This window comes from Podarcis filfolensis (assembly GCF_964270895.1).
Source record: "Podarcis filfolensis genome assembly, chromosome: 8".
NCBI lineage: Eukaryota > Metazoa > Chordata > Lepidosauria > Squamata > Lacertidae > Podarcis > Podarcis filfolensis.
The window spans coordinates 30,169,096-30,241,184 of NC_139611.1; positions in this window are offsets into that span (position 1 = coordinate 30,169,096).

The following is a 72,089-nucleotide window of genomic DNA, read 5'->3' on the forward strand; positions in this document are numbered from 1 at the left end:
CCCCCTTTCCTCCTTTTTGCACCACATGCATTCCACTTTATAAGCGCATACACACACATCCCTCATTAAAAAGTCTTTCATTTCCCAATTTCCCCAACAATTTCATCTAGTGCGCAACAGTATTTCATTTCATCTGGGATTCCATCACTGTCTGTTTTTAGCACATAGTTAAACTACGAAATTTGCTCCTGCAGGAGGCAGTCATGGCCACCAACCTAGACGGCTTTGAAATGCAGCTGAAGAAATTCAGGAGGAGGGTTGTCAATGGCTAATAGCCATCATGGCTATGCTCTTTGTTCATGGTCAGAGGCAGTAATACTTCTGAATACCAGTTGCTGGAAACCGCGGTAGAGGAGAGTGTTCTTGTGCTCAAATTCTGCTTGTGGGTTTTCCACAGGCATCTGGTTGGCCACTGTGAGAACAGGATGCTGGACTAGCTGGGCCATTGGCTTGATCCAGGAGGCTCTCTCTGGGTTCTTATGTTCACAGACTTCAAATGGCCAACGAATCACAGGGGCTGGTGCTGCACACTTCTGGTTCCTGAGAGGGCTTCAAGGTCTAGGCCCACCTGGTCCACTGTAGCTCAGCAGGTTTTATCCCACCACAGCTTCTGGTGAAGAACCCCTGACAGAGCAAGGCAACAAAAGGAGGCTCTGTTGGGGGATCCCCAACAGTCTATTTCTCAGCAGGATCCAATTCTCATCTCACTCCTTTGATTTTGAAACACAGGCTCCCTGACACTTGTCAGAAGCGTGCAAACATTTGACTTCACTGCATCTACCAATTTTGGCACCCCATCCAATAAAGTGATAATGCGTTGGGAGAGCATTATCCCATTACACATTCATAATTTGAAAGAACTATGGGGAAAGACAACCGGCGAAAAATATTGGCAACGCGAGTTAATGAAAAGCTCACATTTTCTAACTACTGTTTAACTAATTAAAATTGAATTAAAGGAATATAGCATTAACTATGTCAACTGTTTTGCATTAAAAAGTTGTTAAATATATCATGCTGTTTGTAGGCAGATTTTTGCAACAGCTAATTGTGAGAAATAGTCATGTAGTATCTAATTGCATAACTGGGTAGCGTATAAAATTCACAATTAGGTGAATTATATTTAGTAAAATATGTTCAAATACATTGTTTTTTAGATTGTGGGGTTTTATGGAAGCATAATGGAATCGAAGCACATTTTTAATTACCTAATTATTGCCATTTTCCAAGTCCACTTACACCATAATTGGTCTTATTTTCATAGTCCAAGCTTGGAAAGGAGAAGCTCCATTTAATTACGCTGAATCCGTTTTACCTGCATAAAGCAACTCTCTTTTTTATATCAAAATGTTACCCAACCAGAAGCATTCAGTCTTCAGTCTTTCATTACTACCCTATTATTTGTTTTGCAAAACTGGTCACCAAGACACACACACAGACAGACAGATAGACACACACATACACACACACACACACCAGTTTTCAAATACAGTACTGGGTGCTACACCAAATTCCCAATTAATGCCCATATTTCTGAAGTGTTATGTGCACGTCAGCTGTATGTCTGCTTATTGTCCAGGACACCAGCTAGACCCCAGGCTTAGCCGACATGAAATGTCGCACAAACACTGGAAACTGCCTTCTACTGAGTCAGAGCTTTGGTCCATCTAGTTCAATAGTTATCTGTACAGACTGGCAGCTGCTCTCCCAGGCTTCAGGCAGGTGATGGAGATGCGAGGGATCAAACCTGGGACCTTTTGCATGCCAAGTAGGCATTCTAATGCCAAAGTTGGTGGCTTCCCCCCTGAAATGAATATTAACCCACTCAAAAGTGGCATTAAACTTGAGCTTAGTAGATAATCAGGCAATTAACACCCAGGGTGATCTTAAAGATAAGAGTGGCTCCATGCTTTCTTCCTCACAAACAAAAGCATGCACAGCCAAGGAGTCCTCATCTTGCTCATCCTCTGGAAACAACTCTGCTTCTGAAATTTCCTTGCCTATCAGTATTCCTGAGCAATCCAACTGCTGTCAAAGCTCAGTGTCTAGAGGCATGTTCCAGGGCGTAAGCGAAAAGGGGTTTTTTATCAGCCTTTCAAGTTGGGGCATTCTGACTGGGGAACATAAGATGAGTCTGAACTGGATCAGGCCCATGGCCCCTCTTAAGTCCATTATCCTGTTCCCACAGTGGTTAGCCAGATGCCTGGAGGAAGCCAGATAGCAGGATTCGAACACAAGAGGACTATCCCCTCAGGGAGTTCCCAGCAACTGGTATTCAGAAGCCTCACTGCCTCCAACTCTGGAAGCAGAGCACAGCCAAGATGACTAATAGCCATCAATAGACTATGAATTTGTCCAATCCTCTGTTAAAGCCATCCAGGTTGGTGGCCATCATTGCCTCCAAGATCACATGAAAAAGTGTGGAGGAGCAAAGCTTCGCAGCTGCAGCCTTCAGGCCAATTTTGCCATAGCAGTGCAGGGATCAAATGCATCCTGAATCCAGAATCAAAGTGGACCTACTCAGTTTCCTTAACTATAATTTTGGTGTATCCCCATACCCACCAGCTCTTTCACAGAATGTGAAAACTGCTCCTGAAAACAGCTAACTGTGGTGCTAACTAGCTAGCTTCTTTTTCTTTAATAAAAGAACTGGTTTGGCCAGCTTATTCTTATACATTTTACCCTCCACAGTTACAGGGTCACAAGATTGGGAAGGGGCTCAGGATGCAGAATGACTCCCCCTCAACCTCAATACAATTTTCCAATTTGAACAGAGCTTCCTCTTTTTTCCTTTTTAAATAAATCTCTTGTTTTTTTCATCTTCCGTTTGCCTTTCGTCTGCTGTTTCCCTTTCGTCTTTAGTAAGTCTTTTCTTGCTGGAGTCTTATAACACCCACTGTTCACATTCTACCTGCAGTGGGAATGAATGAGTTAACCCCCAAAAGAACTCAGCAACCTGGGGGGCGGGGGGAGTGAGCTTTTTAGTTTCCAATAAAAATGTCAAAGAGATATGAATAGCAATAAATGGCTCAAAAATGTTTAAATTGAAGGAAAACAATTGAAAATGGGCATAGAAATAGAATGTTTAGCTAACCAAGCTATAATACCCTTGTTATTTTAATCAGCTTGGGGAAGTAATTGAGCTTCATGCAGGAGTATACTTTTATGTTTTAATGTATAGCCTTTTATCTTTCTCAAAGCAATTCTGAAAAGGCCTTCTTCCATGGTAACATTTCAGAATGGCAGTCTTTATACTTTCGCATAATTTCATTCCATGCAATGCGCAGCCGCATCCTAAGAAGGTTTAACTCAGAAGGAGGCCTCTCTGGGTGGAACAGGACACTTGGGTAAGCATGTTGAAGATTTCAGCCTCGGCTTGGAAGGATTACCTTTAATGCCTATGGGATGCTGCTTTGAGAGTGGTGCTTTGTAAGGATAATATATTTAAAAGTGACAGAAGAAATCACTTCCAAGTGATTCTGTAATCTCCTGCGCAGGACAGATACTGCATAACTAGGTATCCCTCACCTCCAAAAAATGATAGTGTAGACAGCAAAGATTCAGGATGGACTTCTTTGAGCAGTGCATAAACTATGGAACTCACTCCCACAGGAGGTAGTAATGGCCACCAACCTAGATGATTTTAAACAAGGATTGGATAAATCCATGCTTCAGTGGCTTCTCGCCATGGATTATCAATGGCTTCTAACCATGTACAGTGGTACCTCGGGTTACATACGCTTCAGGTTACATACTCTGCTAACCCAGAAATAGTACCTCAGGTTAAGAACTTTGCTTCAGGATGAGAACAGAAATTGTGCTCCCGCGACGCAGTGGCAGCAGGAGGCCCCATTAGCTAAAGTGGTGCTTCAGGTTAAGAACAGTTTCAGGTTAAGAACGGACCTCCGGAACAAATTAAGTACTTAACCTGAGGTACCACTGTAAGCTATGCTCTGTCTCCACAGACAGAGACAGCAGTGCTTCTGAATGCTAGTTACTGGAAACCACAGGAGGGGAGAATGCTCTGGTAGCTGGCTCCTGTTTGCTGGTTTTCCCCTGGGGCATCCCCTCCTTTCCAAGGCTTTTTCCAAGCAATCGGAGACTGCACCTGCATGCAGCCTGTTCCTGCTCCATCCTTTTCAACCCTCTTCTGGTTCTGGGGAGACAGGGCAATGAGGGGAGCCTGTCACAGCAGGAGGGGGAGACACCTGTGACTCTTCACCACCCTTTCTCAACTCTTGGCCTCCCTCTCCCACTTACCAGCTTCATTTTCTGTCTCTGATTCTGGATTCTCTCTGATTCTCTCTGCCACAGACCCTTCCAGCTCACTAAGCCCTGTTACCTCTTCAGCTTCAGACACCTCCTCTTCTGAGTTTTCTCCTTCTTCTCCCTCTGACCACTGAACATTGTCCAGCTACTATTCCCCATGCTCTGAGCCTTCTTCCCTTGGTGGTTCCCCAGCTGGTTCTTCCCACCATTCCTCTGCATCCAACCAACCCCTGATACAATATGAGAACATAATAAGAGCCTGCTGGATCAGGCCAAAGGAGGGGGGGCATCTAGTCCAGCATCCTGTTGTCACAGTGGTCAACCACTAATGTTCAGAAGCATTGCTGCCTATGGAGGCAGAGCATAGCCATTGATAGTCTTTACCTCTGTGAATTTGCCTAATATTCTTTTAAAGCTGTTTAAGTTGGTGCACATCACTGACTCCTGAGGGAGGAAGTTCCAAAGTTTAACTATGTGCTGCATAAACAAGTCCTTTCTTTTCCCTGTCCTGAATCTTCCAACATTCAGCTTCATTGGATGCCCATGAAATTCTCGTGCAGCCTACATTTTCCAGGACTGATTTGATATAAATGTGGAGTCCTTCAGTGGTTTATGCAGTTCCTCTGTGGAATACAAAAACAGTGGAGCAACCTGAGACACAACCACGTGGTCCATAAAGGTGATAGCATGGCCTAAACTTCAGAAACAGATTTCTTTTCCTGAGATGATGAAAATCTTGTGGTTTACCCACAAGGTTATTAGGAAATTAAATATTATCAGACTACTCTTGATGGAGTTAATTGGAAAGTCAAATGCAGAATTCCCTAATCAAACTTTTAAAGGCAGTACTTTTGGATATATATATATATATATATATATATATATATATATATATATAGTGGGTGGGTGTATGAATTAGATAACTGCATATTTTCCTATTGTGATTAGCAAAAACACCCCCCACCATAAATCATAGTAAATATGGTGAAGTGCCCTTGATATATATCCACTAGTGGTCTCAAGGTATGGTATTGGTTAATCCAGAGAGAAAAAGGACATTTTCCCCATTCTGCTCTACTGACCTTTTGCTTAGCTTTTTGCTAATGTCATTTTCACTCTTGGTTGGGCTTTGCTGACAGTTAGGATGGCTTCTTTATGAAGATCCTGAGATAAACTAGGGCCATGCATTCATTCACATAACACATACAAAAAAAACCTCTGTTCCTCCTCTGGTATAAAATATTCCTGATGTAATCAAGAGAACATCAAAACCCTATAGAGTGCCCTTGTTAATCCTGTTGCTTCCTACTCCCCCCCCCTCTCTCTCTCTGTGTGTGTGTGTAGACACAGAATCATAGAATTGTAGCATTGGAAGGGACCCAATGGTTATCTAGTCTAACCCTCTGCAATGCAGGAATTACAGGTAAAGAATCTTTAACAGATGGCGATCCACCCTCCCTTTAAAAACATCCAGTGAAGGAGAGTCTACCTAAGGAGTCCATTCCAACAGTGATTAGTAACAAAACAAATATTAAAACCAGCTTCAAAAATGGTTGCAATAGAAATACATTCATTGCTGTTTTCTTTAAAAAAAGAAAAGAAAAGAAAAGAAGGAACAATTCTGACTTATGCTGTTCTAATTCTGGCAGTCCCCCTTCTGCCCCCTCTCCCATCGATAATAACCAATGGTACCTAATTTTAAGCACAATTGCTATGGCCATATCGCCACGACAATATCCTTCTGTTCCTAAGGTGCAATTAAAGATATGCCTGGATGTATAAGGCTTTATCAATATAGCCGAAGAATGCCAAAGAGACACATTGAGGAAGGATTTGGCTCAGCAGTTTCTGTAGCTGTGTGGGCATTGCAGAATTACTTCGGTGCTTTGACAAAACCTGTCGGTTAGGCACATATACAGGGTCGTTATTAGAATGGGGATGCTATAGACATTCTCCTCAACCCACCTTTGCCCCTTAGTGACTGCAGAACCTTCTAACATTCAGCTTAACTTGATGTCCATGAGTTCTGGCATTATGAGAGAGGGAGACAAACTTTTCGGCACCCCCTTCCTCCATGCCATGCAATTGAATTTGGGGGGGGGGGGAGAACAGGAACATCTGAAACTTTTCTGGGAAACATCACTGGCCTCATCAGAAGTTGTTTGGCAGTGTTGTGTGCAGTGTTAGTGCCACTCAGAGTAGACCCATGGAAATTAATGGGCATGACTCACTTTGGTCCATCCATTTCAAGGGGTCTACTCTGAGCTGACCTTGCTTGGTGCAGCACCCTGCCTCCAGGAACTTCTGGTTAAAGACGTGGCATGGAGTGGGACTTGATCTCCAAACTGATGGTGGTTCTACTGGAAAACTCTTCAGGAGAAGCTTTCACAGCAGAGTGTGGAGACGCTGGAAAGAAAGAACCACAATGTTGCACAGTTAGAAGGTATCACCAAGGGACATTTAGTCCAACACCCTGTGGCTGCCAACTTCAGCCATGCACGCTCTTTAAATCTCCAGGGCGTGGACCCAAGTGAAGCCAACCTCCCCCCCCCCCCAGCAGTGGCCCACTCCCATGCCCTCTCATGATTGGCCAATTGTGTGAGCTGGCAGAATCCATTTCCTGGCTGCCAAGATCAGTCCAGGGACATCCTTTGCTGCTAGGGTAGTGACCTAGAGGGCAGGGCCTTCACAGCCGGATCACGGCAGGAGGGAGGAGTGTCACTCTGCAATGATGCCCACCTAAGAGGGTGAGTGGACTTCCCTCAGTCTCAGTTGTTCATGTTGACCTCAATGGCAGGGATCTGAGATCCAAGCTTCTGCCTCCCAGAAGCAGGCAAGCTGTGAAATCTAGGGCAGAGACGACTAACCTACCGCTGTTCCCTTAGGTTCTTTAAGTGCTGATAAATGTATTTAATTCTATTCCGCTCAGGTTAGCCATCAGCTTGGTGATATCGGGCTGTAGAGAGCCATTTGGCCAGCCCTGTCATCTCACACCTTAATGAGCACTGAAGGCACACCGAGTAACTGGATATTTCACTTTGGATCCTGCCTAGCAGTTCATTATATAAAATCCTGCATATAGTTAAATTAGCAGCATGGCTGACAAGACGGTGACACAGCTTAACTTATTTTTAAAATTGCTTAACTTTATCGTTATATGGAGCCAATTGTCTGAGTATTTATAGACGAAAATGTGCCACCATCGAAGTGCATGGTGAATATGAGTTATATATCAGAGCCTGTGTCCTCCTCTGTTCCAGGACTTTGAGGCTAATGTTGTTACTGTTGTTGTTGCTGCTGTTGTCGTCATCATCATCGTTATTATTTTCCCAGCATTAAAACACAAAGTAGGGACTATACAAAAAACAAATAAAAACACCAAAATCAAAATGCTGTGCCAATTTAACCCAGATTATTTATTCATTTCAAAGCATTTCCACACTGCTTAATATATGACATCTGTGCCAAAGACCTGTGCCAAAGACCTGTCTAAATAAAAATGTATTTTCCTGGTGGCAGGTTGGTCATCTGAGCAAGGGAGCCCAGAGCCGGGCAAATTTTAGTCCATCCCTTTTACACAAAGTGGACCTTCTTGCAGCTACTTTGGGCTATATACCTCCAAGCCTATTACAAAATTCTCCGGATAACATCAAATGCCATCTGTGGCTGTCTGTCAAGTGAAGGCAAATGCCTTTTCTTCCCTTCAAAGATGATCAATTTTATTGACCAGGGGAAGAGGCTGTATTTTTAGAATGTTTGAGGATGCCACTCAAAGTCACCAAACCGCTGCCCCTGTCTAAATTTTGCACAAGATGAACAAAAATCCTGGAACTCTATTGTCAGAAGGACATAAAGGTGGAAGGCCCTGATCCACTAGGCACTGGGGTGGATTGCACCCTGCCCTTTGCAGAGTCAGGCCCAGGCTGACACTGGACTCAGCACTGGCTGCAACAACAAGCAGCTCTGGCTCGCCCAGCCCTACCCATTGCCACCCCACCACCACATTTATCTGACCTGAGGGTTCTGGATCACAGGAGCCTCAGCAATTGCCCTCTCCCACTGGAAACAAACCAGGACTGCTCCAAGAAAACACACGTGACAAAAAAGTTCCTTAGGTGGACCACCTCCTTACTCGCTTGTGATTGGCCAAGCAGATAGCCAGCCAATCAGGACCCCCCCTGTGCTTCTCACTTCCCTCTGTGGCCCCCTACATGGGCATAGCCAGGATTTTTGTTTTTTGAAGGGGGCAGCCCTTTGATTAGGAAATCAAAGCTGCTGAGAAAATGAAGTAGGTGCTGATTTCCTGCCCGTTTCTTGCAAGATCTTGTGAGATCGCATCAAAGTCTTGCAGGATGTCCAGGAGAGCGAAAGATCTCAGGAGATTCCTGTGAGATCTTGCAAGTACTTTCAGGGAATTGGCACCAGTGCCAGCATTGCTTCTCTGCAAGTGCCTCAGGATTTCAGAACTTAAAGCTGTCCGTTCTGAAGGAAGGCAGGCAAGGACTGCCAGCTTGGGTGGGGCTCATTTGCGTGGGGAGGAGGTGTGTGACTCCTCAGCTGGAGAAGGCTCAGGTGAGGGTAGGATGCCTCATCAAGCCCAGAAGGTATAACACGAAATCTGTCCTGGCCAGGCCTGCGTCCACCAGCATTGCTCTCCTGACAGGTGATTTGGACAGATGATTTGGACTCAGATAATTGAGTACTCTAAATGCTTTTCAATAATATTTGTGGATCTAGGGAGGAAGCTGCCTCCCTGCCCCACCTTGGCTACGCCCATGGCCCCCTAGCCTCATGCTCTGGCCCCCATTTATGCAATTTTCACATGTGGCCCCCGTTGGGAAACACTGATCTAGTCCAAGCCCTGCAATGCAGGAATCACAGTGAAGGAAACCCTGACAGATGGTTACATGATTTGAACAACAGCATGATGAACCTGCCCAGGCTTGTGAGGTTCAACTGAGGCCCTGCTTATTTACCCATCATCAGGATTGATTAGACTGGTAGGCTCTAGAGACAGGACCTCTGCAGTGGTGGCCCCATGTTTATGGAACTACCTCCCTAGGCATATATGCCTCCTACTTTACTGGTTTTGAAATGGGTCTTCAAGTCTTCTCTCTTTCAAGCACTTTAACTTGCAAGTTGTTTAACCACTGTTATTTCAATGTTATTTTTTTGCCCTACATTAATTTAATGCATGTTGTGCTTGTGGTCTTTTTAAATTACTGCTGGTGCAATAATAATAAGTATGGATTATTTTTTGTTGGTTTTTTAATGAGTTTTATTGTTTCAATGTGTTGAGAGCCATCTTGGGAGGGGTTGGAATGAAAAGTGGCTTGCAAATGTTGAACGACATATCAGTTGCCACTAGATACTCTTAACTGGACATGCCTTTTCCTGCTCTGCACAGGCCCTGAACTGCATGATTTTAGAGAAGAGACACCTTCATGATGCTACTTATGAGATAAAACAGGAAAGGCTCACTTGTTTGGCTGAGTTTTGGTTTTCCCTGACAGGCAATATCTATCCGGCTGGGGATTTCTCTTTATTTAAGGTTCACTGATTTTTAGTAGAGCCATTTCAGCAACCCGGGTGGATCAACATATTTCGACAAGGTTTGCCAGTGGAGAACTCATATCTCCAGAGCTGAAAGAGGCCGAGCTATTTAATTATGCAAAATGATTTAACTGAACATTAATATCACAATATTTTGACTGAACTGGTTTGGCTAGGGAAATAGAAGTGACTAGCATACTGAATGCCTTGGTTTGGGGGGTGTTCTGAAGACAGGAACGCTCAAGTGGAGATGACAGTGTGAGAGTTAGAGGAGGCAAAGGTTTCAGCAGAGGGATTTTAAAAGCCAGCAACCATCTGTTTCCCCTCACCTTTCCACGGGGGGAAAAAGTGACATATCAAAACACTGCTGTCCTTGCTTCATCGTTTGGAAAGATGGCTTCCCTTTCCTAAAAGCAAATTGCATCCATCCTTACCAGCCTGCAAGGACCACCCCTCTGCCCCGGATCTCATTGGACTCCAACTCCCTTGCCAGCATGGCAACTGATGCAGGAAGGTGAGAGTTGTAATCCAACAGCCTCTGGAGGGCACCATATTAGCTAACCCTGTTGGGGGAATGAGAGGAAGCTTAAAAAAAATGTATATCTTCCCAGAAGCTTGCACAACTGTTTTGTACAAACAAAACCCAAATTCCCCATTAGTTTTGTTTCAGATAAAGTTTCAGTAATGACTAGTGGTGATGAAAAAGAGGAAGCTTTTGACTTTGATGAGCAAGCATCTTCGAAGTGGCTTCAAATTCCACTTTTGCCAAAATTCAGCAGTATAACAATGACACGGTCAGGTTGCTACGCCAACAATAGGCATTTGCTGTAGCCAAGGAGGAATCAAGAGTCTTAGGCAGGGTTGTGTAGATACAAGAACTGAACGGTGCCAACTCTTTGATGGATGCAAATGCTCCCCTCTTTTGGTGGGTTGCACAAGCATTCTAGTCATCATGGGTGGGGCAGTAAGATTTGGAAAAGGGGGGGGGGACTCCATGCCTCAGAACTCCTACCAGGACCACCATCTAACTTCAGCAGTTTCACTCACCATTACTCACAATTTACCACCTTGAGCGCTATAAACTTGTAAACTTTTTTTTTAACGCAAAAGCTGATATTCTCAGAAGACTGAACTCTGCAGATGGGATCAAATGGCATAGCTTTCTTCTGCCCACATCAAAGAGGCCATACCTTTCTCACGCTGTTTAAAGAACAGACAGGGGGCAGTCCTCTATCTGAAAGGGTCTTCTGTTTGAAGGGCTACCCAGAAAAAAACACAAGACGGAAGAGCAGAAGCCTTGAAATTGATCATCAACAGCAACTGAAGAACGGACTGAACAGGCACTCTGATCACTTGGTAATTCCCCACTATAGTAAGATGGCTTCTTCTTGTTGTTTAAGTTGCAGGAGTCGCTTCTCAGCTTGCACCTATCTGTACAAACAAGCAGATCTCCATAAAACTTGCCCTTGAGTCCTCTTCTGTCCTTTAGCAATGCTTTCTCTCTTTCCTTGCAAGGTGTAAGCTCTTGTGGAAACTTTAGCTTTTCTGTTTTTAGGGGGTTAGTGTGTGCTTAACATTTTTGGTAAGGGAGCAAACCTTTCCCTCCACACATATACAAGCACGCGCACACACACAGACACACCACCGTGCAGAGGGTGGCATGGCAAATTCAACTTAGCAGCTCGCCTTAATTGAGTCAGCTGGTGCCTGCCATACAGTGAAACTTCAAATTTGATCTGGTCAGCATGCCTGTGTAATGCATTGGTGGTTTGAAGTTGGATTTATCCTGCCATGGGAACTGTCTCCATCGATGAAACAAACAGTCTATGAGTCTAGTGGACTGTGACAGCCTGAGATGCCAAACTCGAGAGGGGAAGGAGGCAAGAGGGGAGAGGAGGAATGAAAAAAGATGGGAGGGGGGACGACTTGAATCCTGAGCTTTAACCAACATAGCCCCCGATGCTTTGCAATGAGCCTTTCCCCAAAATCATTGCAGCTTAGGCCAAGTGATTAAAAATAACTCCATGTTGTGTATGGAGGGTGGACAGGGAGAGATTGGCTGCTCATTCTGTCGCTTGTACATCACTTGCAGCTTCTTTTTCATATTGACAGCAAGAAAGAACACGGCATCATAACAACTTCTCTTCTAGTTAAGCTATGGAACTCTCTCCCACAGGTGGCAGCTTGGTTGCTAGCCTGGATGGCTTTAAAAGAGGACTGGATGAATTCATGGATGAATTCAGCTGGAGGCTGCAGTGCTTCTGAGTACCAGTTGGTGGAAACCACAGGAGGGGAGAGGGCTCTTGGGCTCAAATCCTGCTTGCACGTTTTCCACAAGCATCAGGTCAGGCACTGTGAGAATAGGATGCTGGACTAGATGGGCCATTGGCCTGATCCAGCAGGCTCTTCTTACGATATTATGTTGGAACTGGTGGACACCCCGCTGTTCATTTTTAGGATCTTATGAGCATTCCTTTTTAGAAGTCCCCAAAACTCAAGGTGAGCTTTGCTTTGTGGTGAGTTGGCTCTTCTTCTTTATTTAATAGTTGCTATGCTCAACATCAAAAAAACAAAGATCATGACCACTGGTCCCATCACCTTCTGCCAAATAGAAGGGGGGGAAATGGAGGCAGTGAAAGATTTTACTTTCTTGGGCTCCATGATCACTGCAGATGGTGACAGCAGCCACGAAATTAAAAGTCGCCTGCTTCTTGGGAGAAAAGCAATGACAAACCTAGACAGCATCTTAAAAAGCAGAGACATCACCTTGCCAACAAAGGTCCATATAGTTAAGCTATGGTTTTCCCAGTAGTGATGTATGGAAGTGAGAGCTGATCGCCGAATAATTGATGCTTTTGAATTATGGTGCTGGAGGAGACTCTTGAGAGTCTCATGGACTGCAAGAAGATCAAACCTCTCCATTCTTAAGGAAATCAGCCCTAAGTGCTCACTGGAAGGACAGATCCTGAAGCTGAGACTCCAATACTTTGGGCACCTCATGAGAAGAGAAGACTCCCTGGGAAAGACCCTGATGTTGGGAAAGATGGAGGGCACAAGGAGAAGGGGACGACAGAGGACGAGATGGTTGGACAGTGTTCTTGAAGCTACCAGCATGAGTTTGACCAAACTGCAGGAGGCAGTGGAAGACAGGAGCGCCTGGTGTGTTGTGGTCCATGCGGTCACAAAGAGTCGGACACAACTAAATGACTAAACAACAACAAATCATCCTTTGCTATTGGCCATGCTGACTGGTGTTGGAATCCAAAAACACCTGGAGGTCCACATGCTTCCCATCACTGCCCTGTACTCTACCAATACGTGCAAGGAATGTATTGCCTCTTTCCTCTCTCTCTGCATTGTGGGAGATGTAACAAAGTGTATTTGCCTTCAAAGCAAGCCTGCCCCAATCCCTACAAGACAATGATAAGGTGGGGGGTGTCTTAGGAGGAGTTCAAAGCTGCAAAGTGATTTAACTGTGGCTGTCTAAACTTCTTAAATATGACAAGTCAGCATCAGAAACTGACATGTCCTCATCAGGATGAGGAGTGAAGCCTGGGGCCTTTCATGAATGCTCTTTAACCACACTTGAACAGCTAGCCTTAAAATGCTTTTTAAAATATACATATATATTTATATGCAGGCAGCGGCTTTTCCAGAGAACTATCTGATAGTAAGGGCTGTTCAACAATGGAATGGACTACCTTGGAAGGTGGTGGATTCTCCTCTTTGGAGGTTTTTCAACAGAGGTTGGATGACCATCTGTTGGGGATTCTTCCTTAATTGCAGGAAGTTTGACTAGGTGACCCTTGGGGTCCACTAAAGCTCTCCAACTCTAAGATTCCACGAGACTCACCAATGATCAATCACATTTTGTTGGCCAACTCTCAAGTTGGTGAGGCTCATTTGACAATGACATGAACTCAAACATTTAGTGCCATTGGCCCAGTTCTGTGGAATGCCCTTCTAATAGAGATTAAGCAGGCGTTTTCTGTTTTTAATGTTCACTCGAAACTTTCCTACGTTGCCAGGTTTATGCAGACATTTAAGAAAACATCCACTATAATAATTACCTGGTAATCTGTGATTTTGAATTCTCACGTGTTTTTCCTGCATGTATCTAATTATTGCAAACCTCTTAGATTTTTTAAAAACAATGAATTTGTGATATACATTTACTTTTATAAAATAGCAAGAGTTACCTGAGCATTATGAGAACAACAGAGTTCTCTTACTATAGACCTCAAGCTGAGGAACTTTTTCTCTCTCACTTGGAATCTGTGCTCTTTCATAAGGAAAAGAAAAGGCCTGTCCATTTCTGAAGAAACCCTGCTTCTCCATATGGGTGAGCACAGAGCTTGAGACATTTTACAGGTGGGCCTCTGAAGTCTTAAGCATAACTCTTTGTATACAACTGTTATTCTTAGCTCCTGCTGTACGGGGTCGTTTTCCCAAGAGACATAATCTAAACAGTTTCTCTTAAGCTGATCGGTCTGTCTAAAATATTTCAGAAAACATCCACGACAGCTCTAGACAGATTATTTTAGAATACCAAGGGTGGCTTAGTTCTTTCAAACTCAAACATGAGACGTTTCCCCCACTTATTCTCCCACAGTTTTGATAACCCTTTTCGCACGGATTAGTTAACAGTGGAAATGTGGCTTTGCGCTATTAAACCACATCTACGAAATCTGAAAGTCGACATGTGGTGTGACAAAGACATTGGGGAGTTGGGATTCTACTTGCTACCCTCTGCATGGAACTGACCTTGTCTCTGTTCGGTAATGGAGGTTTCCAATAACTTCCCAGCCTTGGGGCTTTCTAGGGCCAGGCCTGCCAATCACAATGAACAGTAAGAGATGGCAGAGCCATTGATGGAAAGTCGGCAAATGTCCACAACAGACAGCAAAGAAGACCACCTTGTTACTTGTTCCATAGAAAATCTGGGATCTACTTCTGGAGAAAAGAGAAGTCTCAAATGGACCATTATGGTGTGCATTGTTTATTGTACACTTAGAAGATAGACATGCTAAAAAAAAAAACCTTGAAGGGGGCTATATATTTTATTGATTTGTTCACAGAAATATTATTGCTATACCAGTTTCCTTCTCAGCTCATAACATTCAGAAAAACACAAAAGACTCCTCATTAAAACCTATGAATTCAGAGTAAAACAGATATCCTACTTAAACTATGGTGCCCAGAATTATCCATTTAAATCCCACCTTCCTTCCTATCGACATTTTCTAATCTTGCTCTGTTCCAAGTAGGGTGTTTTAGGGTATGGATTTTATTTATTTTCTTTTATTTGCCTTTTTTACTTTATGGAACACATTGATTTCTCCATTGAAAGATTTGCCAGTAATTTATACTGATTGCTGAAAAAGACACCATTCTTCTTTTAATAAGGCAATTTGCATATTTAATAACTTTAATCTTCCTTGCTGAAAGGCAGTCTCTGAAAGTTTATTTCTACATTCTTTATTTTCTGATTCTCTTAGCATCTTTTCCATTAACATGATGATAAATGAAATCAAAATAGGGAGTGACAGTTTCCTCTTTGAGAGTTATTCTTGTGGTCTAACAGCAGAAATTTCTACCCTTACTAGGGATATGCAAAGACATCACATTCCATTCCATCCTGTATTCTCCACATGCAGTCCTGTTTCTATTCCACTGCAGTTCAACATCCACAAGAAACCTATATTATTTGACTCATTGTGGCTAAATTACATAACACAGGTAATTAATTATGTACATAATGTTGTTACACCCCCCCATTCTTTGCAATGCAAAGGAAACAAGCCACATGGGTGGGGGTGTAATCAGCTGTGTATTGTTTGTGGACTGAAGGCAACAGCAACTAGCTGCATTCACTGAATTGATTTTTGTTCTGAACATGGGACAAATAAGCAAACAGTAGTAATTCCTCCTCCTGTTTCTGGTGTTGTTGGAATTCTCTGGCATTCCCGGGATTCACATAGAAAATGGAGGTATTGGCAGTTTTTGTAGGAACCCTGAGGTACAGACTTTGAACACAAAGAGGACCGTGTATCTTGAGGCAGGGTGCCAAACACAGGCTGCCACCACAGAGAAAGTTCTCTCATGTGTTGCCACTAACCTTGCAAGAGGAGTGCAACAGCTAATTCTAAAGAAAGCTCAAGTGGTAGAACATCAACTTTGCATGCAGGAGATCCCAGATTCAACTCCTGATGACATCTCCAGGTAAAACAAGGCAACACCTCTTCCTGAAATCCTGGAGGGTCACTCATGCTCAGGGTACACATTGCTGAGCTATTTGGACCAATGCTCTGATTCAGTGGAAGGCAGCTTTCTACAGCACTGTGACGGGAATATTTGCATAGGAAGAGATGGTCCTTTGAACAGCTTGGTCCCAAACTGTTTAGAGCTTTCTAGATAACCACCAGCACCTGAAATTGCACTCAAAAATGAATTGGCCACTCAAGGCTTATGCAAAGAACCAGCATGACCCATATACCTTTGTGATAGTGCTGGGAGACCTTCCACTTTTGAGGGGCTAGTAGGATTGCTAGGATCTCAACCTGAAACTGCAATTCAACAGCAGCTCAATGCACAGAAATTTAGCTGGTTATCAAGTTCAGTTTCATGCTGTGAAAAGTGTCACCTGCTGATTTTGACACATTGTGGCTATTAAGGACACAGTTCTGCACACATCCAGGCACAAACTAATCTATTTGTTGTTCTGGAACAACTGGGAGCGTCTGTAGCACCAGCCTTTGCAAATCTGATGTCCTCCAGATGTTTTGGACTACAACTCCCACCAGCCCCAGTCAGCTGATGGGAGTGGTAATCCAAAATATCTGGCATCATTCTTTAATGGATGCATCGTCCACTCACTCTACAGGGCTGGCTCATATGAAGTATGAACTACTAAAATGTTGGATATACACTGGGTTCAATGGAAGAACTGGTAAGTTGAATGTCCCACAATGTCAATGTCCCACAACCACGGAGCCCCTCATTGCAGCGGCAACTGTAGCACCTGTTAAACTGCAACTAAAATCTATCTAAGTGTCAAGGAAGATCACTAAAAATCAGGGGGATTACTCAAACTGCTGTTATATTCTTGTTTTAAATGACCTTTGGAACCATGATGCAAGAACAATAATATGAGAACATAAGAAGAGCCTGCTGGATCAGGCCGATGCCCATCTAGTCTAAATTCCTGTTTTCACAGCATCTGACCAGATGACAAGCCCACAAACAGGATCTGAGCACAAGAGCCCTCTCATCTCTTGTGGCTTCCAGCAACTGATATTCAGAAGCATTACTGCCTCCAGCTGTCATAGCCATCAAGACCAGTACCTACTGACAGTGTAACCTGGGTAAGGGTCTAGTTCAGGGACAGAGCAGCTGCTTTGCACGAAGAGCTAATGCCTGGTGTCAAAGGAGTGGAGAAGACTTTCTGTCTGAAACTCTGGAGAAGCACTGCCAGTCAGTGTAGCCAACACTGAACTAGATGGACTGACCTGACATAAGGCAGCTTCTTATCTTCCAAACCTTTAAAAACTTTCGTTTCTAGCTCAACCTAAACTAACCAGAGCTTCTTATTCTTTGAAACAATTCCATGGCAACCCTATTTTTTATTTTTAAAGGAGACCTCAGAATTTCTCACCCACTTAGCACCTGGTTAAACACCATTTTAACCTCTTGCTTCTGGCCTAGTATATCCCCATTAGGAAGCATTTCTGTTAATGTCATCCCAATTAAGTAATTGTCATTGTCACTCACAAACATTTGGCTCAATTGGCTTCTTGGGAGGTTCCTTAATAATGCAGCCATCCCAATTAAGCTCATCCTCATTAGACGAAGTATACAATATTACCATTTTATTGCCATCTGTAAAGTAGTCCCACTCTGAGCTATGGAATTATTAAGAGGCAACATAAACAGAATTCCCAGCCAATGTATTATTTGCTGACCCCAGTAGATGGTGACAATGGCCTGTTGACTTTCATTGCTCTCAGTACATCTTCAGAGGCACTCGTGATTACTCTTTGGAGCTTGAGGAATACAGTGTAATTTAATTTTGTCTTCTTCAGATGGTGTTGTTCTACCCTGTTCACATAAACATATTAGGATTTCATAAAAGTGCTTTATAGAAAAGAGAAAAAAAGCTGCAAAACAGCTGACTTTCACTCCAGGAGTTTTTTGGGTTAATAAGTAGGATCAACTGGGACCATTGCAGCATCACTTGACTGGCATCTCCCAAATTCAGTAGCTGTATTTTGTAGTTCCTTTCACTGATAAGTAGACATGGGGATGGGGAGAGACTATAGCTGCTGACCCCACATCAGATCTCAACATATTAGCTGGAAGATCTGTAAGAGTCATCAGCAAGGCACAGAGACAAAATTATAGAAGTATAAGAACATCAGAGATCTGATGGAACAGCATTGGAGTCGAAGGACCATTGGCCTGGTCCAACAAGCTCTTCTTACGGTATTATATTCTTGTATTCTTATTGTCTTCTCACACTGGGCAAGCTGGTGCCAATGGGAAGTCCACAAGTAGGACCAGACCACAAGAGCACTGTCCCCTCATGAGGATTCTTTTACAAGTTGCTGGAAGGCAACAACACAGAGAGCAACTTGTCTCCACACCCTTCTTGTGGGCTTCCCAGGGGCTTCTGGTTCCCCACAGAAGGAAACAGGATTAGGTGGGACTCTGATCTACTTCAGCAAAACTCTTCTGATGCTCTTATGCGGAGGCTGTTTGGAGGGAGGCAAATGTAACCTAGGACTATAAGAAGAGCCTGCTGGATCAGGCCAGTGGACAATCTAGTCCACCATTCTGTTCTCACAATGGCCAACCAGATGCCTGCAGGAAACTAGCAAGCAGGATTCAAGCACAAGAGCAGCACTGTCCCTTCTTGTGGTCTCCAGCAGCAACTGGTATTCAGAAGCATTGCTCTGTGGTGGCAGAGCAGAACAGAGCCATCATGGCTAGTATCCTTTGAGAGCAGTTAATCTTCCAGAGATGCAATGGGTAACCCCTTCTGCAAGCGGAAGATGAGAGTCTTTGATTATTTTGCCACTCTCTTCCAAAGGGTAGTGTGCACAAATGCCTTACAAGCTCTTTTGCTGGTGTTGTTTCTAGTGTTAACATTTAATGTTGTGTGGGTGGTTGGGATATACACAATACAATTCTGAAAGAGTGGATTTGGGCTCTTCTCATCCAGGCCCTTCTGAGCACATATGTTAGAACTAAGTCTTTTTTGGCTCAGCTGTAGCTTGAATCTAATGAAAATGACAGATAATGCAGGGAGCTGAGAGCCTGCCAAAAAGGGGGATATTTCCCATGAGATAGCACCTGGTGATGCAGAAATAGACACTATAGATTTGTGATTGGCTGGTTCTTACCAGTCTTCCTATCTAGTCGGTATTATCAACTACACAAGATCACATCTTGGATAATAACAGCAACAGTAGCATGTATAAAAAATCACTGCAGCAGAAAGAAAGAGGGGGGGAATAGATCAATTATGTCAATTATATGGTAGAACTCTCCCCCCCCCCCATCTGCACCACACACACACACACACACACACACACACACGTGTAGCATCTATCTCTGATCTAATTATTCACAGCCTTATTTGGGTGCCCCCCTTCTCTTCTCTTCTCTTTTCTCTCTCTCAAGCAAACAAAAAAAGGAGCTTTCTTTTGAAATGCACTGCCAAATTAAATATATGTGTGATCACTGTGTGGCATGTATAGTTAACTTGATAAAGAAGTGATTGCTAGAAGATCAGGATACTGGGGAACTGTTCCCTGCTCCCCACTATTTTCACTTTGATTTCTTTTTCCTGTCAAAAGCAAGTTATAATAGGGGATCTGTGTTAGGGGAAGGGGGAGAAAGTATCACTAATCTTCCTGCCCCCCAATAGAATAAAATGAGGCATAAGAAGTTAGCATGCTGCAGTGATTTTTTTTCTTTCCCCATTTTGGCAAACACGTCCATTATTTCTAAACAACTCCATTCTGCTGGTTATAATGGACTTCCTTCCTTCCTTCCTTCCTTCCTTCCTTCCTTCCTTCCTTCCTTCCTTCCTTCCTTCCTCCTTCCGAAATCAAAATAAAAGCACTACAAATAGCACACCCAAGTTGGGCAAAGCCCTCTCGCCTAACTGGGAATTTGGAATAGACAACTACTAAAATGCAGGCCTGTTTATTTCATTGATCGCATTGTATTGCATTTATATCCCACCTAGTCCAACAAGGAGCTCAAGGCAATGTATGTGGTTCTCCCTTTCAACCATTTTATCCTCACAACAACTTTATGAGGTAGTTTAGGCTGAGGGAGAGTGGCTGCATCAGTAGTTTTGGCAGAAGGCGAAGAGCAGCAGAACGGAAACAGGGGTACGAGCATCAAATACAGGGTGGAACGGAAAGCGATGTCTTCTTGCATCCCTAGATTCTACCCAAAGTAGTTAGGAGGCAGGCAGTTGCATCATTCCAACATTTATTTGCAACAATCATGTGTAAGGATCTCCCCACCCCCACTCCATATATATGAAGATGGGCTGTGAAAATATCTTAAGCAATGGTGTGACACGATCACACTTCCTGTGGTTAATTCTTCACCCAGGTCAGGTGCTTTCTCTGCTCAGTGACTCATTTGATTATCATCTACCTTGTGAGTGCACACACACACACACACACACACACCCCAGAAAGAAGGAAGGAAGAAGGAAGGAAGGGGAGAGGTGGGAGGGAGCCACGGAGCCTCAAGCAGTGTCTGGTAAGGATGACAAGCAGTCACAGTACTGAGCACTGTGCAGGAATAACTGAGTTAGAAAAAAGCTGCTGGCACTGTAATAAAGCGTTTAATGGACAGACAGCCTCTTTTACCTTCCTTGGGGTAACACTAAATCCCTTTTTATTGTAGTTTGCACAGATGTTAGTGAGTTATCCATTTCTCTAATCATACTAGAAGTTAACACATCTATCTTAAGTAAGAAGGCTGGCCCACTCTCTTTGAGAGAGTCCTTTTTCTAATAAACTTGTGTCAGTTCTAGGTCAGTTTTACCAATACAAATAAAATTCAAGCAAATAAAAAGTATATTGTTTTGTGATAAGAGGTATGTAATTATGTCCCTTAGGTCAGTTTAAATTTACACACCCGGCGTAACCTTTGCTACCATGTGGATTTTAAGTTTCCCCATTTTTTGAAGAAAGGAAAAAAAGACAGCTTAAAAAAACAACCACCTTAGATCATGCAATATCAGAAAGGCCCGCCATGCTCTGGGCTAGATGCAGTATACAGTTTGTACTCCTCTCTCTCTCTCTCTCTCTCTGCTACAGTTATTTGTGTGTATAAATAAAGACATCTTGCTCTCACACTGCCTCATCCCGTCAATAAATCGTCATGAATGGAATGGGCTTGTTTGGTTTATTTCCTCTGCAAAGAGACTTTAACTGGATCGATAAATGCAGAATATTCACATTTGCTTGTATTCTTTCAGCGAGAGAGAGAGAGAGAGAGAGATCGTGTCCTGTTTCGGGAGGTTATTCCCTCCCCACCATCACCACAATACATACGTACACTTTCAGGCATGCCTTACATCTCCAGATGTAGCATATTCTCCTATTAAAACTCATCAAAAGAGGATTAAGTAAATAAACGGGTTTCTTTTCTCTTTCTCTCTTTCTTTTTTTTAAAGGGGGAAGGTTTTGTACACAGCAAATATGCTACATACTTCAACTTCCAGTGTGCCCGCAAAGGTCAGCTAAAGTTCAGGGGAAGGATAAATGATTGCTACTTTAAGGGGGTCCGCTGTAAGCCCTGTCCTTTTTTTTTTTTTTTTTTTGCACGGAGTTGATGGGTTCACAGCGGTAGCTGAATTTTGATAGATTGGCAGACACTGAAAGGAAATGCTAAGTGTGCTACTGGGATTCTTGCTCTCTCTCTCCCTCTCCCCCCATTTTCCAGGGGCAAAGGGAGAGAGGCAAGGGACATGTATTTCTTAAGGGCAGGACCATCGCCCGACCCCACGGACAAAGCCTGCGTGGCTACCGTTGCCTCCTCGTACCTTTGCCTTGGAACAAAAGGCCTAACCAGCAGGGTGGGCTACCCAGATAAACCTGTGCAGCTCAGGGATGGAGGCCTGCCTTTTGTGCGTGCAAATTTACTGCTCTCCGGGGCCTCCCTGTACAGCAAAGAGGCCTGCCTCTGTTGTGTTTTCCCGGTAAAACACTTTTAATAAATAAATCATAGATAAGGAAACCTTTCGCTGTTGCCTCTTCAAAACAAAGGAAAGGGGCCCTGTGGAAATTTCCTAATGCAGCTACAGATCAAGCTATTTAAAAAAAACAAAACAAAACATGAAGTTTTAGAGCAATCCAAAAGAGATGCACTGGTGGCAAAAATAAAATAAAATAATCCCGCAAAGTAAACAGCTGTCCCAGAAGGGCTTTCCTCCTAACGGGGGGAGCGGATTTGGCATAACTCTACTCCCTTGGGAGTAGAAGAGAGGGAATTTTTGCCCAGTGAGGGAGGCAGAGATGAACTATTTAAGCCTGCCCTGCCCCATGTTATCCTCCCTTCAGCACCTACCCTTCCTCTCTTGGCAGTGTGGGCCTTTGGATAGTTGCCCTTTGGGGGCAGTAGGGTTTTTTGGGGAAGATCCTGATTGGCTCTGTGTCTTTCCTTTTTTGCCTACTCTACACTGATGTGTGATGTCTGGTTGACTTGAGTGGTGTTTATTTATGTGGCTGGGTGGCATTTAGTCCAGGCAGTGAGAAGATTCAAGAAAGGATGGAAACAGTGATGGAGACCTGAGACAGTGTTGGGTCAGAGGCATTCCTTAGTCACCACTGCCATGCCTTTCCTCAGTAACAGTTAGTTCCCAAAATCCTGTCAGAATAAAACCATCTTCAGTGGTTGGTGGGAGGTTGCCTAACTTCTCTAGAAAGGGAATTCCAGAATCTGTTTGGCAGCCACCGAGAAGACCTAATAGGAAACCTTGCTGTGTGGACACAGTGTGTGAGTTCAGACTTGCCCAGGGGATAGGAAGGTTCAATTACCTACAATCTATTACCTACCACATGCCTGGACACCTTTGATTTGGTTACATTGTTTTAATTTAATTAATTAAACCAAACTAATTTTGCAGATTCTGGTGGGTGGATTCTTTGCTGTGAATCCTGGAAGACCTGCTCCCTGCCTTACAGGGGCCCTGACTGACTCCAAGCTATGAAAGCTAAGGCTGCTGAATAGACTCTTTGGCTAAGGCATTGTTTAGAAGGTTTTGCTGGGTTTCTTTTGTTGTTGCTATTGATATATATTTTTTGTATCTATAATTTTAGATCTTATTATGATTTATGTGGGAATTGTTTAGTTTGGTTGTGTACTTTTTGATGTGCTCTATTTATTGTTTATGACTTCTTTTGCACTTTGGAATTTGCCACTATGTATACCATTGCTAACGCAATATGCTGAAATTTCTAGTACTTATTGGCAGCCACAGCCAACTGGAATCAAAGCCCTTGGTTTCATTTCTCATTCTAAATATGATTTATCTTCCAAAAACGTTTAGGAAGGGATAGGAAATGCCTTTCGTTTTGATTTCCTGCTGACATGGGCAGAATTCAGGTTGCATTGTGGTTTCAAATGGCTGCACTTTTATTTTTATTTTTTTGGACGGGTGGAATTAGCTACATTTCCATTTTAGGAGTTTCCTTTCTAAAGATGAATTTTAAAGGTTTCTAAAACAAAAAACGAAGCTGTTTTTCCCACAACAGAAAAATATATATTGAACATTTAGAACAGATCTTTATGGATCTTAGGCATGCACAGATAGATGCCGTTCCCATGGGATAATGGCTTCATGGATTTCTGGCTTTAAAAGGGAAATTGACCAGTTCATGGAGAACACTGTTATCAGTGGCTACCAGTCATTATGGCTGCCTATTGTCTCATGCTGGGTAACATGTTTGGGGAGAATGGTATTGTGTGCACACCCTTTTGGCAAACTTCTCATCCACATCTGGTTGGACACTGGGAGAACAGTATGGTGTTCATGACTGGCATTTTGTGTGATCCATCAGGGCACTTTTTAAACCCCCATGTTCTAATGGACACTATTTAAATCATTGATTCTCAGCTTTCTTCAGCATGCTTTGAAAGGGTGGGAGGGATTGTTTCAATTCCTAGGTGGCAAAACATCCCTTCTCTCCACTTACCTTGGAGTTGGGATGTAAGAAGGTTCCACGCTCTGTTCATCTCATGCATAACTGTTTCCATTCCACTGCAGTCCGTCTTCCTCCCAAAACTATGCCACTTGTCTGCTGCATCAAAATTATGTAACTTGTGTGATTCATGTATTTAAATATGTATATTAAGTAAATTATGGTGTCATTACATCAGTCTACTCCGTTCCTTTCAGTGCAAACAAAATGCAAAGGAAAAGGTGGTGGCAACATGATCATTTATGCAGTATTTGTGGACTGCAACAATACTGGTGAATGCCAATTGCATTCACCGGACAAATAAACAAAAATTGGCAATTTCTACTCCCATTTCCATTTCCACTGGAAATCTCGGACATAAGGACCTAAGAAGAGCCTGCTGGATCAGGCCAATGGCCCAGCATCCTGTTCTCACAGTGGTCAAGCAGATGCCCATTATGGGAAGCCTGCAAGCAGGATTCAAGCACAAGAACCACTCTCTCTTCCTGTGGTTTCCAGCAACTGGGATTCAGAAACATTACTGTCTCAAACTCTGGAAGCCCAGCCTGGTCATCATGGCTAGTAGCCACCAATAGTCCTCTTTTAAAGTCAGCCAAACTGGTGGCTATATCTGGGCAGCAAGTTCCATAGTTTAACTGTGCGAAGTGTGAAGAAGGACTTCCTATTATCTGTCCTACCTTGGATGTCCATTAAACTGAGTAGACATGCATATGATTGCTCTTGTGCAAAGTTACCTGGAAGCAATAGGCAGACTTTTCCCAAGCAAATGTATTTATCTTTAAAATAAGAATAATGATGGAGAAATTAGGGAATAGCTGTTCATGGAGCCCTTGAATATGTGGGTTCATGGGTAGCCCATTTCATCACACAAATGATTGGTACCCTTTCCTCCTCAAAACCACATTAACCACCTATTCCTTCCCTCCCCCCGCAAATCTGCAAGCAAGTACATTTAATGAAGTTTTGGAAAAGAACTTTGAAAATAAAAGAGAGCTAATTTCACCCATTAATCTGATACATTTTGGTTCCTTTTAATTTAAAATTCAGAAATCTGATTGGAGATGAGCTGAACAAGCCTTTTTGTTTAGTTAATTCAAGCTACTGCATTTATAAGACCTGTCAAGTTTTTCCTTTCTCCAGTCTGAGCCGAGCGCATCTCAGAGCTGTATTGAGATTTCTTATCTGAAGGTTATATATTTTGATCCAGAGATTTGAAGCCAAATCAATATGGTTTATTGGGATCCTATTGGACACAAAGGAAGAACTTTGCTGTTTACAAGATATTTCTTGAAAGGAAGAAGGGTATTGCAATTTGCCAGAGTATCTTACACACACACACTCAATTTATAGCTGCAGTTATACGTTTTCATTAGGTTTTTTTTTTATTAAAAGCAGAATAGCTATACCATATACACATCCTTCCATTTTGTTCACAGATGCCAAACTGCAAGCATCTTATTTTGTTTTTTATATATCTAATAAAGACATGTAGAGTCTTCATGAGAAATGTCACTGGTCTTACTCAAACTACTTGTCTTTCCCTAGACATTCCTTGTATGTTAACAACACCCACAGTTTTCCCCACAATGGTGAGAATTGCTTTTCTATTTCAGTTTATTTCAATGGGTTCTGATCAGAGTAGATCCACTGAAATCCGTGAACCAAGTCAGTCATGTCCATGCACTCAATGGGTCTACTCTGAGTGGAACTAGCATAGGCATTCCTTCTAAATTTGCATGTCTCCAAATTATCATATGCAAATATTCTGCAAATCTGCATCCCCTCTTGCCCTCTGCTTTGAGGATACATTTCCTCTTTTTGGCAATGTGTAAGTGGCCATTCTAGGGCTCATGAGGGATGGGAATGAAGTTGACTGGACTTGGTTTAGCTGGAAAATAAGCCAAACTGTTTCCCATTTTTTTAAGGGAGGGGAGGAAATAGCTTGTCTTATATCTGAGTCAATCTGATGTGAGCTGGGGGAGTTCACCCATCACTAATTCCTGGCTGGTTGCCTTTTTTCCTCTCACTCTTTTCCTTGTGCACATATCATCCTCACCCTGAATCAGCAAATTGACTGCCAAGAGATGGGGGTTGATAAGAGGCTAATAAGAGCAAAGTCTTTTGTATTATGCAGAGGGAGGTCTTTGCCGTTTTGTTTTATTTTGTTACATTAACACTTCTTGTAAAAGGCACTTGCCACTGTTATAGAAAGTTGCTTTTGGAAGACTTGCTGTGGTGGTCCAACTGAGATGTGCATGCATCAGTGCTAACAAGGTGCAACACTGCTACCCATAAATATGGCACGACTCTCGCTAAATAGACTTTTGAAAACACACTCCAGATCAAGAACACTAAAATCACTTTGCATTGTGGAAAAAAAAATAATGCCAAAGTTCTATGGGCAATTGTGGTGATATCTCATTAACCGAAGCATTATGACACATGTCCTTTTTAATTATTATTTTTTCCATGGTCGCCATCTTCACATGACAGTGGAGGGACACCCACTTCTAATTAACTATGAACATGTCCTTCTGAAGATTGGGCACAGCAGACAAGCATGTGCAGAGATTGTCAGCTATCTGGTTTTGAGAAGGGTTCAGTTCCTTTTCAAATAGTTTTCCTCTACTCGCATTTCTTTCTGCTTCACCACCACCTGTGGACTTATTGCTTGTGTTGTTGTTGTTGTTTAGTCGTTTCCGACTCTTTGTGACTCCATGGACCAGAGCACGCCAGGCGCTCTTGTCTTCCACTGCCTCCCGCAGTTTGCTCAAACTCATGCTGGTAGCTTTGAGAACACTGTCCAACCATCTCGTCCTCTGTCGTCCCCTTCTCCTTGTGCCCTCCATCTTTCCCAACATCAGGGTCTTTTCCAGGGAGTCTTCTCTTATCATGAGGTGGCCAAAGTATTGGAGCCTCAGCTTCAGGATCTGTCCTTCCGGTGAGCACTAAGGGCTGATTGCTTGTACTTGACCTCAATATCTTCTTCCTATGAGAGCCATTGTAGCCTAAAACAGTGTAGCCTAGAATAGTGTGGTAGGTGCTGAATGCCAGTTGCTGGAAACCTCAGGAGAAGCATATGGTTGGCTACTGTGAGAATGGGATGCTAGACTAGATGGGCCATTGGCCTGATCCAACAGTCTCTTATGTTCTTATGCATTATAAAACACACAGTAATAAAGCCAAACTGGTTTATAATTAAAATAAATCAAAACACATTTAGAACTAGCAGTTAAAATCCAATTCTGCCTTGACATCACCCCTGTGAACATCACCATCTGCACCTTAGTTTCCATAGGCCCATCTGAATAGGAAGGTCTCAGCCTGCTGGTGGAACGACGGCAAAGAAGGAGCCAGTCTGACCGCTCTTGGGAGGGAATTTGACAACATGGGAGCAGCCACAGAAAAGGCTCTCTTTAGTGTCACCACCAACCGTGCCTCTGGTGTTTATGTGACTGAGTGAAGATCCTGAGCACCAAGCTACTAAAATATAGTGAGCAAAAATGAGATGCTGGACTCCACAGCATCACTATACCTGGGCATAAAATATAGTGTGAGCAGTTATTCTTAGGACCTTTAAGGAGAAGAACATGAGAAATGCCTGATGGATCAAGCCAATGTCCCATCTAGTCCAGCATCCTGTTCTCAAAGCGGCCAACCAGATGCCCATTATGGGAAACCTGCAAGCAGGGTTTGAACCCAAACACACACTCTCCTCCTGTGGTTTCCAGCAACTGGTATTCAGAAACATTGGTGCGTCCAACTGGGGAGGCAGAGCAGAGCCATCATCTATCACCCTGTCCTCCATGAATCTGCCTAATTCTCTTTTAAAGACATCTAGATTGCTGGCCATCACTGCCTCCTGTGGAAAAGGGTAAAGGATATCCTAACATTTTGCTAAAAATTAAACCATCTGTTCCTAATGCTTTGGAAACGCTTCCCCCTGAAACTGCAACAAGTCAAGGTCTTCAGTACTGCCAGGAAGGAGGCTTTGGTAGCAAATTGACTTCTTGTATCTACAAAAAAACAGTTGTGGCAAGATGCTGTGGAAGGTAATTGTGTGCACTGCTCAAAATATTTTAAATGAACTCGTTCTTACAAAGAAATAAGTTATGAAGTTAACTTTTTTCTCCCTTGCCTGTGTGTGAATAATTAAAGTATTGTCACTACTCTAAATTACCATCCATTGTTAACTTACATCATTAAATCTTGCCTCTTTGCTGAAGAATAATGAAAAATACACTTAATTAACAGTTATTGCAAGCTTTAGGCCATTGATAACACTGTTCGCAGAGTGAATTTCACAAGTGTGTTTTGTACTGCACTTGAAATTGCTTTCCTTTATGCCAGACCCCTGCTTAGCTATGTAGGCATAACAAATTTTTATATCAGGAGAATAAACTCCCCTCCAAAATTGCGTCAATATCGGTTAAGCTTAGCTTGCTGCAAGCTGACAAAAGCAATGTTATCTTAATTTCTTTTCTTCTCCTTCTTCCTTTTGGAAGAAAAGAGAAAAAAACAGAACAACATGGAGGGTGGAGCTATGACCAGAGGCTTTGTTCCTATTGCATTAAATTTATGAGAAGCTTAAAGCAGTTTGGCTGGATCTCACCAGAACACACCCTTTCCGGATTTCTGAAAATGCTACTTTCCAACATTTAGGGAGAAGGGGGTGTGGGGTGGAGTAAGGGGAGAGGAGGAGGAAAGGACCTCTCCCCTTTTATTTTTGGCAACAGCTCCCCAAAGGCCAAACCCGTGATTTTTGAGAAGATGGCTCCTGTTAATATCCTTGTTGTTTCGATTAAGGAGGTGATAGATTCCGCCTCCTCCTCCCTTCCCTTCCTAGGATATTGTAAAAGAGGTTTGCCAGCACCGTAAAGAATGTGCTGCATTCTTCAGATGAAATAAGGCCAATCAGTGGAATAATGAGGAAAGTAATATCTCCCCAGAGAGTCTGATTGGGTTTTCATCAAATCAGCCAACCTTTTCCAGTCATTTAAACCAGGATTCACTCCATGCCGGGTGTTATGCTGCCTCAGATCTTTCTCTTCTTCCTCTTTTCTTGTCTGTAGAAAACTAAAATAAAAAGGAATACCCTTGTGATTATTATTGCTGATAAACTGAATAATTGGAAGGAAGTGGATGCATGTCTATGATGTGTGCTCTTATTTTCTAACGTTTGTGGCTTTTTAAAGGGGGGGCATCTTTATTCAAAGAGAAACTTTATCTATCCATCTAGGTAGTTTATTGTTGTTTTTTTGACCGTCAAAATTGTATCACCCATTGGGGGGGGGAACTACTTTCTCCCTGCTGCACCCTCTATGTCATTCAGTACTGAAACACTGCTGCCAGCAAGGTAATAACTATACCATAATAACCCCAAAATGGGGCAGGGGTATGCCAGATACCACTGGAAGATTCATCCCTCTCTGGCATTGCCTTTTATTTTTAGCATGTGGTCTAGGCTCCTGTGGAATCCTGCTTATTTAGAACAAGGTCTACCAGCCCCCCATGACAAGGCACCCAATTCTCATTGTAATTAGAGACTGACACATTTATTTTTTATTTATGCCTTAATTTGGCTCTCCAGGATAAACCTTCTAAAATGAGTCGTTTAATTTACCGGAGGCCGGGAGAACAACAGTTCTCCGGGATGTTTCATTATTTCACCTCTTTTCAATCAAAATGACTCGCCTGAGCTGCAAGTGCGGCACTGCGGGAGCACACAGACGCACTCACACAAGCTGCACAACAGTCAGATGGGATGCAAAGGGCAGTAACAGTAACTGTAGCCCGGAACTGTGATTCGTTTCAACAGGAAATGTGGAGGTTGGTGGGTAAATTGCCATGTATTCATAAAGCATGGAAAGAGCTTTCCGTTTCAACATCTCAGCTGAGAAAGATGGAGAATGCATTAAACAATATTATTACCCTACTGGTATGGATCTTGATTTTTTTATTTAAAGACTGGTTTAATAAAAAGAAAAACAACACTTGTTATATTTTACAGAGAATAATAACAACAAAACTAACACACAAATGCAGAAAGTCCACACTGAGATGTCTGTGTAATACAGGTAAGTATATTCATATCTGGATGTTTGAAATGTTATATTCCCCAGGAAGTCCAAATGTTTTTCTTTGGTGAAGGTGAGAAGTCCTGTAGTTCACTGGTTGGACTTGGATATTATGAGTTATTTTCTCAGCAGTTGCTATGTTTCATACATTTTTATGCCATGATTCAAGGGATAAATCTTGCAGACCCCCCCCCCCCATTTTTTTGTGAATAAGATAATCTGGCAGCTACTAGAAACCATGTTAATCATTTTTCTTAAGGAAATTGGATCAAATTATATTTAATACTAATTGGGGGGGGGGGATGACGACCAGAAACATAATTTCTAGATTTTTCCCCCAAATGTGTCTGTCTGCTTCCAATACAGATGGGCAAGTCAGTTAATTTCAGTTTCTCTTTTTTCTGATTTTGGATTCAAACCTGCCATATCTCCACATCAGTTTGTGTTTGTGTTTGTATTTTAGGTTTGTACAATAGTTTAGAGTTTACTATAGCAGTTAAGCATCTTCTACTCTCCTTCTGAACAGATTGTCTCTGAGAGAGCCATGAAGATATCAAGAACTTTATTCACACAGAACAAATACCAAGAGCAAAGGGACTCAAGCCCCCCAATCGTATTATTATTTTTTAATAAAAGAAAGCAAATGCAAAAAAATCATCAGAACTTTAGTGTTCATTTCTCCAAAAATGCACATTTTCCCCTCTGCTATTTCCCCTAATATATGCACATTTTTACAAGCAATTTTCCTTAATGAGGTGCATTTTTGTAGGTTTGGTTAAAAAATACATATTCACACTGTAAAGTCTTACATGATTTGGAACCTTTCTTGAGAGAAAGCTACAGATGCATTAAAATCTATGGAGGCCCTCCTCTATGTGCCTTCTCCAAGAGAGGAGAGTTGGGATCAGAATTCCTAATGTGTGTATCTGCTTTTGCAAAGGCTGAATTCAGATATGGGGCTTAAAGCACTTGTTTTCTTGGTCATCACGCTAGCATTTCTGTCCTGATTTCTAATGTTCCTCTTGTGTTGTGGAACTGTGGCTTTTTGGTAGATATACCACCATGTCATGATCAATTTTGAATGGCGGGAAATGTCTGCATGCCAGGAGACTGCCCCAAATTTTGCCACATGAAATTACTAAGCTCCCACGATTTTTCAAGTTAACAGGGTTGCAAATGTGCTTTTTCTTCTTCTTCTTCTGGGAAATAACACTGAAATCAGCATTATGTTTCCCCTAGAATCCACTAGAGTCCCAAATGTGGTTTTCACATTGTGAAAGATCACATAAAACACCAAAATTAATAGGTAGGGGAGTGCCAGAAAGAGTGACTAACGTGCCATCTGAATGTTCCCTTCTTCACTGATGCTGAATGCCCTGGCTCTGGGGCAGGCTCTGTGGCCCATAACCTGCTCCCCCTCCATATAGATGCACACATAAGTTGCCTTCCATTGTAGTCTCTGGGCCAAGTCTTCCTCCAGAGCAGTCCTGCTTTGTTTCACAGTCAACTGGATTGTGGATTTGAGGACAAAGTTGAAACAACATGGAATCAGTTGAGTTCTGATCTCCAGCTGTGTAAATTAGCATAGCGCTGTTGAAGTCAATGGAGTCACATCAGTTGACACCAGCTGATGGTCTGGAGTCGGTATGTGTCATTTATGCAAATGAAAGCAAATGAGTGGCTTGCAGCAGGGTTACAGTCTTACAGGACTAATCAGCCATTTCTTATGGATCTCTGACTTCCTTTCTTTTTTAAAAAAGGAGCCTCACAAAAGACAACCACAATCTCCGTCAATGCTTCTGTTGGGGGAATTGCTAGCAATCAAAAGCACTGCCCATGAATTGTGAAGCTAACTACACTAGGGCAATGAAATGAAATGTGAAATCTCCTCTTCTTGTTGTTGTTGTTTTTGTTTCCTTTTCAGACAAAAAACACTCATCTGCTGTAGTGCTGCCTTTAAACGTCTAGGAAATTATAATTCTGAAGAGCAACATTTATAGATTTTGAAAACAAACAAGAATGTACTTAATATGCATACTTCATTCAACGCTTCATTTGGGTGCTTTGGGCACAAATGGCAGGACCTTTTGAAAACCAGGGGCTGGGACACTAGAGGAGAAGGAAGGCTGGCAAGTAGTGGGGTGATGGGGCAGTCTTGGAATCAGGTAAAACAAGTGGAACCCATAACAGAATGTTGCAGCATTGAGTGTTCTTCTGCGGGATTCCATTCTAGACATGTCCTCTTCCAAGAGACTCCTAGAAGCTAGTTCAGGCATTATGTAGTATACAAACCTAACAACAGCAGCAGCAACAGCAACAACAACTGATTAAGTCCCACCCCTTTATCCCATCTGTTCCCCCCAACAGCAGATATGCATTGAAATTAAGTGGGGGGCAGTGCAGGGGCAGGTGTTTGGAGGAGGGATCTGTCCAGCAGCTGATGTTCTACCGTATGTGGTCTTTCAGATGTCAGGTTAAGACTTCCCTCTGCTTTCAGGCGTTTGATGGTATTTCACGTGCCGGTTAATACTTATTGATGTTGTTTAGTAGTTCAGTTGTGTTCCACTCTTCGTGACTCCATGGACCAGAGCACGCCAGGCACTCCTGTCTTCCACTGCCTCCCGCAGTTTTGTCAAACTCATGTTGGTAGCTTCAAGAACACTGTCCAACCATCTCGTCCTCTGTTGTTCTCTTCTCCTAGTGTCCTCAATCTTTCCCAACATCAGGGTCTTTTCCAGGGAGTCTTCTCTTCTCATGAGGTGGCCAAAATATTGGAGCCTCAGCTTCAGGATCTGTCCTTCCAGTGAGCACTCAGGGCTGATTTCCTTAAGAATGGATAGGTTTGATCTTCTTGCAGTCCACGGGACTCTCAAGAGTCTCCTCTGGCACCATAATTCAAAAGCATCAATTCCATCTTATTGATAAGCATCTGCTTAGCTGGCCATTGTAGAAAAAACATTCCAGGTTTTTATGGGAGACTTTTACTTTCGGATGGTTAAATGATTGTTAGTTATAATTAGGTGTGTGTTTTTTCTGCATGTTGTAGACCACTTGCAAATCAGCTTTAGGCTGTTTTGTAGGTGTGTTTATGGAATATTAGTAGTAGTAGTAATATATTAATAATCTCTTGGGGTGGGGTATTGTTTGGGTTTTTTTGTTGGAGTCAAGACTTAATTTTGGATATGTTAATTTTGCTGTTGTTTATATCAATTATTTGTGTCTTTATTTTTAGATCTTAGAATGACTTACATGGGGATTGTGTAATTTCATTGTATATAGTTTCCTGTTTTATTTATTGTTTATCGCTACTCTTGTTATATATATATTTGCAATTATCTAAATCTTTCATGTTGTAAGCCTCCTTTCATCGACGATGGAAAGGCAGCATACAAATAAACAACAATGATGATCCTACTTTGTGAGGAAATGTTGCAGTTCAAAAATATTTGGCATGGGGGGGCCACTAGGTGGTGCATCGGAAGATGGCTGACAATAACATCTCTCTGACCCACACGAGGTAATTTGGAGGCTATGATGGGGGTAATTAGCCTCCTTAAAACCCCCCCCCCCGGATTGTGGGGGGGACGGCCCTTGCCTGCTGTGCCCTATACCACCCCCGAATTTGTGGGGGTGGGGGCACTAGGCACAAAGCCCTCCTGTGGGATTCCGGCACTCCTGGACGCCGTCCCTGATTCGCGCCGCTAGTTGCAAGCATCTTCAAAAGAAACAATTTGGACGAGATAAATTGCACATGCTTCAAGGAAAAAGGGGAGTAAAGACTGCTGACAGAAGAGATCTCTGATAACAAGACAAGAATAAAATATGAGAAGATACGTCAAGATACGGTATGACTGAGGGGGGAGGGGGGAAAAAACCTGCCTTCCTTTTTCTTATGTGATTTAACAAGAATCCCCTCCCCTAATGAGTCAGAAACTAAGGACTTAAGCTGTGGATTTAAGGCTGTGTGGAGATAAACTTTCGAACCAAAGCAATGTTTCAAGATGAAGCTGGAAAGCTAAGAGTTTTGGAATGACGCAGTTAAAAATGCCGTCGCCATTTTGGGAGGCATTGTTGGAGCTCTTGGGTCTGGGAGAAGAAAGAGAGAAATAGAGTTGTTTACATATCGCGGATCAACTTCTCGGTGGGACTTAAGAGCGACAAATGCCAAATTTATGATGGAAAGAGCGATGTTATCTACGAAGGAGATATGTGAAAACCATCTGGACTTAGTGGAGGAACGGGAAATCCACACAGGATTATTATTTTGCTTATCGGCTTAAGGAGACTAACGGAAGAGATCGTAAAGGAAAAATAGAAATTATATGAACAAGATATGATGTGGAAACACCAAGATAAGACTGGATAGAATTATGAATTTTGTTTGGACTGATTGGGACTGATTTGGACATTAACGCAGTAATAAGAAGATGATCTGAATCCCCCTTTGGATCTTGAAGTATGGGTTCCCCCAACAAAATTTAAAAATTTGGCTTTGTAATTTGGAATTTATGTGATGTGATTTAATTTGATGTGATTGGCCAGTTAATAAAAATTATTTAAAAAACAAAACAAAAATATTTGGCATGGTTGTGCTTTTATTTTTATTTTTTTTAAAAAAACACACACACACCTGGCCTCCCTTTTAACTCGGAGATGCAGGAATTTGTAGTGAAATGCTGTTATTCCACTGGTGACTGCAGTGTTGGGATTCAGTTGTGAAAAGATGTGGAAAAGTCTCCCCCTTTGAGATAAAAGGACCAGGACAATCCAGCACATCTGGATCCAGCAAAGAAGCACATCTATAAAATTTTCAACATACTTTGGGACTACACCAGCATGGCATGATTACATGACTGAAATCAACAATGTGTCTGAGGATGTTTCCACCTTTCCCTGTCTGTAGGTAGCTGTATTCCACACTGGAAGGGGGGGTGGGCATGAGAGGGGAGGGTGAGCAAGAGAGAGAGAAAGAGAGAGAGAACATGTTTAGCATGCGAAAGTTTTCAAAATTAACTGAGTTTCATTCACCCCGTTCCTCCCACACTGCTCAGCAAATGATTCAGAGCCTTCAGCGTGATTTCATCTGTGCAGGCTCTAATCCACTTACTTAATGAAATACATAATTAACATATTATAATTGCAGTAAAGATGGTTTTGACAGAAATCATTTCCCGTATCTAATACCGTGGTAATTTAATCTGTTCCCCACTCCCTAACACGACCCTCCGTGATTAAGTTTCATAAGAATTTTTTTTGATTGATTGATTCATCTGACGTGCCTGGCCCTTGCAAAAGGAGTGGCTGTCAGTTTCCAGATAGTCACGTGACGTTGCGGCAGATGGCTGTGCAGAGGCTTTTGCTCTGTCTCTCTGTGTGGTCTCTCCCCACCCTGGTTACTTTGTTTCTCTCTTTCTGTGCACTGATAATCCAAATACCTCTAGCATAGATTCACTAATGCACATACATGCACATGTACACAAATGCAAGCATGTGCACATACATTGAAGTTGGCAAAGAAAAATGGGCTGAGCTAGAACATCAGCTAATTTAATGGTAGCATAGATTCATAGAACTGTGGAGTTGGAAGGTACCCAAGGGTCATCAAGTCCAACCCCATGCAATGCAGGAGTTGCAGCTAAAGAATCCATGACAGATGGCCAATAAAGGAGAGTCCATCACCTTCCCAGTTAGTCCATTCCACTATCAAATGGCTCTTACTGTCATAAAGTTGTGCCTGATGCTTAGTCAGAATCTCCTTTCTTGTAACTTGAAGCCATTGCTTTGGGTCCTACCCTCTGGAGCAGGATAAGACAATTTTGTTCCATCTTCCATGTGATATTTGTATGGAAGTGAGAGCTGGACCATAAAGAAGACTGATCGCTGAAGAATGGATGCTTTTGAATTATGGTGCTGGAGGAGACTCTTGAGAGTCCCATGGACTGCAAGAAGATCAAACCTATCCATTCTGAAGGAAATCAGCCCTGAGTGCTCACTGGAAGGACAGGTCATGAAGCTGAGGCTCCAATACTTTGGCCACCTCATGAGAAGAGAAGACTCCCTGGAAAAGACCCTGATGTTGGGAAAGACTGAGGGCACTAGGAGAAGGGGACAACAGAGGACGAGATGGTTGGACAGTGTTCTTGAAGCTACCAACGTGAGTTTGACCAAGCTGCGGGAGACAGTTGAAGACAGGAGTGCCTGGCGTGCTCTGGTCCATGGAGTCATGAAGAGTGGAATACAACTGAACGACTTAACAACAATCATATCACCTCTTTTCTTCTCTAGGCTAAACTTACCCAATTCCCTCAACTATTTCTCATAAGATGGTTTCCAGATCCTTGATCATCTTGGTTGCCCTCCTCCGCACACCTTCCAGCTTGTCAATGTGCTACATAAACTGGCACCCAGAACTGGACACAGGACTCCACATGGGGTCTAACACCAAGGCAGAATAGAGCAGTATTTGATGTCCTTTGATCTGGGCATGGGACCAAAGGCCTATCTAGTCCAGCATTCTGGCCAATTAGATTCCCTTTATGGAAGCCCACAAATGAGATACAGTTGCCTTGTGATCCTTTATTCAAAGGTATCCTGCCTCTGATCAGGAAGTAGCACATAGTCATCATGACTAGTGGCCATTGATTGCGTTGTCCTCCACGGATATAGATAATCTCCTTTTCAAGCCATCCAAGTTGGTGGCTATCACTACACTTTGTGATAGCCAGTTTCATAGCTTCTCTCAATGCTGGGTGAACTTCTGATCCCCCCATGAAATATGGTAATGGCCACTGACATATGAAAGAGATCAATACTTTCCAACGTTACACCATTGAGTTGGATTTGTGGCACTGCAGACCTCACCTGGAGTACTGTGTCCAGTTCTGGGCACCACAGTTCAAGAAGGACACTGACAAACTGGAACGTGTCTAGAGGAGGGCAACCAAAATGGTCAAAGGCCTGGAAACGATGCCTTATGAGGAACGGCTAAGGGAGCTGGGCATGTTTAGCCTGGAGAAGAGGAGGTTAAGGGGTGATATGATAGCCATGTTCAAATATATAAAAGGATGTCACATAGAGGAGGGAGAAAGGTTGTTTTCTGCTGCTCCAGAGAAGCGGACACGGAGCAATGGATCCAAACTACAAGAAAGAAGATTCCACCTAAACATTAGGAAGAACTTCCTGACAGTAAGAGCTGTTCGACAGTGGAATTTGCTGCCAAGGAGTGTGGTGGAGTCTCCTTCTTTGGAGGTCTTTAAGCAGAGGCTTGACAACCATATGTCAGGAGTGCTCTGATGGTGTTTCCTGCTTGGCAGGGGGTTGGACTCGATGGCCCTTGTGGTCTCTTCCAACTCTAGGATTCTATGATTCTATGACTCAAAAAAGGGGATTAGATAAATGTAAGCGTGATATATGGGGTGCTGTTAACCATTTGTGGTTGGTGGCTAGAGTTTTGGACTAGGTCCCAAGGAAACTCAGGTTTAAATCCCCACTCACCCATGGAGCTCAGTGGGTGACTCGGGCCCATCACCCACTCTCATCCTTGCCTACCTCACAGAGTTGCTATGGAGTGGGTAATCTTGTACAGTACACCACCTTAAGCTCCTTGGAGGAAAGATGGCATATAAATGCAATTATAAATAAGCAAATCTTGTACACAAACAGAGGCTATCTGAAAGACTGCATTCCTTCAAAGGAACCTGCCCAGGTTCTGAGATCTTCAGAGAGCCCCTTCTCCCAGTTCTGCCACTCTCATAGGCACACTTGGTATAACTGGCAGACTAGAGCAAAAGAGGCTGAAAACCAAGTGTCATCGGTGTTCAAAGGCATCTTTCCCCTTTCAGCAATTTTTCAGAGACAGCTGTGCAAGGGTGCAAAGTATCCATCTATTGAGGAAGCATTAGCTTAATTAGGCATTGTTTGTCCTCATGTTCTATATTAGGTGGGATCACCTGCATGACCAGCATAGCAAGTATTGTCCTTACTATAATTCAGCTTTGTTTCCCGACGGGAAACGGGATAGTTAAATCTGATTGGATGGAAAGCATTATCATATTCGCTGTGGGACATTATCATATTCACTGTGGGATCTCCACATTCCCATCTTTGAACCCCAAATGTCCCTAAAAAACCAAAATGGGTAAAACACAACCGTAGTCTAGACCAAAGTACATCCAGCCCACCATTCTGTTTTAAGTTGTTGTTGTTGTTGATGATGATGATGATTAAATTAAATAACCAATTAGATAAATCGAACTGTTCACCAAGGCAAGCAGGGAAATTTTGTTCGGTCTTCATTCTGTGTGAACTAGCGATGGGAGAATCTGTCAGTTTTTGTTTCTTTCAATTTCTCATTTTTTATTCCTAGTCTTAAATTCAGATCTCCACATTTCCACATCAGTTTGAGTCCGCATGAAAATTCACCAGCATTTTACTGTGAATTTCTCCCGATACACAAAATTTTGTATGCAATTTTGCACAATATACACATTTTTGCCGAGCCATTTCAGCTAATATAATGCATTTTTTCTATATTGCTTCCACTAATACATGCATTCTTATGGACCTTTCCCCCTTGTTATATGCATTTTTGTACAGATTACTTGACTGGAGGATTACCCTACAAAATTCAGAAGAGTACAAATTTCTGTAGTGGTTCCCGGATTATGGGGTGCTTTCCCCAGAGAGGCTTGCTTGGCACCATCGTTATAGGCACTGGTCAAAAACATTCCTCTTCTTCCATGCCTTTGGCTAATTAAACAACCTATGGCCTTGTAAACTGTGTGTGGAATGCGGCCATTGTTTTTGTTTGTTACTATGCCATATGTTTTGTGATTTTATATTGTAAATTGCCCTGTGATCCTCAGATGAAGTGCGGTATAGAAATTTAATTAATAAATAATAATAAAATACTCTCTTCATCCTTAGCTACATATGACTGAACTTCAGCTTTCTATCTGTTGTGAATGAATTTTCCAAGGCTTGAGTTGTAGCCAATTAAACTCTACTCAAAGCACAGCCATTGAAATGAATGGATCTGTGCTAATGATTTCCATTCAGTTCAATGGGCCTCCTTTGAGTGTGAGCAAAATTGGATAAGACTCCTTGTTATCAATGCCCAGGGATATGTTCTTTCTGCCTCTCCCTCTGTACATGTGTGCTGTAACTGTATGTGGGTATATATAATTCATTCGGCTACGATATCCCATAAAACCAGATAAAAGAAAAAGTAAACGATTACTCTTGGCAACCCAAATAGAAAGGTCTTATAGCAATTCTGGGGGGAGGAAATGTTGATGTTCAGGTTTTGAGTCTCCAGAGGAAGGGAGTTTTATGGTTGTGGGATAACCACCGAGAATGCCTATTTAAATGCCCCTTCTGTCTGAATTCGGCATGCAGATGGGATAATCAACAGGGAATTCTCAGTTGATCTGACAGGGCTCAATGCGACAGATGGGTGGAGGCAGCCTCTAATGGCGTTTTGGGTATAAGCCATCTAGGACTTTATAGATCAAATCCAGAATCTTTAAATTATGCTGTTGAGTTCATCCAAACATCCGACTATATTCACCTTTTAGAGATATCTAGGGCCACCAAGGGCGTCAAAGTGAGAGGAAATGTGAGAAGAACTACTTATCCTATTTCAGATGTCCACAGAAGTATCTATATTTCTCATCAACTACACAATGGCAATGCTATCCTAACCACATCTAGTGAGAAGTTAAGTTCTAATGAGTTTGGTGAGGCTTAGTCTCAAGTGAGCAAGTTTAGGATTGCAGCCTGAGTGACCCTTGTTTCTAAAGAAATAATTGAGGGGAAGCAGAGACCTGATGCAGATGCTTCATCACCTCCTTAAAAGTGATCGGCTAAGCTTTTTCAGACATATATGAGCTGTAAGGGAGCCCAAATAGTTGACCCTGGTGGAATTACTATTATAGTTACAGTAAGCCAGTATTATAGTTACAGTAAACTTACACACATTTAGCTTGTGCACATTCAGCATTAAGCATCTGGCAAGTAAAATAAATAAATAAAGGGGGCAGAGTTTGGGTGAAAATGATGTTGGCAATCCCACCCGCTGCTGAACTCAATGGGTTTTGACTATATGCGATTTTGGCTTTAGGTATGATCCATGAAATGTAAGTAATATTCTTAATTATATTTATATCTCACCATTCCTCCAAGGAGCTCAAGATGGAGTACATAGTTCTCCTTCTCCCCATTTCATTCTCACAACAACCCTGTATGGTAGGTTAGGCCACAGAGTGGGGATTTGAACCTAGGTGCAACCCTCTAACCACTACACCACACTGGCTCTCTTGTGACACAGCTGCAGGCATTCCTGGAGGAAATTAGTTATGTAGACCCATTTCAATCCAGGTTCAGACCTAGCTTGAGGACTGAAGCTGCCTTGGTCACTCTGGTGGGTGACCTCTATCAGGAGAGGGAGAGTACAACCCTGTTGCTCTTAGCAGATCGTCTTTTGATACTGTTGACCATGATATCCTCCTGGACCATCCACGGGCCACTATCTCCTGCAATGACTTATATCCAGGGACAGTTCCAGAAGGTAGCATTAGATGAATGCTTCTTAGCCTCTTGGCTCTGGAGTTGTGGGAAACCGTAGGGCACTATATTGCTTTGACGCGATTTAACATCTACAGGAAGCTGCTGAGCAGTGGCCACTGGAACTTTTGGATCGAGGTGTCATCACGCTGGTGATACTCAATTCTGTTTCTCTGTAATATCTCAATTGGGAATGGCTGAGAAGGTCCTGGATCCATGTGTGGATTTAGGGAGGCTCTGGATGAAATCTAATAAACTGAGTCTGAGTTTTGGCAAGGTAGAGGGTCTGTGGGTGAGGGGTTCCAGGTCTGGATAACTGGCCAATTGCCTGCTTCAAATGGGGACATGCTACCCCTGAAAGAGCAGGTTCATAATCTTGGGGTGCTCCTGGGTCCAACTCTGTCACTGGCAGCACAGGTGTCCTCAGTGACTAGGAGGGCCTTTCATCAAATTTAGTTGGTAAAACAGTTACAACTGTTCCGGGATTAGGATAGTTTGGCCAGAGTCATCTATGTGGGGCTACCCTTGGGGTTGGCCTGGAGGCTGCATCTGATGCAGAACTCAGTGGCTGGAATGGAATATTTTTATTATTATTATTATTATTATTATTATTATTATTATTATTATTATTCCAGATTGACATGGTTGTTTTTAAAATCCAGCAGTATATTTTTTTGCAAAATAAAATAAATAAAAACAGTCATTTTAATCCTGCATTTCTCAAAAAAAAAAAAAGGACAAGGAGAAAAGAAAAGGGGAGGGGGAGCATTTTCATTGTAACATGTAATTTGGCTCTGCATAAACATTGCTTGGTGCAGAAGTTAATGGCACCAATCCCTTTGCTTAAAAAATGTGTTGCTAATATTACTGTAACTGTTATGATTAGATATCTAATCGCAATGTATGCTCTTAAATATGCTGGATAGAAATGAGTATCTATGCTATGTTTGAGAGATGGACAGTATGGTAAGAATTATACATACACACAAGCACATGTGTGTGCATCTATTTACATGTGTGTGCATTTCTGTGTTCCACTTCATCTCAGAAATACCCAGCAGTGGGCCTTTGAACCTTGCTGAGAATCTGTCCCTGCCGAAATATGAAATGCTCCCGTCTCCCACAAACCAGCCCTGCAGACACATGGAGAAATAAGGCAGTAACATCGCCTTAGCTCTCCTCACTGTGGCCTAAAGCCCCATCTGAAAAAAAATAATAACAAAAAGAAACCCAACCCTATTCTCCGGGAGACATCAGAAATGGCGACACGCCCAGAATTTCCACATCTGCATGGGCAAGTCAGATCGGAAATATCTGCTGAGGAGTTTCTCTTGTCCTCGGATCAAGGTTGGGGGGGTGGGGGGGAGAGAGAAGCAGCCCTTTCGGTGAGTGGCAAGTGTACATGGACACCACCCCTTCAACTGCCAATATGTTATGAGGGCTTGGTAACAATCTGGAGTCTCCGGGGAACTCTGCTGCAGTTCAAGTGAGTATCAGACAGAGAGAAAACAATTTCTGGTGCCAATAACGCGGCACAGATGAAAAATGTTTTAATATTTGAAGCTGCTTTATGGCAGAAGCAATGACAGTGATGGAGTCAATGTCAGCTTTTTTCCTTTAAATGTCATCTTTCGTCTATGAGGTTTCTCTCTCTCTCCCTCCCCCCCCCCCCCCTTCCCCTACTCCGGAGGCAAAGTGAGGCTGGTGCCTGCCTGTTTGCAACCATTGATCATTGATTTTATTCTAAATGGAAAGCTTGCCAGAAGACTAGAAATTCTGGAATTTATTAGGATTTCTTTAAGAGGCACTTTAGCTCAACAGTTCTCATTACCGTCTTTACAGCGTTACTTATTTTTCTTTTTATGTCATGTGATTTGTAAAGGGTTGGGACTCGGGGAACAATATGCGATTAAACCCGTGGCGTGCGCCGCAGTCTGCCGACATGGGGAAGAAGATCCTTCAGAAGGGCGAAAGCACATCGTCAAGTGTTTCCGAGCCTCAAAAGTTTCTATCTCCAAAGCCATTGTCTGGGATGTGTAGAGCTTGCACACTATTATTTAACCTGCCGTTCCAAATTGCTGCTTTTATTAAATAAGGCAACTCACGGCAATTATATACACACAAAAAGCTCAGACATCTTTGTATTTTGACACTGGAGACGTGCCCCCTGGTCCAGGGATTACTTAGGGTGGAGCTGCAGGTTAGAATATAAGAAGTGCCTGCTGGACCAGGTAAAGGGGGGCCAAGGAGAGCCAGTGTGGTGTAGTGGTTATGAGCGGTGGACTCGTAATCTGGTGAACCGGGTTCGATTCCCTGCTCCTCCACATGCAGCTGCTGGGTGACCTTGGGCTAGTCACACTTCTCTGAAGTCTCTCAGCCTCGCTCACCTCACAGAGTGTTTGTTGTGGGGGAGGAAGGGAAAGGAGATTGTTAGGTACTTTGAGACTCCTTAGGGTAGTGATAAAGCGGGATATCAAATCCAAACTCCTCCTCCTCCCCCTCCTCCTCTTCTTCTTCTTCTTCATCTAGTCCAGCATCCTGCTCTCACAGTGGACAACTAGATGTCCCCAGTGGAAACCAGCAAGTAGTATCTGACCTCAAAAGCCCTCTCCTGTGGTTTCCAGCAGCTGGCATCCAGAAGTATTGCTGTCTCCAACAATGGAGGCAGAGCATAACTATCATGGCTGGTAGCCATGTCAGCCTCATTCCCCTCCATGAATTTGTCCAATCCTCTTTTAAAGCTATCCAAATTGGTGGCCAGCACTGCCTCCTGTGGAAGGGAGTTCCAGAGTTGAACTATGCGCTGGCTGAATCCAGCTTGGGGCTTCTAACAATTATAGTAACTCCTTAGCAAAACCTCCCTCTCTCCCTTTGTAACATACAATATTGCTGACCCTGTATGTCCTGATATCATTTCATTGCATACCTTCCCTGCCTCTGACTCCTTTTTATTGGCTAAGGGGCAGGGAAATGCAGTAAAGATACAGGGCAAGTGACACTACATCATCTTTACTTCTTCGTAGACCATCTTTCAGCAAGTTCTGTTTCCAAAGGACTTGCTGGCATATAAAGAATCTATGTAGCATACAGTGAGCATAAGTCCCAACAATTAAAAATCACTGAAAACCCAAGATCCCAAACTGACCAGCAGAAAAAAAACCCAACTAAGTCCAGCTGTTAGGAGCCTCAGGACCCAGTTCATTAAAAAATGCAGCAGGACAAAAAAGGTTTTCCATCTGCCTTCCAAAGAAAGGCAAGAGATAAGGTTCAATATGTTCCTTAATGGAACTACCACTGAATAGGCCCTGCTCATAAGAAGTCTTAAATGTGTAGGGGACAGGACATAATGTCCACTAGGCTGAACATGATGCATTCCATGTCCCCTCGTCTGTTGCGTGTGCACGGAGTCGTTCCCCCCCCCATGCTGCATTCATGGATGAAGTGAATCTGCCTAAATCTCCTTACACAGATTGGGTCACCCTGCAAAACAGGATTCCCACGTGCTATTTTGTGTGCCTCAGAGTACACACAGTGACCTTTGGCTAGAGCTGTTCATCTTTGTACTGTATGCATTAATGTTTCTCCCCCACCACCACTGTAAGAAGCATTTGTCTTGTTCAATGAATACGGATAAAATATATTTTGGGCTGTGATAGCTTTTTGCTTTCCCCCCCATACAGTGGCAGTATTCTGAACATGCCAGCACAGAGCGGTGAAGGCTTTATTAACATTGAACGCACTTGTGTGCTTATGTATAGGTGATTATTCTTCATTGGGTTAGAAAGCATCCATTTACGACCCGTACAGTAGCCTAAATGTTTTTGGGTTCTTGATGTGTTTCCATTGGCACAGGACTTGTTCAAACAGGTATGTGAGCTCTTGGCCGAGATGCCTGACATTCAAGCTTTATTACAGAGCAAGGCTCCCAGGGGATGTGAATTATAGTTAGTATCAACCTTGGCGTGCTAAAAGCATCATTCAGCCGGGCTGATCGTGGAATTTACTCTAGAGTTTTGGGCCGGAGATCCATCTGCTGAACTGCTCCTTCTTTATCTGTGTAGTTGCAAGAAAACAAAGTGTGTGTGTGTGTGTGTGTGTGTGTGTGTCACACCAAAGAGGAAAGCAGTCATTGCAAAGAAGGATAAAACAAGGGAATAAAAGATCTTGGAGACTTCATAGCTAGGAGTGAGTTTTATAGCCACCATTTAGATCAAATTAATTCTGTCCTGCTCTTTCATAAACTATCAAGGGCAGGGCGTGAAAGATAGGGGAGGGAGAAGGCTTCTTCTGGCTGGGGGGTGAATCTAAATCTGAAGCTCGAAAACTGAGGGTGTGTGTGTGTGTGTGTGTGTGTGAGGAAGAAAGGAGTATATGTCTTTCCCCATCTATAATATAGCAACTATTTGCACAAAGGTTTCCTAATGTGGTTTGGGATTGTGGCAGAAGCCCCACTGGAAATTGTAACCTCTCTCTATGTCTGTTGCTGATAAGAGATTTATTTAACACCCTGGTTATCCAGATATTACAATTATCCCTATGCACAGATTCTGTTCTTCCAAACTTCAGATATTCAAAAACTATCACCTGCAAAGCAGGGTCTCTGCAGGATTCCTGCCCCATTCATGATGTTTGTGGATTGTACATATCTCAGCACCCTGTTGCAGAGCAGAGGCAGATTTAGGGGAGCACGACTGGTTCGGTTGCCCTTTGAACGGAGCCTTAGGGGGGCTGCGGCTATGATTCAGACTGGAGCATCAGAGTTGGAGGGGTGCTGAATTTTGGCATTGCACAGGGTGCCACTGAAATTTGAGACACCAGGATCAACCACTGCGCAAAGGCAAATGGCAAGAAGAACTCCTTGGAGGAAATGGTGTTACATAAATGCAATAAGTAAATAGATAAAAGAAATGTTTGCAGTCACCACAAGACAATAGTCATGACTGTACAGTTCATACACTGCATTCACCTCTGTGTACTGATCCAAAGGAGAGGCCTGCTGTGCATTCCTCTGAGTCATGAGTCCTTTTGCAGAACATAAATGAACAAAGCCGGGATGTGTCTGGTACAATGGCAAAGCCTCATAAACTGCAGGGGAAATTCAGAAAATGTTACAAATGAGGCTGAGCCACGTCGGCAGCTTCTTGGCTGATGGATGCTGAAAGTATAATGTAGCACATTTTAGTTGTTGTTGTTATTTTAGAAAATTCATTTTGATAAAGAAAGCAGTGGTCTGGAATAGATTTCTACCATAACTCTTCCTGGAAATGGGCTTTGAAATAAGGTTTACAAGGCCATGCCTTTGAACAGGGACGGGTCTGTAGTTTCGTCATCCTAATGCTGTTGATAACATGCAAATATCAGAAGATTCAGTAAAGTTACTGTGCATAAGGATCAGGCCAATGACCCGCCAAGCCCAGGATCCCGTTCTTACTGTGACCAACCAGATTATCCATGAATTTTTATTTATTTTATTTGCTTCCCCCATCAACAATGCTAGTAGGGTGGCACCATAAACTATAGGTAAACAACAGGGTGCTCTCCATATGGTGTTGGGCTGATTCCTCCTCCTTGCTTCTATTCAACCTGCCATGGAACTGTTAATAGTTCTACCTAGACAGTGACTCAATTTGTACATAATGTTAAGTCATGGTTTAGCATGAATGAGAAAATCTGCGGGTTCCTGGAAGAAGTACACGAGGAATTAACCTTGGTTACAGCTAGTGGTTTGTCTGGAGTGAGACAAACCATAAACCTGGGTCCAACATAATGCTAAACCAAACCATGGCTTACTCCCTGGTAGCATGCAGGGCTGGCCCAGCCATGAGGGATGGTGAGGTGATTGCTTCAGGCAGCATGGTCCAAAGGGGCAGCAGATCCTGATGTAGATCTTTATTCTACCCTTGTTCCTGATGTAGAGCTTCACTCATTCCTTCTTCCCTAGTGGGGGAAACCACTTTGTGGTTCACCTCAGGTACCAAAATTTATTGGGCTGGACCTGATAGCATGGCAACAACAGGAACAGGGGAGGAGCAATATTCAATCTGGGAAGCCACACCTTTGCTCATGTGTGTTATGCCATAGTCAAGGATGGAGGAGAAAGCCAATTCCGGTCTGCATTTAAAGGTGAGCGTACCTCACTGGCACTTTTCAAAACAACACACAAACTGAAACACAGCAGTCCTCTGAAATTCACACTTCTCTGAGTTTTGCAATGCAGTTCTCCTGCCAAGATTGCACAATTGCAAATAAACTTGTGTATATCAGGATATCTTTGCATTAAACTCCCAATGAATTTCCAACAAACCGATACAGTGCAAATTGGTGTGGAAATGTGGAGAACTGAATTTAAGATTGGGAAAATGAGAAACTGAGAGAAAACGAAATTGATAGATCCATCCATTGCTTGTTATGGAATCATGGTTTGGTTTAGCATTATGTGTGTTTAAACTGACTCCTGTATATATAATCTACGAAGAAATATAAAAGCTGAGTCTTAACATCCCCTTGTTACAGAAAGCTGCTTTTAAGGTAAAGGTGTCTCACGGTCAAATGTGTTGACATTCACTCATACACTAATCCATTTCTCCTTCCAGATTCTTTAAGGCACAGCATGCCTCTCTTCTAATCTTAACTATTCTCTTGAGAGAGAGGCTAGAGCAAGTAATGGAAGATACCTAAAAGCCCAGGCATAGAAAACAACTGCCGTGGTCAAAACACAAGTGTTTGCTTTCAAAATTGTACACAGAGCCACCTCCTGTCCTGAAGGCATACAGCCTCTTTAACCTACTTAACTTTCATTCATCTCGCGCCTTGTAAACCGCACAATGTTCCTTTTCAGAGTGGGAAAAAATCAAGGATCTCTAAGTGTCATTTTAGGTGCGATGCTTCAGATCCTCAACAATGTCACTCCTAAACCAAGCAGCTTTGATTTTTAGGGTCTCAGGCACTGAGTTGGCTATTCCTGGATTAAGCAGCATGCAATTTTTTTTTTTTTTTTTTTATTATTATTATTATTATTATTATTATTATTATTTTAAAATCAAGCTTTCAAAGTAAAACTTTATGAAGGGCACATTTTGGTGATTATCCATTTCTCCCTCCTTTCCTCCCTCCTCCCCAGACCAGCACGGGTGGTTAGGCAGTGCCAAGTATTTACAAGCCAACTGAAGAGTCCATAATTCAGTTCTTCCTTTTCTCATACATTCTCCAGATTGTTAACAAATTCCCTCCTTTGATAACAGCATGGTTTTCCCCCCTTCCCTCGCAGGCGAGGTGACATGACATAACCCCTGGCCTATTAGGAGAACACGATTCCTTTCAGACGGATTAGTTCAGGTACGCAAATCTCGATTCAAATATTTAACAGATTGCCCATAAATCAAAAAAGGTTCACAGGGAGCAGGGGTAATTCGGAGCAAACATAAACACTCTGCAAAGGCTGATCCCCTCTGTGTCTGCCTAACCTGCTGGAGACAGGGGATCAGAAAAGGGAGTAGAAAACAAACTGTCCATTGATGTGTGAACTTGAGCTCTAAAATATGAAGCGAGTGGCTGTATGCTTCATAAAACACCCTCCCTATTTACATTCCCTCTTTATGAGTGGTCGGCAGCTCTCAGATTATGGCCTGAATTTACGTTTAATTAAGTTCAAATTGGTTGCATCAGAATGATACCACCAAAGCATTTTTAATTAATAGCGCAACTGTTGCAGCAGTCAATCACACCATCTAGTACCTGGAGCTTCTAGGTGTTTTGTCACTCCTGAATGAATCCATCCTTCTCTCTCTCTCTCTCTCTCTCTCTCTCTCTCTGTGAGAAGCTGCAGGTACGATCTTCTTGTATCCTCCCAACCAATGAGGACTGGGGTCAACTAAACTTTCATTTTCACCAACAAATCAATCTTCTGGGAACTGAATAGCTCAGAATTAGGTAGGTGAGTCCCAAAAGCACGATTGTTTCAACCAAGTAGTGACCCAAAAACATTGAAGGAGAGTTGGAGACCCCTCTTCCCCTGGCAGAGCTACAGTTCCCAGAGTTATCTGGGAAGAGGGATCAATGTCCCCCTCTGGGAGCTGTAGCTCTGTGAGAGGAATGGAGGTCTCCTAAGAATGCTCAGCACCCTGAGCAAACTACAGTTCACAGGAGTCTTTAAGGGAAGCCATGACTGTTTAAAGTGGCATGATACTGCATTAAATTCATTGTGCAAACAGGAGTCTCTATCTGTGCTGAATCTGAAAGGTTATCTTTTTTTTTCTACATATGGAATTGTTTTTATATATGGAATTGCATTTTACGTATTACATTATTTTTATTGTCTGTGAATTTACAGTGCAGTTGCTTTGAGATACATGACGGGAAGCAGTTCATAAGTGAAATCAAATGAATAAAGTTTGATTTTGATTATGGAAATAAATAAATAATACCATCAAACTAATTGAGGCTCTGGGTTGATTAGTTTTTATAAAGCACTTTCAAGAAAAGTTGACATCTATGACTTAGATGTTCATGACACCTAAAATTGTGTTTGGAAATACTAAGAGGTTTGTAATCGATTCTGGGCTGAGATTCTCACATGCCTATTCTGAAAATGGCAATAATCAGGATCTGCAAGAGAGAAAGAGGGAAAGGGAGGGAGGGAGGGGAGAGTGTGTGTGTCCTGGTGAGGTTCATGAGCTCAAGTTCCTCTTCTTGATGTTTATCCCAAGCTTGCAATTTCGCCTGTTATTTTTTAATTTTTTTTTAAAGAGCCAGCAAGGCTTCATTATGCTGTCTGCGCTGGGTTCTTTTGAAATAAGCCAGGCATGCTGGTGCAACTAGCAAGGCCCGTAATGTGGGAGAAATGAACTTCAGAGCATGGAGAGATTAAGAGCATAATACAGAAAGAAGAAACCTCCCTTGACGTTGATGGATGGAATTTGAAGCAAATTGATGCCCCTGTCTTTTTGGCCAATATATTTTGTTTAAATGGAAAACGGGTTGAATCATCCTGCTGGAGAAAGCAATTACTCTCTGCTTATGCCTTGCTTCTGGTACCTTCTTTGAAACATGGAAGGGAGCAACGTGAAGGTAGGAGGTGAACATTAGTGGTCATTACTAGGCTTAATTCTGTCCATGGAGCCAACCAGGCCCCAAGACTCCACACAACCTCCAGGCTGTTATATGAAGAGACCTTCTGAATCAGACCAAAGGCCTATGTCAGGCAAGGGGCACCTGTGGTCCTCCAGATGTCGATGGACTCCAATTCCTGCTGTTTCTAACTACTAGCTATGCTGGCTGGGGCCAATGGGAGTTGGAGTTGAAGAACATCTGGAGGTCCACAGGTTCCTTACTCATGACTTACACTATCCTGGCATAGGCCATCACTGGCTGGCTGGAATCATGAAAGTGGGCACACCACTTACGGGACTGAGGACACGCTGCAAGATTTCATTGCAGTGCTTATTTACAGTAGGGAAAGGAGAGATTTCACATTGTATGCTACTTGAAGGAACTGATTATGGGTCAAAAGCAGAATATAAAGGCAGAGACTTCCGGGTTGGCGCCTCCGGCAATGGCGGAGTTCCTCCGATCGGGAGGGACTTGCTCTGTGAAAAGCAGGGTCTGACCGCCACGGCGAAGGCGGAGACCCATAGAAATCACAGGCGGGAGAAGCCTGTGAACTTGGGATTCGGCTGGCACCTTTTGCGCCTCCCCTACTCATGGGGAAACCCTGTTTTGGGGATCCGGAGCGACGTGGGGTGAGTGGCGCGGTGCTTTGAATCGACTGCTTCTTTCATGGAGTGAAGCCGCATTGCTGCTGCTGGAGAGCGCTGACTTTTTCCTGTGGACAATTGGACCTTAAACAACTACCCGTGAGTAGACTGGAAAATATGGATCTTCAAATATTTTAATTTGGCAACGAAGCGGGAAGGCTCTAAACAGGAAGTCCGCCTTCCGCTTTTGTAAACAGACTGAAGCAAAGACGTTACAAACTAAAGTCTCTGAAAGTTTTTGATAAAGGATTAAAATTCCATCGGTTAAAAATACAACCCCCTTGGAAGCAGGAGAAGAGGGGGGAAGTCGTGAACCTAGTGAGAACCTGTAGGAGAGAGTGAAAAGCAAACTACCACTGCTCTGAACCTGGGAACGGTCTGCCTGATGACGTTTGGGGAAGGTTCATTGACAGAACGGATTTGACAGTTACTTAAAATTGGAAAGATACTGTTTCCATTGATCTCTTTTGAGTTTATCAAAGGGAGGAAAAAAATAACTGAAAATCGAAACTGTTTCTGTGCTTGAAAGAATTGATACAAGTTGAGACTGTTTCCCTCTAGAGGGAGCATGTGAAACTGTTACAGGAGTGTAACAGGGTAAGCTCCAGCTGCAAGATAAAGTTTCTGAGAATCAGAGATTGACCTTGGACTATTCAAAATGCTGATAGGAGAAGGTATTGTGACTGTATTATATAAGATAAACCATTCACTTGAACAGCTGCATAAAAAGGCAGATGACATGATTTCCAAAATTGACAGCCGGGAACAGAAAGTGACCAATTTGAATCAAAAAGCAAGCAACAATACAGAAATAATTCAGGACTTGGAACAGGAATATACCTTGGTAGGACAAATGGTGGAGGAAAAGGAGAAAGATGCTGTTGCGAAACCTAAGGTAGTTCAAGCAGGATCCTCAGTTCTACAGAAGCAAATTGAGGATTATAAATTGCGTCCTTGCATGATTGATTCTAGCAAAAGCCAGATTTTGAGGATTGGACCCTGGCTTGGATTGAAGAACGAAAGTTGGAAAGATCCCTTTATTCAGGGACCAACTGACTTTTGGGACATGGGTTTGGGCCTGGAGGAGCTTGAAGCTTTGGGGGCCTATGGATTTGGAGGAATCCTGAAATACGTCCTGAAATACCCTATGGACCTTAGTTTCAATTATGGAAACTTGGCTGAGCTGTTCAGAAGGAAGAAAAGTTTTGTTTGGTTGGAGTTTTCCCGAGATTTGCTCCTGAGCATTAAAGAATATGAAGAAGATCCACAGAAGGGACTTGGAAAAGAATTAAGAGCCTCAGTTATAAGATCTCCAGGTTGATGGACTATATGGATCTGACGGAAAGGACTGGCAGAATCTGAAACCAGGGAGAAGAGAGGGTGGAAGAAGATTGGGAAGTTAAAGTTCATATTTAGAAATTGTGTAAAATTAATGACTGTTAGAAAAACCGTGGAATGATATTATATGGATGTAGTAGAAATGTTAGAAGAAGTTAAGTATAGATAAGTAATTTAGTCTTAAAGGGAAATAAGGTTAAAAAATATGTTATTTACAAGATGATAAAAAACAGAGAAAGATGGAAAGGATTTGCTGAAATAATTAGAAGAACTGGCATACAAAAAGGGAGGTGTGAGGAAGTCGAAGAAATAAGGAAATGAAGGATAGAATATGGAAAAGGAGAGATGTATTTTAAACTGTTTTTGTTTTAATTTATGTGTTTAATCTAATGGGTTTGGGTTGGGTTTTATAATATTTGTATACTGTATTGTATTGTATTGTATTGTATTGTAGTGGTGTTTTTTCACCTTTTTGTTTTTTTTCCTCTTTCTTTCTTGTCTTTATTTTTCTTTTTTCTTCTTTTTCTGTAACCCTCAAAAGTAATAAATATTATTTTTAAAAAAGCAGAATATAAATGCAGTTAGAACAATAGGGTGTTTTTTTTTTAAAAAAAACCACCTATGCTTTTAGATGTTAATAAACCAGTGCCTTCATTTTAGTAGATACAATTCCTCTTTTGGGCCATCCTTGCTGGAGCTATGGATGTGGGAGAACTTTGTTTCAGTTTGCATTTGAAGGCTAACCTACATAATCCACACTTTCGGAAACAAGACAAGGATGGAAACACAGAATCATCCTTCAGAATTCACATTTTTGGGGGGTTTTGCGATGCAGTTTTCTGCATCTATGTTGTGCAGAAAAGAGCATGTACCGAGGCAAACTGCATGAAAACATACATAGTGGAAAACAACATAAAATGCATTATATTACAGACAACTGCTTCGCAAAAAGAAAGTGTCTATTTGGCAAATTTGCATGCCGGCATGTGTATAGTAGGAGAAATTCACACCAAAAGCATATTCACGAGGACCTTTAAAAAAAGAAAAGAAAGCCCCAGAATCAGGCCACTGACCTGATCCAGAAGTCTCTTCTTACATTCACATACAGATGTGGAAAACTGAATGTACCTTTGGAAAAATGACAAACTGAAGAGAAACCAAAATCGACAGATTCACTCATCCCTAGTTGAAGCTAACAACCAAAGTCTGGGCAAGCTTGCACTTTGCAGGCCTCTGAAATAATCGCAAGGCTAAACACTTCCCTTGATGGTGAGCTAAACAGATAAAATCCAGCCCCCCCCTCCCTCCCATTGCCTTTCTGCTGTCTTCCTCCCTTTTTGACTTTCCCAGAATGCTTCAGTGGTAACTGACAGCTGGATGCGGCACAAACCCTGCTGGACAAGTGTCAGGTTTGGTGAAGGGATATTAAAGAGAACTTGATCGTGTGTCAGCTCCCTTCAAAATACACTCACATCGAAGAAGTGATATATCTGTCAAAGCCAGGACTTCAGGATTTGGCAGAACAGGCCGTTTTCATAAACAAAACTGTCCAATTACATTAAGGGCCATGAACCTCAGGTGTGTTTGCCAGGGACAGCATACACATACACATCACAGAGTCTGTCTCCCTAAAGCCATACGTTTTGATGCTGTCTGCATCTCAATGCGTCTCCTTTGTGCTTCTCAGATTAGGAATTAATTCAGAATTATCAGAAACAAAAATTGGAGCATTGAACTTCAACATTAACTTTTTTTAAACCACGGATGCCAAAGGTTGAAAATAATTCATGGAGAGGGGTAGAGGCAGTAGAATATTTATGAAGATTGATTAGATGGTTTAATAAAAGAAAAAGAAAGAACCCCCCCAAAGCCCCCCCCAATCCCAACAACCTTCATACGCTCACGTGACGTTTATTTCTTGTTTAGTTTAGTTGCTTAAATGCTTTTAAAGAGAGCTGGTTTGAGTTTTGATTAAATAGCATCATTGGTTCGGAAACAAATTATGTCTGACAGAATAGCAACCAAAGCTTTTGCTGAAAATACGTTATTGTCAAGTTGATGTCTTCCTCTGCGCCTTCAGAAATGCAAACATTTGGCGAGAGTGAGATTTCAAGTGAAAACGGCTTGTTCCAGACACGCGGCAGAACGTGGGTGGGTAACTGTTACGCTGAAGTTCAGGGAAGCCATCACACTTCCCTCGTGAGGATAGAAACTGTCTTGTGATAGCATCTATGCCAAAATGCTCATTTCAGTGATGTGCATCATATAATATCCAAAGTTCTCTCTTTTAATGGCAAAACTTTTTGCAGCAGCCTTCTGTCGAGCCTAGACCACTGGCCCACCTTGTCAAATGTTGGTCTACTGACTCAAAGCAGATCTCTAGAACAGTGGTTCCCAAACTTTTTTTTAGGCTATCCCCGCCTTGGTTCCACAAACTCATTAAATACATTTAGTTCACTCAGCAGTTATGAGTTACAGAATATTGATGGCAGCTGGCAAGAGGGGGAGAGAGAGAGAGAGAGAGAGAGAGAGAGAGAGAGCCAATCAGCATGGTCAATGGTCAGCAATGATGGAAGATGTAGTACAACGACATCTGAAAGACCACAGGTTCCCCATCTCTGGTCTAAAGCATGGGTAGTAAATGTGCTGCCCTCCAGATATTGCTGGACCACAATTCCCATCAATACTAACCATGAGCTAGCCGGGGCTGATGGGATTAGAAGTCCAACAACATCTGACAGGTACAATATACACCCTGGTTTAAAATAATGGGAAGGCAGACTGTGGGTCTAGCAATTAAGCCCATGGCTGAGAGAATGTTGTGTGAGAGCTAATTTTTAAAACAGATATTTCCCCCTTTGCTTCTTTCCCTTTGCCCTTCAAAAGCCTCAGCTTCGAAATCCCAACCCAATTAGAAAACAGATTAATTTTACTTTAAAACAGTCCTTCCTGTTTGCTTCTTGATGCCCTGATATTCTTCCATTTGCTAAATTTTGCTCTTGGCATTTGCGACTTCATCCAGACTCCATAAGGTCTATCTTTTACTTCCTGTTTAAATCCTGGGTAAGGCAATCACCATCTGCAGTAGCAGCTCATCCCCAAAGTAGGTGAATTTGAGTAGAAGTAAACATAGGCAAGGGAATTGTTCTTTAAAGCCACTTTTGAGAAATATCTGGTGACAATCTATCAATTTCCTTATTTTATTTGTACTTAAGTGGCTGACTGTGCATAACTGATTCATAAATATGACAGACCTCAGGCTTTATTCAGTGGAATAAAGTTACGCTTCTAGCTAGTACAATTATCCCAGTATGACTTGGAACAAAATATTGATAAAAATAGTGGATCTAATTCTCAGGTAGTTTGTTGTTACATATGAACCTGAAACTGCAGTTATTTAAACCAGGGGTGGGGAACCTTTGGCCCTCCATAGTTTCTTGAACCCCAGCTCCCAACCTCCCCAATCATTGGTTATGTTGGCTAGGGTTGATGGAAGCTGGAGTTCAAAAAATCTGAATGCCCACAGGTAGAAGCTGTGGTTTAAACTATGGTATATCATGAAACAAGTCCAGGTCAGAAAATATAGCTTCTTTCAATAATCTACTTTGAAGTTCAACTGCAGTGTGGTCTGGTTCAAATGAAACAATAAACTGTGGTTAGTTTAAACAAGAAAGCAGATGTTTATAATCTCCTCATGACAAAACTTGGGGAGAAGAGAGGGAAGGGAGTGCTCATACTCAAGGTCTGAGCAGACTTGTTACTGTAGCACCAAACTGTGGTTTAGCTATGGTTGCAGATTGCATCCAAACCCAGTGTCATCAAGGACAGTTCATGGACAGCTGGTCAAACTAGCTAAAGTGGAATCTCCATACCCCACAGGTAACATGGAATAACTATAACTTTCACCCTTTTTGATGAACTTTCAAGACTCAGCTGATCAACCACTTCTGGAGACTGAACGCCCAGCTAGGTGGACTTGGGTCTGAACCAGGCATGGCCAAACTTGGCCTTCCAGCTGTTTTAGGACTACAGTTCCCATCATCCCTGACCACTGGTCCTGTTAGCTAGGGATGATGGGATTTGTAGTCCCAAAACAGCTGGAGGGCCAAGTTTGGCCATGCCTGGTCTGAACCCATTAAACCTTCTTTAAAGATTCACCTTTAAAAAAAAATCATAACTGTACTGGGCAAAGGAATTTGCAAGGAAGAAGATGCAGAAAGAACTCAATCCAAGGATGCCAAGAATGTATTGAAAACCGATATGCTCATTCTGTCACAGTTATCTGCTAAAAGAGCATCAAATTGTCACTTGAAACATTAATGGCAGTTAAATTTAGACCAATAGAAGGTTATGCATATACATGTGTCCTAACCTGCCAGTGAAAAATCATGGACTATCATGCACAGCAGCTAGAAAGAGAAAGCACGACTTTATTACCAAAGAGCAGTGGGTACAATCCACTGAATGGATTAAAAAAATATATTCCTGTTTTGTTTGTTTTTTTACTTATCCCCTCCCTCCTTTCTTCCTTTCTTAGCTACCTATAGCAGTTGTAATGTGTTGCCTCAGCAGTCCATGATCCTTCTGACCTAGTCAGGTGCCTCTAGATGTCCAATCAGGTCCTGCTAAGGACTATAAAAGGCTTGCAGACCCTGTTTATTTTCCTTAGTGCGGCAGTTCATTGTAGGAGGAAGTTGTCTTGTTTGCTCTCTCTGTTTCTATAACTTTCTAACTGGTCAACCCGCCTTAATCTCACCTGCTCCCAAGCAGTGCCCTAATAGAAAGAAAGCTTAAAACAGAGAACATTTTGAAACTCCAGCTGCTTTCAAGTTAATCATGTTGCAGAAAGAAGGAAAGAGACGGGAGAGATTGCAAGGGAGTTCTTACCCACAATGTAGGAATGTGTTAGTATATGGTGGTGACTAAATTTGGCACAAATTTTCTTTCCTTGAGTGAGATTTGGAGGGTCGTGGTTAATAATGAATACTTTGAAAGGAACCTACTTTCTTGCATGCAACACCAGCATAGTTTTCTGGACCAGAGGGCTCTGCAAACCCATAGGTTAGTCCTGAATCCTGCCCTAAGTGAAATCCAGAGTGAATTTGGACATTCTTAACTGGGCAAACAATTTGGAGGAAGGGTTCATAATGGGTTCATAATGTTAGATTATGAATGTTAGATAATTTGGTGACAGGGTGCTGCATAAAACTCCCCTCCTGTAACCCACTCTGAGACCTTAGGGTGAAGGGCAGGTAATAAATTAAACAATGGATTAATATTGATAATAATGTATTTTAATTGACATATGAACCTAAGTTGGATCAGACTGATGACCCATGTACATCAGCATCCTGCTCTCACTGTGGCTGAACCAGCAAGCAGGATTTGAGCTCAAGAGCCCTCTCCCCTCTTGTGGTTTCCAGCAACTTGTATTCAGAAGCATGGCTGCGTCCAAATGTGGAGGCCAAGCAAAGCCATCTTGGCTAGTAGCTATTAGTAGCTATTAATATCCCTCTCCTCTTTTAAAGCCACCCAAGTTGGTGAACAAGAGAACAAGAATCAGTTAACTGAGCACATGCCCTCTTTGAGATGGAGTAACAACTGTAGCAGGCGAAGACCTCTAGTGGAGATTTTGGGTTTGAGAAAAGCCTAGTGACTGTCACATACCCAGTTTAAGAACAAGAGATACAGTCGGCGGCAGGCACCAGGCCGGATTATATCCCTCAAGGCTACAAGAGACTGATCCTCCAAGCCTGGAGTCTTGTTCACTGCCGGTTAAATCATTTTTTAACAGCCTGTTCCATCACAGCTACTGATACTGTGACCCTGAGGAATTCCAAGCTGCCATTTTCAATAAGTCCTTCCCCCCCCACCCTCGCTTGTCATTCCCCCCACCACGTCATCCCAACCCTCTTTTGCTCTGCCTACTTAAAATGTTAACAGTATGCCTAGGCTCAAACTGGGGTTAATGTACACTCCAACTCCAGCCCACCCACCCCTTCCTAGACCATCCTTTATTTTATTTTTTTTGGAGGGGGGCGTTGAGCAGGAAGAAACGAGTGTTCTATTTTATTTTAATTCTGCAAGGCTTGTTTTGCTCCTGCGGCGGTGGCAGCCTCGCAAATCACTGGTGCAGTGCGCTCACTAACTTGTCTGTATTATGTTCATTTTCTGGGTGGCAATAAATATTAGAATAAAATAAACTTAAGGGCTGCTGGCTGGGCTCTGTTAGCTATCTTTATGGTTTCCACGGCAGCTGAATGACAGTTCAGCGCCGGAAAGCCAGCGGCCCCCTTTCCACCAAGTAAATTTAGCCTTGGGAAGGATGAACATCATCTAACTCTCCAGCTCTGATGGTTGATGCCAGTCCATAAATCAGTCAGATTTTAATTATCGGACACATGACGGGGAACAGTGACAGCCCGCCGTCCACTAGAGAGCATTCCTTCAAAGCCGCTTTAGCAAAACAGAACGGCACTTGAAAACGGGGGTGGGGGGCAGATAGAGAGGGAGGGGGTGAGGCGAGCGAAGAGGCCCGTGCCGCAGATGAATTGCAGGACATTAATAGCACGATGGAATTCCCTACCTAATAATTTTAACTGCTTCTTGGCTGGGGCTTTGCAGGAAGAAGCGAAAAAGGCCTGATGTAGGCAGTAATTGTTCCAGGGGAAGGGCAGGTGGCGAATAGGATAGGGTTTTAGGAAAGGAGGCGAGGGAGGGAGCACCTTCTATATAGACCTGCTTGTGGCTTTTAATAGAGTTCCAGACAGTCCCTCTTCTTCTTTTTTGCTTAAGCAGCTGTGCGGTACTAAAGCCAGCAGTGACAGATTTACAATGCAAGCCCAGGCTGCTAATTGGTTAGATGGGGTTGCCTCACTGACAGCAGACCCTCCAGGAGAGGCAGCGACATACCTTGAAGGAGTCAGCTGTTGTTGTTGTTAGTGTTGCTGCTGCTGGTTTTTGATATATCTAAAACAACAGCAGCAACACAGACCCTCCAAGTTGTTCCTATTTTCCAGGGACAGTCCCAGATTTGATCCCGGAATGTCTGAGTTTTCCTTAGAACATCCCTGTTTTCACTGGAGAAATATTGGAGGGTATGGCTATGTGACCTCCGAGCCAAGAAGATAAGTATAGGGGAGTGTTAAAATGTTTAATGTTTTATTGTGTTTTTATATACAGTGGTACCTCTGGATACGAACAGGATCCGTTCCGGAACCCTGTTCGCATCCAGAAGCAAACGTAACTAGTAACGGCACGTCTGTGCATGCCGTTTTTCGCTGTTTCTGCGCATGCGTGTGACATCATTTTGAGTGTCTGCGCATGCGCGAGCGGCGAAACCCGGAAGTAACACACTCCGTTACTTCTGGGTTGCCGCGGAGCGCAACTCGAATGTGCTCAACATAAAGCATATTCAACCCAAGGTATGACTGTATGTGGCTACACAGAGTGGCTGGGACAACCGAGTCAGATGGAAGGGGTATAAATAATGAAAATATGATGATGGCAATGGAGTAAGATGCCCCTATTTTCATCCAAGAAATGTTGGAGGGTATGGCAAAAGCAAGGAATCTGCATTCTACACCAGCAGATCCCAAATTTTAATTCAGGGGCCTGCAGCACAATTACTTAAAGATGCACATATTTTTCACACAATGCGCCCTACTTTTAAATATATAATTTTGTTAAATTAACATATATGACAATATGAACAATAAAAGAATAGAAACATAACAATGGACCCACTGTTACATCTATTATAATATCATGGCAGCTAAAGTAAATCATTTTCACTCCATATTGAAACCAATGTAATAATTCTGTGTCCTTTCATTTCTGGTTTTTACAGAATCTGGATGGTAAAACTGCCAGGTGGTTTTGGCAATTCAGGGTCATTAGTAATATACTGAATATTTTCCATCTGGACAAGAAATGCTAAAAAGAAGCCTACAGTTATTTTTTTAAAAAAACATAGCACATAAATAAATACAGCAATAGATAACCTATGTACAACCCCCCTTCCCCAAATCAGTCAGTAGCTGGATTTTAACGCCTTAAATTTGTTCTAGTATATTCATTCATTAATTCATTTAAATATTTGTAAGCTGCTATTCAGGACCAGGTCCACCCAGGATGCCCATTCTATCCAGTGTTGTCTTCAAGGTCTTCCTCAAAATAGAACAGAACAAGTTTTGATGCTGCTTCATCTCTCCCTCTGCTGCAGTCAGATGGTACGATCCATCAGATGGAAGTCACCAATGCTCTACAGAAGGTGGTACCGCAATAAATGTTGTGTTTCAGGTGCAACAGGGCTCTTGGTGGTTTTATCGAGACCAATATGGTTACAGCTCAGTGTTCAGCAGTGGAACAGGAACCGTTTCTGCCCAGATGGACCAAGACTCTGACTTGGTTTAAGGCAAATTCCTGGGATCCAATTTAAGAAAGTTATTTATTCAGAATCAAGAGGGGTAGAATCTTAATTTACTTTTAGGAAAGGTCACAGCCCAGTGGTAAAGCACCTGCTTTTCATACAGAAGGTCCCAGGTTCAGACCCAGTAGGGCTGGGAGACAACCCAGCCTGAAACTCTGGAGAACTGCTGCCACTCAGTACTGAGCTAGGTGGACCAATGGTCTGACTCAAAGTAAGGCAGCATTGTATGTACTAGAACACCCAGAGATAGTAAGGAGCAGAGGAAAGGATGTGTTGGCATCCATCTGTCTTGAGAGAAAATGGAGTGTGCCTTAGGGGTGAAGTCAACATGCTGGGGAATCACAGCGCCTGCTGTGGCTGCCCAGAGTGGTAACTTGTAATTGCTACCTCCTGTATTGTTTTTGCTGTGATTGCAGCACTGAAGTGACCTCTTTGAAGTGCAAGCCCAGGGAGTGTGTATGGAGGTCCTGGACTGCCCTGGTGACAAGACACACACATGCACACACCTGCCTAGGCCTCGCTGATGTAGTCCAAAGGAAAGCAGAGCAATACGCATGGCACCAGTTTGGCTATAAGAGTTGCTGGAAGGAGGCATACAGGGTGCCATCCAACCATCTTAGGAACTCCACTCTGGATTTGTGTAGGGTTTACTCCTTCTTCCGAAGATGTCCCACAAGGCAGCAGGAATGGATTTTCCTCGGTGGTTATTCCTGAAGCCACGAGGCAATGGAGATTTAGGATGAGAGTTTTCCTTCTAGGCACCTTCCCATGTTGATGAGTCCCATCTGCCCCTCGTGCACCTAGTGTCAATGTCTATCTGTATTTCTTCAGAGAGAGCCAGCCTTAGTATAATGGTTAGAGTGCCAGTCTCAGACCTGGGAAACCAGAATTCAAATCTCCATTCTGCCAGGAAACTCAATGGGTGACCTTGGGCCAGTCACTCAGCTTCTCAGCCTAAAGTACCTCAAAGGTTATTGTGGAGATTAAATGAGTGAATAGGTAGGATATAAAAGCAACAAACAAAATAATAGAATTGTGTGTAAGTTTAGGGTTCATTCTTAACAGCTGTGAGTCGTGAAAGCAGAACCTCCATGTCCAGGAGCAATGTACCTCAGAATGCCCACTTCTAGAGTCAAGCAGCTGGGAACGCCATCATCAATATGGACTCCCAGAGGCTTTCATTTAAGAAGCAAATTGCTGGACTGGTTAGATGACCCACAGTATGAGCTTGCAAAGGGCTGCTGGTATCCCTGCTTGCACACTTTTTTTTGGTGAAGACTGCATCCTTGATCTTTACACTTGCTGCCTGCCCCTGGAGCTGTCTCGTTGAGCAGCGTCTGTTGCAGGAGAGCTGTTTGCTTTAAGCACTGCGTTAGATGCCAGCCAAGGCTTCCAGCATCCGACTTTTATGCTAAAGAGCTAATGAACTGAATTCCTCGTAAACATTGGTAAAACATGCAAATCAGCAGGGCAGATTCTCCCAGCGCAAAGGAGGTGGAGAGGAAGAGCTAATTTGACATAACTGGCTCTCAGTAACCTTTTTTGGATCAGTGGAATGAGAAGCTAGTTAATCTGCTATGATTAATACTTACCTAACGATGCTCTTTCTCTCTGTATTCCTTTTGACATTCTGCATTGTTGGTTTGTGGGGGTGGGTCCCCGTTGCTTCCCAGCCCCCACACCACCTATTTTGTCCTCCCCCCTTTTTTGTCACCAGGAGTTAACAGTTTATAATACGTTTAACTGCCAGTCCGTCACCTTGACAGGGTCATACCTTTCCTTTATGGACTTTTAAAATTAATAACAGACAGTTCTGTTTTGACGTGCCCTTGCTTCCGCAGCAGAATGCGGCTGTTTAATTGTTGAGCCGGCCTCTTGTGGCCAACTGCTCCCAATGTTTAGCAAGGGTGGAAAATATGGATGTTAGGAGAAAAACTGGCAGATGGCTGACAAGGCATTTTTACTCATAACACACCAGTAAAACTTTAACTCGGAAGATTTAATACTAGCGCTTCCAGTCAGCAAGCTGCAGCCATATGCATATTTTTTTTTTCAAACTTCTAAACCGATGGTTTTGCAAAGTGTGCATAAGCAGCCTTTATTGATTATGATGTTAAAAATTGAAAGCGTCAGTATCATTTAGCGAGAGACACTTTTAAAAGGGGAAAAAAACGAGCATTCATTTTCATTATGAACTCCTGATAGGCCAGACAGTTAAGGTACCCAACAGATTCTTCCTCCACTTTTGGAAAATAAAGCAATGAGTATGCTGAACTTTCTGCTCCAAAATGAAATTTGGGTGAACTGGTCTGCCTTAAGACATTGGAATGTTATGCATCCTTATGCAAAATGACCTGATCTGTCCCTCTTATGACAAATTTTGGAATCGGAACTGAGCCATCCATTGGCTCTTGCAATGTTGCAAAGCAGTTCTCAGTCATTTAAATGTAGCAAAAGGCATGGCTCTGTTTGCACTGTGGGGGGAAATGCACATTTAAACACATGTTTTGAGAGGATTCTCTTGACAACAGTTTGCTCATTAATGTGAAAAGAAAACAGAATTATGAGTTTGTTCTTTAAAAAAACCACATGCAAAAATAATGCATACTGGTAATAAACAGATTCTTCCAAACTTAGGTATAGTAAGCTTAAAAGTAGTGGTATGACTAATAAGCTGTGTTACTTTTATTTTAGTTAAAAAAAAACAAGGCCCCTTTTATTATCTTTCCCCTATATTCCAATCATAAGATCACAAAGGTCTCTTACAAATCAACATTAAATTTAAATTCTATTCACAGCCCCAAACAATGAACAATTAGGATGAAAGTGCTAAAGCAGAGGTGGGGAAACTCAAGCTAAGGAGCCAAGTGTGGCCCTCCAGGATTCTCTATGTGGCCCTCAGGACCCATCCCAGGCCACACCCCTTCCCAGGGGTACACCTCTCAATACCCCCCCGCATCCTCCTTGAGCACTTTTGCCTGGCTGAAATGGGTTCTTGCACTGGAGTCACACTTCTTGCTGCCTGGATGAAGGACAGAGTGTATAGAAACCTCTGGTTTCTCCTGCACAAAGCTAAGGGTGCCACTTGTTGCTCCACCCACATTTCTCTCTGGCCCCGCCCACCACCAGCATATTCTTCCAGAAGGTTGCCTACATGGAAATGCAGCTCTTGGCCTGACTGGTTGATTCCAGAGCATGGCTAACACATCATGGTGTGAGGGGACGGTCCAAGCTATCTTGAAAGGTGAGACCACACCCAAATAAACCACCTGGCTCAGTATTGACTACACTGACTGCCAGCAGCCCCACTTTTTAGATGGTCATTCTGGCCCAGCAATCCAAGCTGTGCCAAACAGATGACTCTAGCCACTTTTCCAATCTCCCATAATGCCCCCAACTTGACATTCCTCTGTGGCATTGTGGGAAATTAAAAGGGCAGTAAGACTCAGCTGCCCCATGCTTCTTGGAGTGGTGTCAACAGCCCAACCAAAAGAGCCCCCCAGGAACTTCGGACAGAGGAGGGTCCCCCCAGCAGATGATATTTTGCACAGGGCCCTCTCAAACCTGGAGTTACAACCATCACTCTGCTCCCAGGTACATTTAAAAGAACTGAAAACAGAGGAGATGGAACCAGGCTATCCCCAATGGGCGGTTTGTTATTAATAATAGGGCCTTCCAATTACCACACCTGAAAGGCATGTTTCTTAGTTGTTGTGTTTTGCTTTTGTTTTTTTAAAAATGGGGTTGTTTTAAAGTAGAGCATAAAATTGGGGTTTTGTTTTTTTAAAAAGAGATTTATTTTTCCTATGGTAACCCAGAGGCATTAGTTTGCATTATAGGCTAATTTTCATGAATATTTTAATGTACGAAAGGGAAATGTTTAGTTTGTAAGAGTAGAAAATAAGAAAATAGCTCTTTTCAAAGGACGGTGAGGGGGTGTTTTTCTGGTCTCGGTTAAGTAGAGCAGATAAAAACTAATTTTCTTTTTTGCTGAAATCTTGGGGCCCTAAAAATTCCCTTCATATATCTCCTCAAACCTCACCTTTTCCATCAGTCTTCCATCCTATGTCCTATTTAAAGTGAAGCCAGATACCAAACTTAAGCACTTTCAAGAGCAAAAAGGCTGCTCTTTTCACAAATGCAGGTTTGTTCTGCAAGACCTTCCAATCAGCTGTCATAAAGGGTCTTGAAACCAAGTCTTAGGAGGAGGAGTTGAGAGAGCCGAGTCTGTTTAGCCTGCTACATCAGGCCAATGGTTCATCTTAGTTCAGCATCCTGCTCTCACAATGGCTGAACAGTTTCCTGCAGGAAACCCGCAAGAAGGATTTGAATACTCCCCTCCTGTGGCTTCCAGCCACTGGTATTCCGAAGCATTGCTGCCTTGAAATGTGCAGTCCCACTGTAAAATCCCGGTGTGTGAAATTCCTGCACATGCAAGGGTTTCTCCCTATTAATTTAATGGAAGGAACTGAAGCTCCAGGACATTCCAAGCATGAGTTGAGATTTAGACTTGCATCTCCCACATTTAAAGTCGATATTCCACCTGAACAGCAAAAAAAATATTAAAAATGCAATATCATTTTGACTCTCCAAAGCGGTAATGACTCCAGAATCTGGCAGAGGGTGGTGGATGGGGGAGTTGAGAAGGAGAGAGAGAGAGAATGCCCCTTCCACATTTATAGGTTAAATGGAAACTCCAGTAACGCAATAGTGGTCCATTTCTAATCAAAAGTCAGTGTTAACTAATGCTTATTGGGTGTTGAAATACGGCAGAAAGCTGCTGTAAATGCCTGTGCAAAGGACCTGAATATCAAACAAATTCATTATGATCACTGCTATTACAGTGAATACCAAATGAGTTCGTAATGATGGAACAATGAAAGTGTTGCCGATAGATTATATTTCTGTAACCAACCCTCCCTCTATAAGACTCCCCTCCTGTAGCATTAATTCTAATAGAAAAGCAGCATCTGTACATTAGCATCCCCGGGTAAATTATGTCTTGGAATGGCTTGAAAATATCCAGTTTTGCCATCTAGTCCATCTTTCTTCTTGGGGGGAAAATATAATAATCACAGTGTGTCCTTAAAGTTCGATGACTAGTGTAAAGGGGTAACTCTTTATTTTAAGTGTCCAATCGTTAGGAATTCATTTAGTATTCATTGCAATAACACTAATACAATAGAACTGAATGAATAAGAAATTCATTTGGTATTCATACAGATGTGATAAGTTCTTCTAAGAGAGTTCCACTCTAATTCAGCATTAGTTTTAGCCTTACTTAATGGGCACTTAAAATAAAGTGTTACTGGTGCAGATGACTCAATTTCTACCCTTAGATATTTAGATTTTATGAAAGGAGCTTCAGAAAGGCGACAGTTTAATCAGAATATAAAGCAAGGGCCCTCAGACTTAAGTCAGTCGGAGGCCGCCTTGAAGAAGTGATCAGAGGGGAAATTGAAAACTTTTTCTCCCGATGTTGTTTGCAAAGAAACTTCTTGCTACAGAGATTATAATAATTGCTTAGGAATCTAGACCCACCATAACCAGTGAGTGATGGGGAGGACTATAAGTGAAAAGGAGAGAAATTGTTGTCCCTCTCACACTCACACAAGTTTCATTATGGAGAGGTTAAATAGGTTATACAGTGGGGTGTACTGGTTAGAGTGTTGGACAAGGACCTGGGAGACTTGGGTTCAAATGTCCACTTGGCCATGGAGCTCATGGGGTGACACAGTTGGTTGGTGATGTGAAGATAAAATTGGGAGGGGGCATATTAAAGTGATAAACAAATGAACAAACTACATGACAAGAAGAGCAGATGGTTAAAATGATCTAAGTCTAAAATAAATTAACTGAGTATCACTTGTCAGTCATCGTTGAGGAGGCAACATCCCTGACATTACTCTGTGCTGCTGCTGTACTGCACTCCAGGGTTATTGTTATTTCATTTTGTTGTTCCATACTCTGGGATCAAGCTATTCAATGCAGAGAATAGTGCATAGGTGCTGGTTTCTGGGGGCTAAGGCACTTTGGGCCCCCTCAGTGTTTTGTTCTTGTGTTGTTGTTTTTAGGGGTCTGACCCCACTCCCACTGTTGAGGCCAACCATGGTTGGTGCCTCTGTGCTCTGGAATCCACTGAACAAAGGGCAGTTGGGGGATACTTTAAACAAACGAATGAACAAGAAGTCCATATTTGCCTTTGCTCTTTTGCTGGTAGACAAGTCTCATTGAGGACAGCCAGCATCATGTAGTAAGGCATGTTGTGGGACAGGGAAGTCATCTTCACCCTTTCCAAACTTGCGGCTCACTTTTAGCTCAAGGCTGATGGGGAGCCTCAGGCCTTGGGGCAATGTTTTGGGCCCCCCACGCCTCTCTGTTAGTGCCCTAGTATTTCCCCTGAAGCCACCTCCTCTCTCCGCCCCCCAGCCCTCATTGGCCCTGCATTGTGCTCTTCTTCATTTGTCCTTGGCCTGGACGTGTCCTTGAAGTCTTCTGATGCTTCTTGCTTGCCTAGATGGAGGATGACTTTAGGAGTGTGTAGATAGAAGCGAGTTTGCTGTTTAAAGGTAAAATTCACAGTATGGCTCCCAGAAGGTTGCTCAAGAGGGAATGTGGCCCTCGGGCTGATAATGGCTCCCTGCCCCTGGGTTATGGGGCAGCTGGGCCCATTTCTTAATTGTTTACAATCTGTGTTTATGGTGGTAGCACTGCTGGTGCAACCAGTCTTAAGTGGTCCTGAGACTTGGGATGGGGGAGAATTGTGATTCCATTCGCATTTAAAGCCACATCTATCAAATTTGCATTTTGAGAAGCAGAACGCACCTATCCTTCAAAATCCACACTTATCTGAATTTTGTATGCAGTTCTCCAAGCAAACAACATTTTAAAAATGCACCTATTATAGGAAAGTGTGCATAAAAATGAAGGTATTTGTGAAAATAATGTGCAAAAATGCATTGTATTAGAGGAAATTGCTTGCAAAAATGTGTGCATTAGTCAAAACTGAATATGAAAAAATGTGCTAATTTTTGTGCTAAAATGCCAATGCATTTTAATGAGGACTTTAAAAATAGTGAAAATTGCTGCAGAAATTTGAACTGAATTTAAGATTGAAAAAAATTGAAATTGAGAGAATTGAAATAGACTGATCCTTCCATCCCTGAGACCCAGTTGCAGGCCTGAATGCAGCAAACTGAGATAATGATGATGGAATTCGCCAATTAATATATAATGTTTCTAGAACACTTATATAGTGGTACCTCAGTTTTTGAACGTAATCCATTCCAGAAGACCATTTGAGTTCTGAAATGTTCGAAAACTGAAAACTCAGTAGCCGATAGCTAGGCCTCAGGATCTTGCACTTGGCAGAAGCCGCGTGGCATGTTTGACTTCCGAGGCGTGTTCGAAAACCGAAGCATTTACTTTCAGGTTTACGGCATTCATAAACTGAAATGTTTGTCAATAGTGACATTCAAAAACTGAGGTACCTCTTTATTAAAAAATAACCTTCAGGTTTAACCATGAAATAATACCACCCAATCTAATAACAGAAACAGCAATAAGCATATTAATCATATTCCCTCAAAAGTCCAGGAGAAAAGGCTACATTTTAACAGGAAGTTAATGTCTGTGCGAGGCAGGCCTGCTGGGGGAGAGAGTTCCATAGGTAGGGAGACACAACTGGAAAGGTTGTCTCAGTTGTTGCCACCCTCTCTCTGAGGGGGCACATGGAGTAGGGCCTCAAATGATTAATGGAGTCTCTGGGAATGTTGCACGTTGAGAGATGCATTCCACTGGGTATTCGAGTACTGTGCCATATAAGGCTGTGTTGGTTAAAACCAGCAATTTCCCCTAATGCCATGATTCCTTATATGTTATTTTCATTCATATTTACATTTTTGTATGCATAATAATGCACACACTTGAACATAATCTGTACACATAATTTGTATGCATATTAATGGCTGGACAACTGCACTGCAAAATTCAGAGAATTGTGGTTTGAAATCACAGTTTGTTTCATAATGTGCAAAATAAGCAGATTCTCAACACAGTGTGAACCAAACCCAATTTCTCCCCTGACAAAGAGAATAATCAGCACCAGAACTGAGCAGATTTGAAATTAAGACCCTGGGCCTTTGGAGAGATTTGGGCGCCCTGAAGTGCCAAAGTTACATTGTATCCCTATTCAGCCTTTCCAACCTGATGCAAATAAATGAGAGGAAGTGCCCTTCTCTGATGGAGGCCAAGGCCTTTATAGATAACCTTTGCTTCCTTTTTCTGATCCAACTCCTTCCTTCCCATTAGCCATGGTTAGGAGAATGCCTCTGTGTCACTGAGACTGACAAAGTTGCTTTTTGAACCCCAAAGGATTATGCTGATTTGGGATTTCAACCAAGAGGAGGGAAGAGAAGGAGGGAGGGAGGGGATGAAGGGCCTTTATGAAGTCCTGAGTGCCCTTGCAGCTCTCTGTTCATTAAAATATATTTAGACGTCCCTCTGTAATGAAAGAAGGGTGAGCGAGTGAGAGAGAGAAATGAGGACGGGAACACATCTTAAACCGAAACTCAAAAACTGGCCTATTCCCATGTTTACAGTTACTTTCCTATCAAGAATTAATGCAATATCATGCACACACCATTACTGAAAAATTCTACGCTGTTTTTTGCCAAGTGTTCCTATATAACAGTTTTATCACGAGCCTGACAGCCCCCATAAAAATCCCAGCCATTCTATATCAACAGCCCTCTTTGTACTAAGTTATTAAACATTAAATTTTTATTCGTCATTTGTATTCTGTTATGCAAAATAAGCTCCTTGATAAGATGTGTCTTCTTAATTGGGCCCTTGATGCTTCTTGGATCGGAGTTGTCAGATTAGCTGGAAGAAGAGGCCTTGCACTGAGCCAGCTCTTGCACCAGGAGACCAATAGCTCCGTAACAACGATATTAAGTTAGAGGGGCCAAATGCAGGGCATCGCTAGGCTCAGGTGAGACTCTACATCTGTGCATGTCTTATGCTCAGGCACTTTTCTCGTAGCATCAGCAGGGCTGATGGAAATAGATTTGTTTGTTGTTTACAGCGTACAGCTGTGGCGGCGGCTGCATGGGAGTTGTATAAGATTGAAGCAAATTTGTACTGAGACTAAAATATTGAGCTTTCTCTCCAGTCAGCAGTCTCTGGAATCTTATTGTTGAAAACTTTATCCAGTTGGAACCCTCCCCAGGGTGATTTTTCATCTGCAGCTGCCCTGCTCTCTCTCTCCCTTTCTCTCTCTCTCTCCGCCTGTCCCATCTTGCTGCTGTATTAGTACCAGGCAGAAAAAGATTTGGGAGGGGTGTGTGTCTGTATGAAGCCACAGAAGCGGGGAGTGGGGGGGAGGAGCAACTTTTGCACCATGTTTTTTCAGGGTATTGTTGAAGATTCGCTGCTTCTCTCTGCAAGGCAGGCTTAATGGCATGGGTAACCTCCTTCCTTCAATCAGCCTACTGCTGCAGTGGGATGAAGGGGAGAAGGACACCAGCACTTATAGATGGCATTCATAGATGGTGAGAGTGTTGCCGTTCAAGTACATGGCTGCCGAGTGGCTAGTCCCACTTTGCATGGGCTGCTGACATCAGCAACGACACCTGTGCAGGAATCAACCATATGTGGTATGTTAATGTTTATTTGCATGCCGACTTTCAGCCCCCAAAGACCCCCTGGATGGCTCCCAAGAATAAAGAGATACGTGCAAATGCAATAATGCAAGCAATGCAAATTATAAAAGCACAAAACGTTTCAACAATATTGGGGGGGGGGAATCTGTCGAAAATGAATTCCAATATTTAAGCAACATCTTGTCATATAAGGTCCCAGGGAAGCAGTGCGTGCTGGAAGCAGTGAGGGCCAGCAGCTTTTCCATCTGCCTTGCCCCAGCTGGAAAAGCTGATGTCCCTCAATAACAGTAACTATGGGAATTCTCCCTCCTCCATCACCCCAAACAATTGGGTAGTAGTGAGAAGGTGGTGAGAAGAAGGTGGAGACATTAAATCTGGAACTTGTTCTCTTGGGTTGTGCAAGCTCTGGGCTTGTTTAGTCGTTTAGTCGTGACTCTTCGTGACCCCATGGACCAGAGCACACCAGGCACTCCTGTCTTCCACTGCCTCCCGCAGTTTGGTCAAACTCATGTTGGTAGCTTCGAGAACACTGTCCAACCATCTTGTCCTCTGTCGTCCCCTTCTGCTAGTGCCCTCAATCTTTCCCAACACTATGGTCTTTTCCAGGGAGTCTTCTCTTCTCATGAGGTGGCTAAAGTATTGGAGCCTCAGCTTCAGGATCTGTCCTTCCAGTGTAGCATTTTATGTCTTGGTGCAGCATGATGACATGTTGCTGCAATACCCCGGTGTTCCTGCAGGACTCTCAGTGTCACATGGCTGGAAGGCATTGGTGCATCTTGCAGACCACAGGCTGGATTCTGCTCACAGTGTTTCTCCCAGGCCCGCGCCATCCCCCACTCAGCAACTCCTCCTGTGCCACATTGGGTGAACCGCCCTTGCACACTCACAGTGCGCTGTAAATGTGGACCTAGAAGCCACTGTGTTTCTGCATTAGGCCATTTGAGGTTGGGTTGTGAATATTAGAAGAGTGGTGGAGGTGTTTAGCACAACCAAACCACAGAACTGTAGAGTTGGAAGGGATGCCAAGGATCATCTAATCCAAGCCCCTGCAATGCAGGTATCACACCTAAAGACTCCCGAATCTCTGTCTAAACAGCTCCAATGAAGGAGATCCCACCAGCTTCCAAATTAGTCCAAATTAGTTCTTCCTAATGTTTAGCTGGAATCCTTCCTTTTCATATGAATCCCTTGGTGTGAGTCCTAACCTCTGGAGCAGCAGACAACAAACCTGCTTCATCTTCCATGTGATTGCCTTTCACATATTTGAAGATGGCTCTCATATCACCTCTCAGTCTTCTCTTCATCAGGCTAAATATACACAACTCTCACAACCACTCCTCATAAGTCTTGGTTTCCAGATTCTTGATCATATTGGTCGCTCTCCTCTGCATATGTTCCAGTTTGCGAATATCTTGTTTTAACTGGTGCCCAGAACTAAACACAATACTCCAGGCAAGGCCTGACCAAGGCAGAATAGAGCATTATTACTTCCCTTGATCTGGACACTGATGCAGCCTAGAATTGCATGATGTTTTTCTTTTCTTTTCTTTTGCTGCGGCATCACAAGCCAGGTATCCCCCATCTTATATTTGTGCATTCCTGTCCAAGTATAGATCTTGACATTGGTTGAAATTCATTTTGTTTGGGTCCAGTTCTCCAATCTGTTAATCTCCAATTTGCTATCTGAAAGACTTTCCTGTGCATGGAGTTTTATATTTTTAAAGATGGCTTTTTATATCAGCAATAATATTGTCCAATATTCTTTGTTGTGAAGCTTTGCCCTCCACTTTTCTCTCTCTTTTTTTTGCAGATTAAGAAAGAGTTCAACTTCAAAACAAGACCAAACAAAGCCCCACTGTCTAGTAACAGAGCAGTCAAACATCTATCAGAACCTGTGGCAAAAGAATGGTAGGATTTATTATTTTCATAATGCAGAACTAATCTGGAGGAGTATATACACTTCCAGAGTGCAACATTTACTTTTACCAGCAATTGCCTGACTGCCTTTTTTCCATATCATGCAGGGAATATAGTCCCTCAAGTTATAGTTATTACTCAAATATAAGCATTGCCCAGAGGTTGCTGGTGTGGTGGTCACCAGGAGAATTTCAGGATGAATGGAAACTTATTTAGAATGTTGGGATATATTCTGATGATGTTGACGTGGCTAGAAAGTTATAGAAAGAGTGGATTACTGCAATGCGCTCTATGTA